General features: G+C 32.6%; 4 protein-coding genes, 2 long non-coding RNA genes and 1 pseudogene across 8 annotated transcripts; 3 read left to right on the top strand and 4 right to left on the bottom strand.

Moving 5' to 3' along the window:
• Nucleotides 1-1,199: 1,199 nt before the first annotated feature.
• Nucleotides 1,200-5,687, bottom strand: LOC146950519 (uncharacterized). Its single transcript, XM_085746459.1, has 6 exons — nucleotides 4,907-5,687; nucleotides 4,576-4,784; nucleotides 3,785-4,010; nucleotides 2,781-2,869; nucleotides 2,574-2,665; nucleotides 1,200-1,853 (listed from the first exon to the last, which is right to left on the bottom strand). The coding sequence occupies exons 1-6, from the start codon at nucleotides 4,994-4,996 to the stop codon at nucleotides 1,609-1,611; spliced, it is 951 nt and encodes a 316-aa protein (XP_085602585.1). The 5' UTR covers nucleotides 4,997-5,687; the 3' UTR covers nucleotides 1,200-1,608.
• Nucleotides 5,688-34,352: 28,665 nt separating this feature from the next.
• On the bottom strand, nucleotides 34,353-35,098 carry PSB27 (photosystem II family protein). The gene has a single exon (XM_085746432.1). The coding sequence runs from the start codon at nucleotides 35,088-35,090 to the stop codon at nucleotides 34,572-34,574; it is 519 nt and encodes a 172-aa protein (XP_085602558.1). The 5' UTR covers nucleotides 35,091-35,098; the 3' UTR covers nucleotides 34,353-34,571.
• Nucleotides 35,099-39,637: 4,539 nt separating this feature from the next.
• Nucleotides 39,638-41,482, top strand: LOC146950517 (uncharacterized). Its single transcript, XR_015027560.1, has 2 exons — nucleotides 39,638-39,760; nucleotides 41,247-41,482. It is a non-coding gene; the product is annotated as an uncharacterized LOC146950517 (long non-coding RNA).
• Nucleotides 41,483-42,242: 760 nt separating this feature from the next.
• On the top strand, nucleotides 42,243-46,970 carry LOC146950515 (putative protein phosphatase 2C 52). Of its 2 annotated transcripts, none has more exons than XM_085746456.1 (6): nucleotides 42,243-42,410; nucleotides 43,540-44,042; nucleotides 44,165-44,506; nucleotides 44,751-44,868; nucleotides 44,966-45,189; nucleotides 45,380-46,970. In XM_085746456.1, exons 2-6 carry the CDS (start codon nucleotides 43,800-43,802, stop codon nucleotides 45,863-45,865), a joined length of 1,413 nt encoding a protein of 470 aa, XP_085602582.1. In that variant the 5' UTR covers nucleotides 42,243-42,410; nucleotides 43,540-43,799; the 3' UTR covers nucleotides 45,866-46,970. The 2 variants fall into 2 exon arrangements, with proteins under 2 accessions (XP_085602582.1, XP_085602583.1); XM_085746457.1 differs by having other exon boundaries at nucleotides 42,243-42,642.
• On the top strand, nucleotides 46,376-46,970 carry LOC146950516 (putative cell wall protein). The gene has a single exon (XM_085746458.1). It carries the CDS (start codon nucleotides 46,376-46,378, stop codon nucleotides 46,736-46,738), a length of 363 nt encoding a protein of 120 aa, XP_085602584.1. The 3' UTR covers nucleotides 46,739-46,970.
• Nucleotides 46,971-48,323: 1,353 nt separating this feature from the next.
• LOC146950514 (uncharacterized) lies at nucleotides 48,324-51,475 on the bottom strand. The gene is made up of 2 exons (XR_015027554.1): nucleotides 51,074-51,475; nucleotides 48,324-48,513 (listed from the first exon to the last, which is right to left on the bottom strand). It is a non-coding gene; the product is annotated as an uncharacterized LOC146950514 (long non-coding RNA).
• A 145-nt stretch (nucleotides 51,476-51,620) lies between these two features.
• Nucleotides 51,621-54,603, bottom strand: LOC146950513 (inactive poly [ADP-ribose] polymerase RCD1-like; annotated as a pseudogene). Its single transcript, XR_015028083.1, has 5 exons — nucleotides 53,828-54,603; nucleotides 53,485-53,726; nucleotides 53,138-53,196; nucleotides 52,538-52,855; nucleotides 51,621-51,889 (listed from the first exon to the last, which is right to left on the bottom strand). The product of XR_015028083.1 is annotated as an inactive poly [ADP-ribose] polymerase RCD1-like (transcript).
• Nucleotides 54,604-60,903: the final 6,300 nt, after the last annotated feature.

Raw genomic sequence — 60,903 nt, 5'->3', positions numbered from 1 at the left:
ATATTAAGACTTATTCTATTAATAGACTTCATCTAACAATTTATTAATTTAATATGATATTGGCACCAAGCTGAATTCAACAAAATTATTCTAGTAAAAACAATTTCACTGACCCCTAAATATCTAAAAAATGATATTAAAAAATCTTAGTTCTTTTTACAAATAAAAAAATATTATTATAATAGTGGGACAAAAAAAGGGTTGATTAATGAAAGTAATTACATAAGTCGTCTTGTTTCTTTTTCAAATAAACAAAGTGTCATTTGTAAATTATTTATTTTCTAGAGAATTTTAGTCTTCTCAAAATTGTGGTTGATGAATTTCATTAAAGAAAAATTATTCTTTGCACCAAAAAAATAAGACAAACTATACAGAAAAATTTGAGTTTGATTTTTGAGTAGAATAATTTTTTGTTATATTTTACTCACTTTTCGATCGAACTTCAAATAATCAAAATTCTTTTTCTACTAAAAACCGAAAGGTTAACACTAAAAAAAATTGGGTTATAATTTCATTGTCCTTTTTTTTAGAAATATTTTCATAACCATTTACATATGGATGGACATGGAAGTAATTCAATATAAATACGACCCAACTGTCCATTGCTTTTCCATGAAACTTCCCTAGCTACTTGCATTTCTTCTTCTTTTTCTTTGTTAAATAAGTGCCCACCAAAACAAAAACAATGAATCTCATCTCATCAGTGCAAAGGGAAATGAGATTACGATGTGCAAGACGTATTCATATCATTCATCAAATTCGTTAACCAAAACCATTATGGTCAATAGCAAGTGATTAATATTAGAAAAACGATTTTTATACATCAAAAGTGTGATGTCAAATACAATGTTATTCTCCCTAAAAAAAATTATACTTCTTCCGTTTCACAATACTTATCGTTTTTAAAAAATTTACACATGCCAATAAATCAAATAAATTTTGTTATTTTTGATAAAATTATGCGTGTGTTTTTCTATAATACTCTTAACCATTTATTATTTTATTATATCATTTATTTGTCTACAATAAACATGTAAGTGTATTATTGACAAACCAATACACATTGAAACTTGAAAGTGACAAATCATGTGAAACAAAATTATTCTTCAAAAGCGACAAGTATTTTGAAACGGATAGAGTATAAGATATAGGTAAACAAATACGGAGTCACATTTTTTTTTTGGACAAGAAATACCGAGTCACATGAAGTGTATGTATTTTTGACATTTAAATAACAAACTTTCAATATTATACACAATCAAAGCTCAAAGTTCTATGGTCTCTCACTTATGTCCCTCTCATGACCACTCCCTCCCTCAACCATCTCTCCAATTCCCTCTTGGAACATATAAAGGCTATCAAAAGGAGTTAAGTCATCATCAATCACCCTTTTCCATGGAAGGGTTCAACTTTGGTCCTAAAATGCTCTCTAAGGGCTAATAAGTATCAACAACTACTACTACTACATATCCTCAATGTTCTTTGCACACCCCCTCAATATAATACAAAAGGAGCAATTAATGGTCCAAGAAAGTGCTAGGAAAAAAACAAAAGATTCTAGAAATGGAGGATATTTTTTAGAGTAGTGGATTAATCCCTTTTTTAATTTTAGCCATGACGAATGCCCATGAAGTAATTAAAGTCATGATGCTGAACCCTTAGTTGCTTCAACCATGAATCTGCCACACTCAACAGTGACACAAGTCTTTCTTGGTCCCGACCACGATTTCCTCCAATCCACACATTCCCTCCTTGCATCTTGTATGTTGCCAATCCAAATGCTGGCAAAGAGATGCTTTCCCCTTCGTTTTTCTTCTCTTTCCCACCCTCAATATCATCATCAAGGTCCATCCCTATACATAAACAAACACCTTTCTTTAATTAGTATGGGAAAATTTAAATAATCATAGGAGTAATTAATTAAAGTGTGAATAGGTAATTAATGTGACACACTTGGATACATAACTAGGCCCGAGTTAGGATCCTCTCACATCATATGACTAAAAATATCTAATAAGAGACAAAAAACCTCAAACAAATTGTTACTTTTTTTGTTTGAATTTTCCGTCTTCAATTGAAATTTTTTTAGACATGGCTCAACTCGTTTGGTGCAACTTAATTTTAATCATTATATTTTAATCTAATGATCAATATCGGGCTAGAAAGACACCATGGTACAAAGAATCTGAGTTCAATATACTCCCTCCGGTCACATTTATAAGCAAAAAACAACTTTTTAGGTACATTGAATAACTAATGTATCTAACATATAAATATGACCGGATACGTTACTTATTCAATGAATCTAAAAAGGTGTTTTTTGCTTATAAATGTGACCGGAGGGAGTACTAATAAAGGATAAAACTAGCATCCAATGTCATAGACATGTCTATGTTTTAATAAAAATATCATGAAAGTTGGGATTTGAAAGGCAATTATGTAAAAGCAGTTATGAGTAGTTTCAATCATTTTTAATGAAAAAGAACATCTACTGCACCTAGCCACCTATGATACTATAGCTAAGTTATGTCCCTCAAATTAACATCAAAAAATCATTAATGGGAAATAAATACCTTGAAATGAAGATGAAAGTGTGTGGTAAGTGAGGAAGCATGTGGAAAGATCTTTGATTGTTCTTCCCATGGGGATGTGATATATTGGGTACCTGAAAAACAAAAAGTATATTCCTCAATTAAATAAATTTGTTACAAAGTTACATTATGTTGAAAAAGTAATCATAAGTAGTTAAGAGTAGGATAGGATGAGACAAAATTGATTACCATGCAACAGCCATCCAACTTGCTGGTGAAAGATCCACACTTCTTAATGACATCAACCCTGGGTATCTTCTTTGAGCTAATTCAGATATCTGAAATTGAAAAAACCATTTATGTCACAAATTCAACAATAGAATATATATATATATGCTTTTGCACATGACCATTTATTTAAATGATCGATGTATTTTAAGTTCTTTTTGTAACAAGCACCATACATAATCCATCCAAGTTAGACAAAAGTTGTGAAAGAAGAACATATGCTATAAGCGCATGACAAATACATTGATAGGAAATAAAGATAAAGGAATATTCTTAATTTCCATCTTGATAAGTTTAGAGGAAAATAGTTCCTACCTATTCAAAGGTCAAAAGTTAGAATTTATCTTTCTTAGGGGTGTCTAAATGTCAATATTCACCAAATTATTGTTTGGGTACCCTAATCAATTTAAGAAGTCCAAATGACAAAACAGATATAAATCAACTTTTAATCAAGGCAACAAACAATAGAAAGTAAGAAAAAATTAATTATTTAAAGAGCAATGCTATTTATCAAGAAAAAAAAACATCAAGAATTCTTCAAGAATAAAGAGTAGCCAATCACAATGCACTATTTGCCACAATTCAAGGAGGTGTGGCTAAAAAATAGGAAGTGGACAAATAAATCATGCAATTAAAACTTGCCACATGTGTCTTGAAAAATTCTTGATGCTATTTTTCTAGATAAATACTCCCTCCGTTTTAAAATATAAGCAAATTTTACTTTTTAGATTCATTCAATTAATGATGTATGTGGTCCATATTATGCACCACATACATCATTAATTGAATGAATCTAAAAAGTAAAATTTGCTTATATTTTGAAACGGAGGGAGTAGCATTTTCCTTATTTAAAAGTCAGCTCGGTTGATGAGCCGAGGAACATCGAAATTCGAAAGAGTCATCACCAAAATATTTACCTATAAAAAATCATAGAGTAAGAAAACTAAGGCAATTAATTTACACACCTTATCCATTAGAGGAACTCTTCCATATGGATTTGATCTTTCAAAATATTGACAATAGAGATGACCCAATCTATCATTCAAATGCCAGAGACAATCTTGTTCATATCCTCCTTCTTCTGATGAAGTTCCATCCCATCTCCATAATTTATCACATTCACTCTCATCACTAAAAGAATCACTATATGAATCCCTTGTCTCACAGTCACCACCTGATTCTGTTTCTTCCCTGAAATACCCATTTCAAATTCATTAATTAATTTCTCTTAACAACACCAATCACAACTATTAATAATTCAATTAATTAATCCTATATGATTTAAGCTACCAAATCACAAATCTGAGATATTTACAACATTTACACAATCACTTAGAGCATCTCTAGATTAATTGTGAATTTGTCAGAATCAGGACATATCAATATAATTTTGGCAAAACTTATACTTCAGAGTTTCAACAAAATCACCAAGTCACCGTAATTTCATCAAATTTACTATGATTTCAAGTAAAACAAAAATATAGCCCACCTCCTAAAACCCATAATTTAAAAATAATTATTATACAACCAGTGGAAAAGTTTGACCCTAAGAAACAGTAACAAAATCATAATTCATAAACATGATCTTTACATAGTGGGGTTTCAATATCAAAATGTCCTATGGTTAATTAGACATGTTGGGAACACCTATGAAAGCAACAATGGTAGAATTTAATGAAGAAAAAAAAAAACTAAAACATAGTCAAAACTATAATGATCCAATACAATTTTCAACCATATAAATTGAATTTATTACCTGAAACTATTGCTAGTGAAAATCTGAATTGCAGAAAGATAAGGCACATAGTACTGTACAAGTGTTTCTCCACTAGTTAACGTGATTGGAACACCAGCTCCATAAGCACTCCATTCATCATAACATTTCCAAAGATCACCTAAGGTGAAATATTCAACTTTTTCTCTCTCCCATGGTTGCCATAAACCGTTCAGGTTTGTAGTCTCAGACTGCAACAAAAACAAAAAAAAACAAGACAACAACATTAAAAAAACATAAAATCTAAGACAACAACAATAACATATTCATAAGATCATGTAAAAACAAAGATGAAAATAAGAAGAACAAAAACCTTAGGTAGAAATTGAGATTGAACAACCGGTGTGGTACATCGAACGAAACAATCAAGATTAGAATGCATTGATCCTTTATTATAAATCATGATTTTAGAGAGAGAAATGAAAGATAGAGAGAGAGAGAGAAGGGAGGGAAAAGGAGAAGAGGGTGTTTTTCAGCTTCTCTCCCAACCCTAAAAACAGAGAAAACCCAGAGAGAAAGAAAAAACAGAGAAAAGGGTATATATAGATAGATATTAATCAAGGATTGCAAGTTTTGTGTTTCAAACAAGGAAAGAAAGAGAATTGAAATGCAAATGGATTCAAGTAAAAAAACTTTCTATTTTTTAACGTTTAGACACCTATTTTTTCGCAAAATCTAAGTGTCATAAAACCTATTTTTATCTCTGTGTTTGTTTTTTTGTTTCTCTGTCAATGTTTTTTCTTAGTCTTGGTCTACAATGTTGTGGATTCAAGCACGCTATGTCTAAGGCTTGAAGAAAACTCAAAAGAAATCTACTTTGTTCAATGTTTAAGAAACAAACATAGATAGATAGAGTATCCACGTTTGAAACTTGAAGAGCGTTAAAAGTGGACGGTGTTTAACGGAAAAGTAGGGTGGCTTTTCCTGAGAAAGAGGACACGAAAACTAGAGTTAGAACTTAGAAGAGAAGAGAAGAAAAATAAACAAAGGAAGAGAAGAGAAGGTGTGTATGTAGCTAGGTGAAACCGAGAATTGTGATTGTAACTGATGAGAAACAGAGGAGATGGGGGGTTATGGATTGGATACACGGCAATAATTATGGCAACACCATTACATTATTTATACACACATTTATGTCTTTCATCTGTCCCTCCTAATACTCAATCATATTTTTTTTTGTGTGAATTAATATGGAGTATATCTGAATGCAAATGCAGAGACTAATCATTCGAGTCTGATACGATGATGAATGACAAAATTTTCTTTTGTAAAGATTTAACATTTTAGTATTACCATAACTAAATTCAAACCTAAAATATCTTATTAAGTTGGAAGATATCATTTATCATATTATTCACATGTCATTCGATTCCTATTATTCAATCATTATTATTGTAAAAAAATTTCTTTGATAGAAATTATTAAAAAGAAATTTACGTGGACTAATTATTAAAAAGAAAAACTTTTTAATAATTTACTAACATATTTTTTATATTCCTCATCAAGGTCTCATGATGTCAATTTACGTGGACTAATTTACTTTTATAATAAAAAATAATGCTTTTATAGTCGTGATTGATGCATAAGATTGATGCTCGTCTTTCAACAAATTTTCTCTCCACACGAGTGAATCGTTGATCACTTATTTAGCATGTTCGAATCTCTTATCACTTGAATTAGCTATATTCTAATAAATTATATAACATTGTTTCTTGGTTTTTCATAAATTCTCACAATAAAAAAATTTATTCAAATTATTGTCAACACTAAATATGAGCATATATGACCTTTTCCACTAAACAAAACTCATATTAAAATAAATAATATTAATATATATATATATATAATATTTTATTCGCTATTATTATTATTATAATAATAATAATTTTATCATGGGACGAGGTTTGTTGGTATACCACAGCCCCGTAGCTATCATCTTTGGAATTTTGTTGGCCTCGTTCATAGATTTAAATTTACCAGCCTCTATATCTTTATTAGAGGAACAAAGAGAGATTTATTTTTTATATAGAAAAAAAATGCAAGTACACCAGATTCTCTTTTAATGCAAAAAAAGGAAAAGGGTAACTGTGAAAAAGAAAACAAGAAATATTGAATATTTTTTGTTAATTTTGTACATAATGCATACTTTCCACATATGTTTGAAATGGTTTTGTGTAATCACAACTCTAAAACTAAAAATTAAGTTCTCTCTACCTTTCTATTTTATTTTGGATAGATATTTTTAGATAGATAAATGTGTTTTGCGAGAAGATAGATAAATGTTAATGTTAGTATTTTTTTTTCTTTCACCAAGATGTAAATTTTGATCTTTGAAAAAAAAATCTTTCACCAAGATGTAAATTTTGATCTTTGAAAAAAAAAAATGAATTTTGATCATTTAACTCATCAAACTCATTCAACGCTTAACTCAACCCAACCTCCCTAATGTTTATGAGTAAGTGAAATTTATTGGTTCCAGGTTGTAAGTTTTAACGTAAAAGTTCCACTCTTTCTTCACCCGTTAACTTCAATGAAAGTGTTATGTGACAACAAAGTTATTAATTTACATACAACGAAAGGCTTTATAATTTCTCATGAAAATATAATTAGGTGTCGGTTATAAAACCGTAAAGTACTGTTATTATGATTGGTGATCACAGCTTACAAATAAAATATTACTACATCACAATCTTATCTTATAGTATATAAATAAACGACTTTATGTTCTAATTTAGAAATTATTTGATGAAGTCGGTGGTCATTATAGTCAATTTATATCTCCCATAAAACTTTAATGGAATTGAGATTTAAATGTCATATATGATGTTTATTCAATCTTTAATAGACGGTGGAATTGGCCCTCAAATAGTTAGTCCATAAGTCAGATATTGAATATCATGGAAAAAGTAATTATATTAAATTTTTGGAATAAAATCTCGAATCTTTTACATACACACAAAAATATGGTTAGGTTATAGTTTGGATCAAGCATTGAGGAAGTCTACTTAAAACGAAGCAAACATGCCCAATCACGTAGCAAAATGCAGTCAAGACCCGATATGCCCACATCGACAATAAGAGATAAGGCAACGTGAAAACTATTTCCGATATCATCCCGAGAAACATGCACAACAACAAATAATAGAAAGACCGCTCTAACAAATCTTAACCTTGGATGTGAAACTCTAGATTGCCAAAACCTTGAAGAAAACCAAGAATTTGTTGGAGCAGTGATGTTACAACTCCCCCTTCTGGGTTTCTCGGGAGACATTGCAATGCTTTGGGGGTTCAAAGTAGTCTTTATGACATTTGCAGTGGATGAAGAGTTGAAGTCAGTTCAAACAAGGTTGTTAGTAGTTGAAGGAACACCAAAATACAACCTGAAGACCAATACTTAATGCGGAAACTAGTCCCGTCATCATTTTGAAAAATGTGCACACCAACAAATAAGAGATCTAGAAGCACCAACATGCTTCTACCATTCTGCATACCAAGCAAGCTCATTCACACCTAATATGAGCTATCAAATATCTAGTTATTTAGTTACGTTGACGAGTAACACTTATCCAAGAATGATATCAACGCTCATCCCAATGAAAATTTCAATGGATTGAAGCATATTCAAATCAAGCAATTATACAAATAGAGGGTTCAGCTCCATGATATGATCACTCATTATTGCACTCACTCATTAGTTATTTGCTTACACTATGCCTTACTTTGGCATTGAAGTGTCTTTGCAGGTACACCCCCCCTCAATTAGAAAAGAAGCATACAATTAAGAGTGTGGAATTCAGGCACCAGGCGTAAAGACCACTTCATCAGCTCTGATGACCAACCCTGTATGCTCATACATTAACAACGAATCCGACTTCTATTGAGCAACTCACTCTAAAGTGTAAAGTGAATAATATCAACTATTAATTAACAAATCATATGTATACCACGTATGCATATAATAACGAATCATGAGTTTGTTAAAAAAAAAAACATTAAATTTCTCACTCTATACTTTAGTCAATTTAGAGGATAATATTCCATTAACAACATGCAATGCCTAATCCCCTAAAAAGAAAACATGCAATGCCTAATGGAATGGTGTATTATTGAAACATGAATTTTTCAAATATGATTGATTAATCACACTTTCTTTGTGTGCGCGCGTGTATATTACTGTACTAAGTTATCATATATCGCTTTGATCACATTGCAATTATTGATATCCTCCCGTGTTTGCTACTCATTTTTTAAAGGGTTAAATATGTTTTTGGTCCCTATAAATATGTCAACTTTTCATTTTAGTCCCTCTAAAATTTTCCTTCAACTTTTAGTCCCTATAAAATTTTCAATCTTCACTTTTGGTCCCTCTTTTAAAGTAAACTCATATGTAGAATTCATATTTTTTAATAAAATTTTCCAGAAAAATTCTAAATATTATAAGAATCACTCCAAAAAAAATTTAGAATTTTTTAACAAAACATGAATTTAATATGAATTTTTATATTTTTTACGGTTAAAAATTCATATTTAATTTGTGTTTTGTTAAAAAATTCTAATTTTTTTCAGGAAATTGTTTTAGAATATTTTACACATTTCTGTACAATTTCATTAAAAAATACATAAATTAAGTTGAAAATAGGGACCAAAAATAGTGATTGAAAATTTTATAGGGACCAAAAGTTGAAGGAAAATTTTAGAGGGACTAAAACGAAAAGTTGACATATTTATGGGGACCAAAAACATATTTAACCCTTTTTTAAAATACGATTTCAGTAAACTATTAAGAAAACCGAAGCCTCAATCTCGTAGAAGAAAAAGCTCAACTCTGGTTTTTTCTTTTTTACAAAAAAAATAAAATAAATAAATGATATTCATTTATTCAATTGATAGAATATATTAATATAATACAAATTTAAAGTCATAAAAAAGATATGAATTTAGAAACAAATTCACAAAATTAATGATAATAACATAAAAGAGTACATATACCTACAAATATAACTATATTCAAATTTCCAGAATATTCACGTCTCTGGATCTACAACATTGAAGAGCGAAATTTATTGATTGAATTTGCACGTGACCAAAGTTATCTTTTAATCTGAGTCAAATAAACACTGCAATTAAAAATAACGAACTTATAATATTTAAAAAAAAAGGCATAATGAAGTTGATTTGTGAAACAAGTTAAATACTGTAATTGTGTTTTAGAACAAGTCTTCCTTGAACACAGTCCCAAATCAATATTATTTAGGCACAACGTGATATGAACAAAATTAAATAAAGTTAATTTAGTCACATTAATTGACATCATTTCGTTTTATTCTTTTATTTTATTTTTTTTAGTTTTGTGCGTGTTCCCAAATATTTGTATTTAAGTTTGTACCCAAGTAAGTATTACTCTTATGTTTTATTAACTTTCGAGTTAACATTTCACGTAGTCCTCCTAATTTGTACAAGAGCTCAAAATTGTCCATGTAAAAATAAAAATACAGATTTCACCTTTGTAGTTTTAGATTCTCCATAATTAGCCATCATCCTATTAAAAAAAAAAAATTCTCAAATAGCTTATGTAATTTGCGCGTGAAATCTAAAAATAGTTTCTATAAATGTTTAAAATATGAAGAATCTAAAATTACATACGTAAAATAAGTGCCTTTTATTCTACAGAGGCTATTTTTCGTAACTCGCCAAAATTAAATCAACTATTTGATGTATTTTTTTACAAGTGTTTTTTAGAGAGGGAAGGTTAAATATATTATATTTACTTTTACTGAATTTGAATTAGTATTAAATTTATCAGTCTTTTTTTTTCGACAGAATTAAATTTATCAGTCTTATTAATAAGTTGTTTTTTTAAGATAAATAAGTTGCCTTTTAGGTGGTTACAAAATTAATTTTAATATTTTTAATTTTGCAGCAAATGAAACATTAGTGTGAGTTTTACCAAAAGTCTTTGGAATTAAAAATTGAAACATTAGTTATTGAAAGCGAAATCCATGTCTGAAAGCATGCAACTACTAATATCTCTTACTCCCACGACTAAATTCAAGTCAAGTGTCTTAAAAATTTGTTAGCATATTTAAAATTTGTTTATATAGCAAAAGAAAAAGTACGGTTCTTATAATGATAGTAAAGTCTTTTGCTTCTTTTTGTACCTCCCTTCATAAAGTGAGAGATCAATATAAGTTGGGGAAACCGCGTGAACGTAGGTGCACGGATACATCTAAATTTAATACTTAGTGTTAATGTGTGTTTACCATTTCTAACATGGAAACAAATGTATGCTTAGAATATGATAAAATAGTATACATTGGAAAATACCTGCCAACAATATAATAAAATTAAAGTCAGTAGAATATCGATGCATCCGTATCTGCAACGTTGACTCTCAAATTGTCGATTGAACAATCAATCTTTTGATATAAACCAAATGAACACTGTAATAAGACGACAAACAACATAACACTGCACTCGTTTGAAGAAATCATGAAGAAAAAGAACTAGATTTATTTGAAATCACTTATTTAGATTGAAATACAGAGAAAAATATGAAGATGAGTGATTTTGAGTCAAAAGTGACCTAAAATCATGCCTTTAATGAAGAAATGAAAGGAATCAAAGAAAACGGAGAAAGAAAACTAGAGTCGGTTAATTGGAGAGAAATGAGGTAGAGAGATAATAGCGGAGACTTATAACATGACATATTGTTTTTTTGGAAACTCGGTATCCGGTCCAACAACCGACTAATCCGAGGGAACCAATCACACCGCCCACTTGCGAGGGCCCCGTTTAAAGCCAAAACAAAGCTTTGTATGAACTTGTCCACCGAAATTGGCACAAGAAGGAATCATATCTGAGACCTTGAGATGAGCAAACTTCAAGATCTCAAGTCAACCACTAGGCCAACCCCAAATGGGTTATGGCATATTTTAAACTTTAATGATACTTATTATTTTTATATATCTTAGTGAATAATAATAAATTAGAGATAGTGGTCCTACAAAGCCAAAATTGATTGTTTATTGTAATACTTCTAATTATATCATTGATTAACACTTGTGCCATTGTTTTGTGATGTACCTACAAAACTAAGAGTAAACTTAAACACGACGTTCATAACTTAGAGAAAGAGAAATGACTAATGCATTGCACGGTACAACATGAGCAAGCAAAGCCACAATTTTGACATGGTCTTGATACGCAAACGAAACTGAATTCGTTCAGCCCTCTGAATTAGACAGCACGGCATTGCATTATATAACCTTATGGGCAACCACGAAAACTATTCAAACTAAACAAAGAAATTGTTGAAATTATTAATTTATTACATCATATTCATGTTTTTTGACTTGGTTGTATTTGTAGTTTTGTGCATGTAATTTGAAGTTTTATATTTCAGGGGGATATAAAAGAACAAAAGATAGAAGACGGAAAGAAAATGTCAGTAACAAACAAAGTAGATGAAATTGCAAAAAAATAAGTGGGGGCCCTCGTGTTTGAACAGTTGGTCTTTACTTATGTGTGATTTTGATTTTGATTTCATAATTTGTGCTTTTAGGATACAAATTAACATTTTTTTTACGGAAAAAAAAAGAAAAAAAAAAGTCTTAATAAATATCATTAATAGGTCATGTAACATGATATCAATCTAAGAGCATAAATATATGGAATACTTAATGAATTATTTTTATCTTAACTTTCTAGTTAGTTATTATCTATACTTTATATAAAAGAGATGGATGATTTTGATTTTGTTGTAGTATTTTTTATTCCAATTATATATTTTTTCTTTTTTTAAAGAAATTATGTCTTTCATTTAAACTACTCTATTAACTGTCCTATTTATCACCACCAAAAAAAACTGTCCTATTTATAAAATTAATTAAAATTTGAATGAAGTCTACTTATGGTCTCCGATAAAATGGCCAAAGATTCATGATATTTGTCTTAAAATCGTGCATTTAAATTGTTCAGAGACGTGGCAACTCTAGCCCACTTGTCTTTGTTCAAAGGTGTGCTCTAATCCAAGCTCAAGCAACCTATATTATAGAGAGAGACGAAGGAACGATGAAATATCATTTTACTTAATTTATATTTTTTAATTTAACTGTTAGACCGTAGGTTTATATCATACATATCATCTATATACTAACATTTTACACAACATGATAGATTGCATTTCATTAATATCATCAGTTCCCTAAAAAAAAAATTAATATCACATCAGTCAAAGTCAGTCTGGGAAGCGAAGGAATAGAAGTGAGGAGAATGTTGACCCAACATTTTTTATACAGGTAATATCTATGTCAAAGTAGATCATACATAAGCTACTATGTTGGCACGATGAGTAGGTTTATGAGTAATCCATTGAAATGACACTATGTTGGCACGATGAGTAGGTTTATGAGTAATCCATTGAAATGACACTTTCTAGCAAAGGTTCATAAATGGTGCAATGCACTATGGTATCCTATTTCCAAAAGGCAAAGTGGAAGAGCAATTCAATCTAATAGGTTATTCTGATGCTTATTGGTGTGGAGCAAATATTGATCGGAGAAGCATAATTGGCTATGTATTCAAGCTTCAAGGAGCTCTGATTTCATGGTGCTCTAAACAGCAATCAGCAATAGCATTATCTAGTTGTGAAGTTGGGATGTAGTATGTTCCTCAACTGTTTGTCTAGCAAACTGATTACAAAATGTGATGGGAAATTTGATGATAGAGTTGAAGCATCCAATTAGTTACTGATAAGCAAACATATTGAGACTAGATGGCTTCTTTACCTAAGAAATCAAGTGAGCAAGATAATTGTGGAGTATTGTCCGACAAATGATTAAATTGCTGACATCTTTACCTAGGCAATGAAAAGAGATGAATTCATCAAGCTTAGAAGAGAATTAGGTGTTGTAGCATTTGAGAGTTTGAATTGAGAGCAGTAATTAAAACTTAGTTTGTTTATTTGTAAATAGAAGTGGTTAGTTATCCCGTCCAAAAAAAAAAGTAGTTAGTTATGTTCGCGTACTTGCAGTAAGTACAATATTAGAAACTAAGGTTTAGCCTGTTTTGGTCATGCCTTGAGAAGGCTCTCAAGGGGTGCATTTATATCCTTCTGTGGGCTTTGGTTTTCTGTGACTTAAACCCTAATTAATGTGGGCTTTAAGTCATTTTACTGAGCTCTAGATGCTAGTTGAGGTGGCGCCTCTGAAGGGCGCACCTAGGCCTCAGGAGTCCTTCTGGAGGGCGGCGCCAAAGCCTTTCTAGAGGGCATTCGGGTCCTTAGGAATATACTGACGGGCCACATCCCCCAAGCACGAGTCTTGGGACGAGACGAAGTGATGAATCTATGAGGTTGATTGCTTCATAAAAGTTACAGTGTTTGATATGTTTCCTACGTACTTTGTTTAAGAGTAGCGCCCCTAGGCTTCGTGAGCCTTTTCATAGGGTGTTTTAGCATCTCTGAAGGGCATTGGTTCCCTTAGGAATAGGTTGGCAGTCCACAACCCCAAAGCACGAGTCTTTCACAAATTAAATCCTCTTATCTCATTTTACATTCCTTTCTCTCTCTCTATCTCTCTACACACACTTGCCATATTCTTCCCAAACAATTTGCACCATATTTTCATCATATTCTCGTGCAGTTCATTTATGCTTTTCACTTTGTATGATTTTCACCTTTTTAGTTCGGATGTTTGCTTTTTCTTTAATTGTGTGCATAGAAGTGGAGCACTTTAGCTTTAAAATATAAAAAGTGGTGGAACTTAATCAGAAGTCAACAAAAATACTTGAGCCAAAATTTGAAAGTAAACTGAATGAAGAACTAATTGATGATTGATGACTTCCTCTTTGGTATAAAGATAATATTTTAAACTACTCTGATCCAAAATGCAAGGATCTTTATTTCATTAGACAAAAAAAAATATATATGCAACTTTAATAAAGAACTCAAAACCCGAATCAATTTTTATCTTGGTGAAAATTCTACTGTAATTACTAATTAGTTTAAGGAAAATTGTCGTTTACATTTTGCACAAGACTAAGAAACACTATGAAATAGCAAATTTAACACCAATTTTCATCGACAGTTAACTACCGTTGGTTAACATCCATCGACAGTTAACTACCGATGAAGTTATTTAGGTATTTTCGTGGTGTTTCCTAGAATCCTTTGATGTGGAAACAACAACATTCTAGTTTAAGATGTGAAATTGTTGCAGACAAGTTGACATTTTCGTAGTATTTTATAAATATCTAGAGCTTTGAGTGTTTAAATTGGGGATGACACTAGCATGTGACATATTGCATCACATAAACTATTTAAGATATGGTATATGATGAAAATTTAAAGTCAAGTACAATGGTTGGGACCATTATATATATCCAAGTGGAGATGACCCGTAAACACCATATATGTGGGCAAAAAAGAAGAAGAAATATAATTGCTAAGACAAACATTGGATATTGTTAAATGTCAGTATTAATCATTAAATTAATTTTTTTTTTTTTTGGTGCAACATTAAATTAAATTATTCATAAGCTAATGTGGGAAACAAGGAGTGGTTGGATACGCGGATAATCGTCCCACTTTTTAAGAATGTGATGTGAAGTTTATCTGCAATTGCCGCAAACCCCCTTCTATGTGGACATTATGGCAAGTGGTTTAAGAAAATAAACAATTAATCCAAAAAATTATTCCAAGGTTATATATCAAGTTCTTGTATCATTAATTTGCATATATTGTCAATGTAAAAGTTTTAAATTCAAGACAAATCACAACGATTAACATGTGTCTTTGGAAATAGTCTCTCCGATCCTATTTATAATAGAAAGTTTGGTCAATAAAAGTTGATATAACTGATTAAAAATTCAGGCTAGATACATTTGTTGACTCAACTTACTCTTGTAAATAGGACCGGAGAAAATAGTTATGAATTAAAATCACACATTTTATGATAAACTCATAGCTATAACTAATTCACAATGCAAAATAATATTTATATTGTCATGTTAATAAATTAAAACAATTTCTTTTGGGTACAATATATCTACTCGTTTTGAATCTAATAAAAGTCATGAAACATTTAATTAAATATCGGTGAATGCAAAGAAAACTTTGTTTTAATAAGGAGTTTAATTTACAAAAACAAAATGTGTACCACTACTATGAGTTTCCAACAAACTAAGGCACCATGATTTGTGATCAAGCATTTAAAAATGGACGCAATCAAGGGAATGGGTCATATACCACATATAAAAGGAAACTTAAGCTCATGGTTGAAGAAGACAGAAAAATTATAAGCCGGATGTCCCGTTAATTTGGTGAAGCATTCACTTTTAGTTAGATTGGCTTTTAGATATGTTAGGTAAATTTATACAAAGGGCTGACTTATTATCATAAATGAACGTGTTGCTTTAGTCCAACTTCCCCTAACCTCTTAACCAAAATTTAATAAAGTCATATTCTTACTTTTAAGTTTTAATTATTCCTCTCAATAGTTAATCTGTTATGTGGAGTTTGGAGAGTACAGGTATGTTCCTAGCTTGATTCAGAATTCAAATGTTTCGATCCTTGTCAAGACAAGTTTTCTTGAGCAGTACGTACAAGTTTAAGTGTTTGATGATGTCGGTCCAATTCAACGGTGTGGGTGACAAATTATGGCATATTGACGGCCCATGCAATAAAATGTTAGTTTTTTTTTTTGGATAAAGTTTTGCGTTTGAACTTTGTGGATAGAAAAAAAATATGGTTGAGAGAGCGAAATACACTTAAGATGATCAGATGACCAGTCAAGTTTTTCGACGGAAAATAACCATCGACGAAATCGATATATACTTAAGTTGCATCAATATTGACATGATTACCATCATAAAAAAAAATGGACATCCAATTAGATATAGACAATAATTGAACTATCCACCTAGACTATATACTATAATTCATCAAATTAGATATAGACAACAAAACTCCCACTCGTACATATTTGAAGTATCCACCTAGACTAGTTATTAAACTAAAAAGATATACCATTTCATCCAAAAATTCTTCCTATAATAGTATAGCATTACTTTATCTTGCAAATAAATAAAATGCCCACAAATTAGATATATTTATAAAGTGTGTCTAATATGGATCTAATCTTAATGTGATCCTTACAATTTTTATCAAATTTTAATAAAATTATTATTTATTCTTCATTTTTTCTATAATTATAATATTCAATATTTTTTACTTAAAAAGATAAACGTCCATCTATAAGTATTCATCATTAGTTTGTGGGGTGCCATTTTTCGGGTCCATTTGAGTGTTGGTGAGACAATGGATAAATGTTCGTTCAACGAATCTTTTACATTTGACCGGTCATATTTTTCATTTTATTAATCTTAAGGGCTTCTTAAAAAAATAATTAGTCTTTACCATAAGTGATTTGGCTAGCTTGTGAGTGAGTAGTTTAAAAGAAACGAAACTGTCGTTTCTTTCGACAAAAAGAAGACTCAATACAACATTTGTTTGATAAAGCAAAGCTATTATCCTATTCTTGATTGAAAGCAAAAAAATCGATCTGTTACTGCTTTTGATCTTAATCATTGGTGGCCGAACTCTTTTATGGGTTTGAGTATCGTGTTGTTTATTTTGTGAATTAACTTTGTAAACTCTTAAGTTCTACCCATACACTTCTTGTATTAAGTAGAATATTTCGTTTGATTAAAATATTCCATTTTACCTTATTAAAAAAGTCCATCTATAAATTACTTTTTGAAAGTACACATTCCGGTCATTATTATAAGCAAAAATCTATATTTTAGATTCATTCATTTAATGATGCACATGATCTTTATTAAAGACCACATACATCATTAAATGAATGAACATAAAATATAGTTTTTTGCTTATATTACCAGAGGGTGTACATATTAGACACCCTTATTTATAAATTGAATATTATTAGTGTTGCCGACAAGGCCACTATGACAATAATCTCTAAAGTTTTCCAAGCAACTGCCCATAGTGTTGGAATTTGGCAGGTCAAGAGTGACTTGTGAATAAGATTCAAGCCAAGAAATCAAGGGCAGAAAATGAAATCTTGGACGCACTCCAAAACCATACAAGAGCATATCCCTATATTTCTATCAAGAGTTTGGTCCTTTTGTCCATATTTCTCGGCGCTAATTAGTATGGTTTTAAATTCTTTGTTAACGACAACACGTACGCGAACTCAACAATATGTCAGAAAAAGGACTAATCTAACCCATTGAAATAGACAAAAGAATTAGGAGCGAATCCATTAAATTAAGTACTTAATACACTATGTTTCAAAAAAAAAATGTTTCAAAAAAAAAAGTACTTAATACACTAAGCTAATGATATCTGAGTTGTTTGATTTCTACCTCGTGCATATGAAAAATTCACCATTTAAATGTGTTTGTGATCTTCAAGAAAATTAATCAAATGCATATGATCTTCAAGGATAGTCCTGAAGATTTTGGATGATTTAATTTGCAACAATTATGAGGTTAACATCCTTTTTTTAAGGTTAATACAGTATTCTTTTTCAAAGGGAATAAGTGGGGTGTCCGGGGTTCGAACCCCGACCTCTGCATATAACAATGCATGCATATCTTTGCCAACTGAATTAAGTTCACAGGGGACAATATCCTTTGTTTTTATAAGTCATAAAAATAAATATGTATATATTGATTATCAAATGCATATAGTCTTCGGTATAATACCCATCTATTGGAATGATTTTTTTTTTTTTTTGGGTACAAGAAGAGAACAGAGTCAAATAAGATTAAAAAGGAAATCGAGACTAGTTAAAATATCAAAAGGGAACAATATGTTAATTAATGGGTAAATTGGAACTTACGTCACAGAGACACAATGGCCGACAATAGAAATATGAATTGGATACTATAATCAATAGTTAAAATTTAAATAACTTGTTTATAGTTCCCTACAAAAAAATTATACTCATAGTTAAAGAATAAGGATGGTAATAGGTACCATCTGGGTAGAGTACTATAATGTTCATCCTTATGCATAGATAACAATTTTGGTGTCCGTCTCTGTATCCTATGGACATCTAAGAGCCCGTATCCATGCCTATTACATGCACTTTAACAACAAAAAGATAATAAATAACAAAAAAACATCACAACTTAATTAAAATATGATCTAAAATCTCTTACATCAAATTATAATTGAGTAAATATCTAAATTTGTCCTTGAATTTGCAAGGATAAGTCAAATTCGTCCCACAAATTGTCGAAATATCTAATTCGTCCATGAATTTAACAGACGTCCATCAAATTCATCCATCCATCCATCCAATATCTCCATTAGTGATGTTGAGGTGTCGTCCTGCATGTTGTGCTGTGTTGTACACGTGTCATCCAGTCAGCCACGTGTAAAAGGACGAATTTGATGGAAACGCAACAAATTTCAGTTTTAACTTTTCACTTTCAATTTTTTTTTGTTTTTCCAATTTTACCCCTTATATAAGGATCGATTTGATAGTATGTGTAATAATTTAAGGACTGATTTGATTGAAAATTTTAGAAATTTAGGGACTGATTTGATTGATTTTGTTGCAGGGAGTGAGTACAATGAGGTATGTTATGAGAGGACCAGTTATTTCAACTGAGAGGTCTAAGCAAACACCAGTGAGGGGTCCTGCTCCATCACATCCAACTGCTCCTAGAGTTATTAGAGTACCATATCCAAGTTATGGGCCATCCAGTTCTACTTAATGATGAAGTTTAATTGCATCAAAAACAAGATAAGTATTTGTGTATCGTCTCCACAGGGAATAGTGCGTTATCAATGACAGTTTAACATCGATTATCATTCAAAGTATTAAGAGTACTTGTTTGTTTGAATTTAAATGTATCTAGCTAAACTAATTGCAAAAAGTAAAAGTTGAGATAAATAAGGATTGAAACTTGTTAGGAGTAGCGTTCCTTAACCAAGCGTCACACGTAACCTAATGATCCATACGAATTCTAGCTTCATAAGCAACATTATCACAATCAATTCTAAACTATCCTTCGTGTCCAAAGTGATATAATTATTTCTAAGTTATCGTTTAAACATTCGTGTCCAAATCCCTTAAACGATAACAAAGTCGATCGAATAACCTAATCGACCGTGTCCAGCCTGGTTAAGTTATACGAAAGCATTTAGCTCTTGATTATGGTGATTATCACAAGATTAACAAAGATGTCAAGTAAGTTAACCTAAGATATATTGCTATTCTAGCTCAAGATTCAAGAGTTTGTGTCCAAAGCATCTTGAATCTCCTTGAAAGCATTAACACAAGAATAACAACAATATTGAATATAAATTGCTAGAAACATATTTTGCAAGATCAAAAGATTACATGTTAAGCAAAGATCAAGTACCTCTCATCCCAACAAAGGGGATTTAGCTACTCATCATCATGGAAGCCATGCAAGGATGGATTGAAAAGGAAGGATTCATTACACTTGTGATGTCTCAACAAAGTAGTAAGATCCAACTTCCAAAACCAATCTCACTCAATGAAGAACTACCTTACTTCTCTCTATGAAAATATCTAAACTAAAACCTAAGAGAAGCTAAGAAAATATCAAGCTAAGATATGACAAGATTGGATCCAAAGAGTAGCAAGTGGCTATATAAAGACTTCTGCCCTGCCTGAACTCGCAGATGCGAGCTACATCACTCGCAGATGCGAGTTGCTTGCCTGGACCAATGATACGCTGCCACGTCATAACTGAGGGGATCAAACCGCCCTAACTCGCAGTTGCGAGTAAGGGAGCTCGCAGTTGCGAGTTGCTCGCATTGGCACTCGCAGATGCGAGTTTGGGTGCGAGCTGCTTGCTTCCTGGATCAGCTTCTGCCCAAATAGTACTTTTTCATGATTTTGCTTCTTTGATCAATGTCTTGGGCTAATTCCTGCACAAAAGGATAAAGTAATGATAAGTAAAGCGTAATAAGGCATTTAACGCTTATTTCTCGGCTTTTCCTTCAATTACTTGCAAAGCAAGCAACAAAAAGTGCTTAAAATATAACATGAAATTAACACTTTTTAGCACTTATCAAACTCTCCCCAACTTAACTCTTTGTTTGTCCTCAAACAAAATGAAAATCAAACAAGTTAATAACAAGACACAAGTACAAAAGGCTTTGAAAACATCTTCAGATGAATGATTTAAAAGTGAATGCGCGGGCAAGTCTAAGTTTCCAACTAATCTAAAATTCTACTACTAACATGAGATGAGTCCTAAGTACAAAGTTCATGTCAAACATTTCAAAACAATAATATATTTATTTACGAACCACACCTAACACACTTCTATGAAAGTAGATAAACAATTGAAATCAAATGAATGAGGGTTATGAACACACATCCGGCAATCAAGTTAACATTCCAATCAAGTTATGTGTCCATCCAAAAATCGTTTCAAAAGGCATAAAAACATGGATCAAAAGGTCTTTGAGGGTTATAACTTGGCTTGGCTACAAAAGAAATGTCATATGTGGGCAATTGAAATCAAAAAGCCTATCAAAGAGGAACATTCCTTGTATCAACCATTAAAATTCACAATCTTTCCTACCAATCATTACAAACCCTTGGTGCTTAAACATGAAGCACTTTGATCTTGACAACTTATTTTCTTTTTGGATTTTTCTTTCTTTTTCTTTTCTTTTCTTTTCATGTACACATTGTTTTTCTTTTCTTTTGTATTTACAACAACATGTTGTCTTGATCAAAGATAAATTTACACCATAGTACTTGACATAAGATTTACATCTACCTTCTCTCCCCAACTTGAATCAACAAATACCTTAATTGAATGTTCCTCTACTCTTAAGGCAAAAGGGACAAATAACATTGAAATTTTAGGGTTCAACAATTAAAACATATCAGAGTCCTAAAGTGCGTCAAGAATGAACTGAATTTTGAAAAATTTAAAGGCAACTTCATCAAGCATTGTGCTTATGAATTGACAGTTCATAATTGATGACTCCGATTCATTTGGCTCAAGTGGGTTAGCAAATACTCGCTCTTCTCACAAGGTAGGCTATTTGTGGTCAAGTAAGTTTCACTCAATAACAAAAAATGTGCCTTGATCACTTCCATGCCTTCACACAATTTAAAACAATTATTGGATTTAACATAACACAAACGAGTTAAACAATGAAAGCCGGTCTCCTTGCATATGTACAAACATTTGAGGTTTCCTCACTTTAGGCTAGTACTACGTGGTTCACAAACAAATAAATTATTGTAAAGAACTAAATGAAATGAAATTTGTGCAAAGTACTCGTTCCATATTCGAGTAAAAACCTAGAAAAACTGGAAACTTGTACCTTGGCTTTGCGCTTTAATCACAACTATGAATTGTTATCAATCATCTGAGATTTGAAATTAAGCAAGAGTGATACGCAAGAAACTTCCATAATTTTTAAAGTAAAACCAAATGAAGTACTCGAAACATGCTAACACATTATTATTCTACAAAATAAAATTAAACCATACTAATATAAATACGAACTTAATAATACTAATTAAAACGAAATAAAAGTTACCAAACATCAATAACCGAAATACTTAACAAAGTAGCAAAATACGAGTACATGTGCTAAAAATAAAAACCAACAGAATATTGTTCACAAAGTAGCAAAAGACAAAAGAAATAACAACTAAGGAAGACAGCAAGAATTGACTGAAAGCTTGATAAAAAAAAATCATTCAAAAAGAACTAGCTTTCAAGTCTTTTCTTCCTCCTCAAGACTGCATGTCATCATCATCTGACCCATGAGGGGTTGAAGTAGCACTTGGCACATTTGCCGGATCATCATCATCACCTAAATCTTCCTCCATGTTCAAATCCTCATGACCTCTAAAGTCTCCACCCCCTCCAAAAGGCTTTGGCGTGTCCTCAGGCCAATTTGCATATTCTTGAAAAGCTGGAGGTGCCATGAATTGTGCCATAATCTCTGGAGGGTATCCATGCTGCTGCTGCATAATGTATTGAGATTGCTGAAAGTACAAGTTCTCCCGATGAATGGCCGACATCATGTTATAATTGAGCACATTATTCTCATGTTGCCATTGAACATAGCTAGCAAAATCAAATCCAGCTGCTGGTGGGAATGGAAAAGGTCCATCTTGAGGCTCGGATTGTGCGGGAGGTGCCCTTGAGGATGAGGCTTGCGTACCCTTACCCTTAGCTTTCTTTGATTCACCCATGATGTAACGGGCGATGAAAGTGTCATTGATTGGGTTCTTGATCTCCTCATGAAAATCAACGGGCATCCGCATGTGGGTGTCTTTGATCAACCCCATGATTAGCCCCGGAAATGAGAGACGGGTTTTTGGTTCCCCATGGCCTTGCAGCACCACCTTTCTCAGTTGCCAAGCAATAGTTCGTGCTATATCCACCTTGATGCCTTTAAGAATGTAAAATATTAAAGGGCAGACATCAATGGTGCAATCAAGCATATGACTATTAGGCTTGACATTGTGAAGGATGAATCGAAACATCAGTTTGGCTTGTGGTTTCATCTTTTTATATTGGGCAATGTGTTCTCTACCCGCATCACTTTTATCATAGGTTTCCCCCTCTAGCATTATGAACTTTTTTATCTCATCATGGACATTGTCAAGGAGAAAGTGACCTAGATTTTGTTTGTTATGGAAATCATCAATTCCATTTTCAGCTTCAACATCTAGGTCGAAAGGATTTCCTAGGAAAGTATTGATGGCATCACGATCAAACTTAATGGTTCTACCCCTCACAAAAGTTTCAAAGGTAAATGGATCGGTTTGGGGGTTAAGAGGAAGGGCATTGGCGTAAAACTCACGTACCAACTCTTGGTTGATTCTGGTTATGGGGCTTAGGAGTCTAGCCCACCCTTGGTCAAGAAAAAGTTTATGAAAGTGGCCATACGGTCCCTCGGGTTTAATGTCAACAACTCTCTCCATCCACAATGATTGTTTAAGCAAGGTGTTGTATCTGTTTTGGTGGTACCTAGACCTAAATCTCTCCTGATCATAGGACTGGTTTTGGGTTGGTGGTTGAGATACGGATGACTCGCCTTGCTTTCTTTTACCGGTGTTAATTCTTTTGGGTGCCATGCCTGCAAAACAACCAGAAAAATACCATACAACATAGAATATACAATTAATACCAGTATGGAACAAAATTTACACAAATGCAGGCTGAATCACAGAAACATGCAGCAAGTCCTGCTGCAACTCGCAGTTGCGAGCAGATGCACTCGCAGTTGCGAGCTCAGGCTGCTACTCGCAGATGCGAGTTGGTTTACTCGCAGATGCGAGTTGCCCAGAAATTGGCACAACTCAATCCTTTCAAAATTTGTTTCAGTTTCATGATGTTCTAACCCTAAGTACAGCATTTTCGACCCTAGTATTGACAAAGAGAAGAGCAAAATCATGCATTAAGCTTGAAATTCGAATTGATCCACAAAAAACCCTAATTTTATTTGAACTTTTTACAAAAGGGGGTGAATCAAAAATTGTGGATGCAAGTGCAAGGCAAGTGAATATTTGAATGATTCTTGCTCTTCTCAAACAAATGGGTATCATATTTACAGAGTAAGAATCAACAGAATTCTTCTAACCTAGGGTTTGAAACATGCAAAGAATGATAACAGAGAAGAAACAAACAAACCTGATTGTTTAGTAATACAAGTGCAGAAATGAAAATGGGATGCAATTGACTTGGATTGACTTGAATGACTCCTTGAAGCTTAAGGGTTTGTGTTTCACGTGAGTTCAACAAAGGAAGGGAGAAAATTTTGTGATTTGTTTGATGAGAGAGAAAGCAAAACCGAAAAATGAGATAAAAATGATGATAATGGGAGTTTAATGTGAGATAATGGAAGTTGGTGACCTTGGGTTTCGTAACTGCCCAAAACTGCAGCCACTCGCAGGTGCGAGTAGCTTTACTCGCAGATGCGAGTGTTTTGGTAGTCAACGCAGTCAAACCCATTCAGCTCGCAATTGCGAGCTGTTTTACTCGCAGTTGCGAGTACTTTTGGTTCAAACTTTTGCTCTCTGTTTGGATTCTGTTTTTGGATGGTGTAATGCATGCACATGACTCTAATATCTAATTATGCATTTAAAACAATAAATAGACTTACAAAATTGGGTTGCCTCCCAACAAGCGCTTGTTTAACGTCGTTAGCTCGACGCCTTTTTCGTTAGGGCGGCCAAAATGAAACGGACAATACATCATCCTTTGTACTCCTTTGCTTTGGGAGGAATTCCATGAACTTTAAGAACAGATGATGTGGAGTCCATGACCTCCTTAACATTGGTTTGAACAAGGTGCAAATTTCATCAATGATTCGATCGATTTCAACCTTGTTCATCTTCTTCCCTCTTGTTACCATTAAATCTTCCTTGATTAGTAACCGTTCCTTTTTCTCAACCACCATTGCTTCTTCAATATCAACAGTTGTAACTACCTCATTGTGAACAACAATTTCTTCAACAATCTCTCCGACTCTCTCTAACATGTTTGGATTATTTTCTTGTTCTCTAAGAGTGGATTGATTGTTGGCTTGATTATCCATGATTTGTGCTTGAATCAACCCAATTTGAAGTGATAAAGTCTTCAATCTTTGGTTGGTATCTTGCATGTTTATCATGGATTGTTGCATGAAGATATTCAAAGTATTTTCAATCACCGAATATCTCTTATCTTCATAAGAATGTTGCTGATACTGTAGATAGGATTCATACTCGGGTGGAGTATAGAAATTGAAGTAACCATGATCAGCCATGATTTTGGCTAGGTAGTGATCCTAAAATGGAAACAACTAACAAGAAACTTTTCTTTGTTTATCAACAAGGGGTTAGCACAAACAACGATCAAATAAAGAAAACTATTTACGGATTATATACAAATACTTAAAACGATAAATCAATCGTTCTATCTATGATAACTAAACACCATTCCCCGGCAACGGCGCCATTTTGATGAAGTTTAATTGCATCAAAAACAAGATAAGTATTTGTGTATCGTCTCCACAGGGAATAGTGCGTTATCAATGACAGTTTAACATCGATTATCATTCAAAGTATTAAGAGTACTTGTTTGTTTGAATTTAAATGTATCTAGCTAAACTAATTGCAAAAAGTAAAAGTTGAGATAAATAAGGATTGAAACTTGTTAGGAGTAGCGTTCCTTAACCAAGCGTCACACGTAACCTAATGATCCATACGAATTCTAGCTTCATAAGCAACATTATCACAATCAATTCTAAACTATCCTTCGTGTCCAAAGTGATATAATTATTTCTAAGTTATCGTTTAAACATTCGTGTCCAAATCCCTTAAACGATAACAAAGTCGATCGAATAATCTAATCGACCGTGTCCAGCCTGGTTAAGTTATACGAAAGCATTTAGCTCTTGATTATGGTGATTATCACAAGATTAACAAAGATGTCAAGTAAGTTAACCTAAGATATATTGCTATTCTAGCTCAAGATTCAAGAGTTTGTGTCCAAAGCATCTTGAATCTCCTTGAAAGCATTAACACAAGAATAACAACAATATTGAATATAAATTGCTAGAAACATATTTTGCAAGATCAAAAGATTACATGTTAAGCAAAGATCAAGTACCTCTCATCCCAACAAAGGGGATTTAGCTACTCATCATCATGGAAGCCATGCAAGGATGGATTGAAAAGGAAGGATTCATTACACTTGTGATGTCTCAACAAAGTAGTAAGATCCAACTTCCAAAACCAATCTCACTCAATGAAGAACTACCTTACTTCTCTCTATGAAAATATCTAAACTAAAACCTAAGAGAAGCTAAGAAAATATCAAGCTAAGATATGACAAGATTGGATCCAAAGAGTAGCAAGTGGCTATATAAAGACTTCTGCCCTGCCTGAACTCGCAGATGCGAGCTACATCACTCGCAGATGCGAGTTGCTTGCCTGGACCAATGATACGCTGCCACGTCATAACTGAGGGGATCAAACCGCCCTAACTCGCAGTTGCGAGTAAGGGAGCTCGCAGTTGCGAGTTGCTCGCATTGGCACTCGCAGATGCGAGTTTGGGTGCGAGCTGCTTGCTTCCTGGATCAGCTTCTGCCCAAATAGTACTTTTTCATGATTTTGCTTCTTTGATCAATGTCTTGGGCTAATTCCTGCACAAAAGGATAGAGTAATGATAAGTAAAGCGTAATAAGGCATTTAACGCTTATTTCTCGGCTTTTCCTTCAATTACTTGCAAAGCAAGCAACAAAAAGTGCTTAAAATATAACATGAAATTAACACTTTTTAGCACTTATCAAACTCTCCCCAATTCATTAAGTTTATCTCAACCCCAGGATTTCCATAGAAGCGATGTTTGATGCCTGGTTAAATTAGAGTATCATATCCAAGTTATGGGCCATCCAGTTCTACTTAACCCCAATTCATTAAGTTTATCTCAACCCCAGGATTTCCATAGAAGCGATGTTTGATGCCTGGTTAAATTATGCTTTTGGAAAATGTAATTTTAGACTTGTTCAAATTATGCCCCCTAGTTGAGTTTCGTTTTGGATATGTAATATTTAAGAACATGGAATGTATGACTTATGACTTGTTAATGCTCTATAGTTGGGTTGTTTTTACCTATGTAATATTCCTGCACTTGTAGTGTAATGACTGAATCTAGACTTATTTGATGGTATAATCAAGGATCAAATTGTTATTTATTAACATAAAATTTTTTGTGTCTATTTACTTTTTTACTTTGTTCTGCACATATATGCACCAAGGATCACATTGACATCTGTTTAAATAATTCAAGGATTTATTTGATGGTATTTTTATATAATGTAGGGATCGATTTGATACTTAAGCAAATAATTTAAGGACTAATTTGATGAAAATATTTCGACAGAAAGGTAGCACTCATTCATCTTCAACCTCTTTTCATTACAACATTACACACCTGGTACAATACAGTAGCATGTTAAACAACTCAAACAAACAAATCATGACTATCAAATACTTAATACTTTATCAACCTAAGCTCACATTTTGGGACACCAATATTCAAGTACTCTCACATCACCATTAAACATAGAGCTTGAAGATGAATACCGACTTTGATAACTGTTTTTGCCCATATGTCCGCCACCCATCATTTCAGATTCAACCTGAACACCAAAGCTTGAAGAAATTTTGGGGATTTCTGGATTTCGGATTTAAAAAAAAATTCGAGAATTTTGGACTCTAGATGACAAATTGTAAAATTAGGGTTTTAATTTTATAGATTTGGTGAAGAAAGAGCCGTTGTATAACGATCATTTTTCTGCAAATCAGGGTTCCAATTTTCTGCAAATCAATCACTTTTGTCCTTGGAAATTTTGTAACTTTCGGCCAAATTGGTCTCTACTTGTGTGGCATGGCAAGCCTTGTGAGAGGTTAACAGAACTTGTCAGCACTGTTAACATCTCAACTTGACGGAGGGACTAATTTGATTAACATTTAACAACTTCAAGGATTGATGTGATATTTCAACAAATTGAAGGACGAATTTAGCAGGTCCTTGCAAATTCATGGACAAATTTAGACATTTACTCAATTATAATTTACCTTTAAGTTTTGTAAAAAAAAAAAAAAAGTACCTTATCTTTTTCTCTCTCTTTATCAAAGTGTGTATTATCAATGTCGATCGAGAGGATGTGTGGGAGGAACGACCGCAAGGTCCCAAATTCTAGGGGTAGGAAACAAGGAATAATTTCTTTTTCCTTTGTGTGTTCTAAAATAAAAAAGCATAGGCTTCGGTTACGAAACACTAACAAAAAACTCAATGAAATTCATCTATTAAAAAGTCATGTTAAATTAATTTTTTCAAGTCTCAACTTGATTTTTTTAATGACTAATAAGGTTTTTGAGGGATGACTAATAAGATTAGTAATTAGTTGTTAAATTAATATTTATTCGTTTGTCCTATATAATTTATTATCGAGTTTCAAGTGTTCTTTATTTGACTTTATGGGATAGTTTGCCAAACATTTTGAATTTAACTAAATTAGTTGAATATATAAGTTCATCTTATCATAGATTTTTTTTGTATTAACTATTTTTTCCGTCTCTGTAGAAAAACCTACTTAAAAGGATTGATCAAAAGTGGAAGATTTTCTCTAAGGCTTTGTTTGCGAGTTTGGAGGGGAGGGGAAGGAAAGGCTTTGTGGAGTGGAAAATATGAGGAAAAATGGAGAAATCTTTCAGAAAATTTAAAAGAGTAGTTTTTTAGAGAATGATAAATTAATGCATATGATTACTATATTTTTAATTTTAAAAATAATATAACAACATAAATTAAATTTGAAAAGTTCATATAAACCCTTCAAAACCCCTCAACCCTCCTCCAATACAATTTTTTAGTTCCCCCAAATGAGGAGGGTTTAGTATTATGAAGAAAAGTTAACCCTCCAAAGCCCTCCCCTCCCATTTTCCTCTATTTCTTCTACTTGTTCATTCCTTTTTTCCCAAACATTCCCCTCCCTTCCCCTCCAAACTCGCAAACAAAGCCTAAATCTCTTTATATCAGTTTGTTTTTCCATGTTGATATTTCTCTATTGTGAAATCTATGTTGATATTTCTCTATTGTGAAATCTGAAATCTATTTGGTGTTGGGAAAGTTGTCAACATGATTCTCTTTAAAAGAATTCAGATTTGATTCTTGGACCGTTTTGGGAGTGACATATAACGCTCAACTATGTGTAATAAATGAATGGTATCTGTGAGATTCTGGAATGCTATCAAAATTTACATTTTGAGGCTTGAAAATTGGAAATTGTGGCAACGGGACTAATAATCACAAACGTATACCTGAATTTGTCTGACTTGATGGGAAAAATCGGCCTTAATTTTATGCGAATTTAAGTTTCCTTAATATTCAAAGTCAAGAGCAAGGTGGTAACAAGGATGTTGTTGAAAAAACTCGGCCTTAACTTTATGTGAATTTAAGTTGTCCTTAACTTTAAGGCACTTCTACCGTTGCAAAATACACCCTCCGGTCACTATTATAAGCAAAATTTTGCATTTTAGATACATTCAATTAATGATGTATATGGTCTTTATTATAGACTACATACATCATTTAATTAATGAATCTAAAATACAAAGTTTTACTTATAATAGTGACCAGATGGTGTAATTACTCATTTTAACCCCAAACAAATATTATGAGTATTGTTTTAGGGGAAATATTATGAGTAATTATTTTCAGACGTAGAAGCACCTTATTCCACGTAACCTTGAAAAAAGATTGGAATTTGATGTTCCGTGAGCACAATTGGTCAGTGGGGGTGGGGACAATGTGTTATATGCCGGGTCGATATTCAAATCCCGAAAATCTCATTTATTCATTTTAAAAGATGAATTTTAATTATTGTACTACTTGACAAAAAATACGTGGGACTTGACTCGTTGAAAATATTATTGTATGCTGTAATTTTAGATCAGAACCCTCTTCTCCTAAATTTTATGTGACAAATAAAACAAGAGTTTTAATTTTTTTTATTATAAAAGAATGCATTTCATTTAAAATAAGAGTATCACTTAAATAAAAAAAAATTAAAATAAGAGTAGAGATACAAAATATAATTTAAATGAAAATACGGAAACTAATTAACATGACATGGAGCTACCCTAGTTAAACAATGAGCAACTTTGTTGACTTGTCTTCTAATAAACCTCACATTAGAGATTGCTAAATCAGAAGAACCTAGACACCGACAATTATTAATAATTGATGCAAAATCCGAGACACCGAGTGTACGACCACAGATACTATCAACCACCACCTTAGTATCCATCTTAAAATCCACTTTAGACAACCGAAGAGCAGACAACGGTCCGGACACCTCTCCATTAAATTAAAAATTATGATTTTTTTAAAAAAAAAAATACTATGTAAGATATTGTGAAAAGTTTTGACTGTTAAACAAATATTTAGAAATTTATAGTAAAATATATGTAGAAAATATAATGTATTTTTTCCTTAGACGAGAAGAACATGATTGTAAGGTTTTGACTGTTAAACAAATATTTAGAAATTTATAGTAAAATATATGTAGAAAATATAATGTATTTTTTCCTTAGACGAGAAGAACATGATTGTAAGATCAGTGAATTTTTCACCCAATATCTGAAAGATTGCTGTTTACACTTCAAACAATGCTGAGAAACACCAGTAAATAACATTTTTAACCCCGAATTTCATCGGCAGTTAACTGTCGTCGGTTAAAACTCATCGTCAGTTAATTGCTGAAGAAGTTATATTGGTATTTCCCTAGTGTTTCCTGACGATTGTGGGCTTTGTTGATGAGCCGTGATTGTGGGCAACTTGCGACTATGGGCTGAGTTGTGTAGCCGTACAAGTAAAGACATAGTGCAACGAAGTTATGGGTCTGATATTCATATTCAACACAGGCAATGGAACTTACCAAACCCCCTTTTACTTGCCAATAATAATAGTTATATTTTTGAAAATGACAATTAGTTATATTTTTGGTTTAAATGTAAGAATTTTGAAAATGACAATTAGTTATATTTTTGGTTTAAATGAGATTTTTTTTTCGTATAACTATATAGACTAATATCTCAAACTAGGTAGGACTACAATGGACTATTAAGCTCTTCAAAAAAATTAATTAATGTTAATAAGTTCTCATCGTTGAATTTAAATCTAGAATAATATATTGTTAAACTGAAAAAATATATGAACCATCTCATTCAAGCGCTCATGAATATTTAGTCATTTAAATATCATTAGTTAATATAGTCATATTTTAAATTTAAACCACTATTTTAAATGTTATATATTTATCTTAATGCGTGTAAGAGAGATTTCAAAGTAATTTTAAAAATTTGATATTTGTCTTAAAGAATCAACGTTGAGTTTTTTAAATTATGGCATGTCACTTTAATTTTGGCAGAAACTATGATTTTGACAAAAACTATGCTCAAGTGCTTCATCAAATTCACGATTTTGTTTTGTATATCAAGTGTGAGTTAGAAGTGTCACATTGAATAAAAAAGTTGATGTTGAATAATATATATGTGAGATGACTCATATAACTAATGCATTAAGCATTTTGACAAAGATGCCGTGTCTAATACCTGTGTGTTTGCTCAAGTTCAATGTGTTGATTTGTTTAAAACTTCTCTAGAAGTCCCACGAGTGGTGTCGTAGCATGTTTGACTTGTAACGAGGACAATCTGATCACACTTGAGGAAGAGAATGTTAACATGTCAAGTCTCATAAAATTTCGCATTAGATGAAAGAGTTTATGTTGATCAACATATAAAATGAAAGTACTCATACAGCTAATGTCTTAAGGTTTTGGACGAAAATATAATATCTATCACTTGTGTGGTTGTTCTAATCGAATGTGTTGATCTACATGGTTTCACCATAGTTTCATCAAGCTTATTGGATTCCAATCATGCACGAATGTTTTTTTTTAATTGATTTTGATAGATATATTTTGACAGAGTAACTAATTAAATTGGTTAAGGTTCTTCAATGAAGAGATTAAATAATTCTTCATAAACTTATCTAAATGACTCGATCCTAAAGAGTAAAATCAGGTAGTCTTAAACAATTCTGTGATCATGTTCTAATCTTAAATAATTGAATCCCCATTAAAAAGAAAGTGTCAAATTATTGAACCCCCTAAACCTCATTAATTTAGGGTCGTGGGTTGATGTATAAAGTTCATTTGTTTATTTTTGTTGGTTAATCTTAGTTTAATCTAAAATCCCCACCTCACACCTTGTACTTCAAGTTCTTGTTTTTCTTTTTTTGCAGGTTAATCTTTTTTTGTAAGACAACAAAAAAAAAAGTTAGGCTTATAAGGGTCACTTATTTTATTATTAGTTTTAGTTTGATTCTTAAGTTTTTATATTTTCCTTTTGATCATTTGTAAAAAATAAAAAATAAGGCTAATGAACTCAATTGAAAATTTTAAAATTTACATATAATTAAACTAAAACAAAAACATATGATAAGGAACCAAACATTATCATGTCAAACCAATCTACAAGCACATGCAAAAAAAGTATAATATTTATTATCAATTTTTTAAATAACAATATTGTATTTCTTAAAGTATAATATGTTCATGTTCCCGTAAGCATAACTCAGTTGGCAGGGACATGCATCATTATATGCAAGGGTTTGTGTTCGAATCCCGAACACCCTATTTATTCACCTTAAAAAATGTGAATTCTAGCCATTAGACATGCATCATTATATGCTTAGGTGTTTTTAACTGGTGTTTGTTTTTTAACAAAGAATTTGATTCAAAATATAATTTTGGCCTCCTCCTTCCTTTACCACAATGGACAATGTGAGGTTTATTTCAATGTTTCATGAAACTCCAACAAGCTCCACATTGCTTGAAATTGAACATCCTAAGTTTTCATTATTTAAACATGAAATCATCGTTCAAAAAGAATAATCAATCATACTCAATTTTAAAAAGTATATACTTCAATTCAAGATAAATAACTTCAGGAATTTACAAATGCCAAAAATCAGGTGGAAAAAAGTAACACAACTTTCATGTTGATTGTTGGCTTCTCCAAAGAATCTTTAGCCATGCATCAACATAATCTTACAACACATCTTGCACCATTGCCAACCCATTATTCATATCTCTAGCTCAAACCAAAAAGTTTTGGCACCGATTGTTGTGGATTCCAATGATCAATCATTAGTCCAAGAGCTCATATCTCTGGCCAAAACACAAAATTATACTAATTGTTGTGGATTCCGAAGAGCGTTTTCAACAATAGACAAATGATGCAGGACCATTGAGAGATTGAGGCACCACATATCCATATAAAATCTTATTTTGACGAGTCACCTTTTTTATATATTCAACATTTTGTTCATTCATAGTCGATATGGAACCACTATCCACACTTGAATACTAATGATTTCACTCTCGAGTTTGAATATGCCACATCACTATACTTAAATCCAAACACCAATTTCCTACTCTCGCTCCCACACCAAGCCGAACCAAGACACTAATACACTTGTTGTGGAGTTCAGGTAGGTCGGGAGCAACAACGAACTAAAAACTCATGCCTAACAAGAGACCGAGACACCACATCTTCATCCAAATCATGAAGACATTGGAAATATGGATCACCTCTCTTATTTATTCAACACTAAACATGTTCATAGTTGATCTCGTACTACCATTCACACTTGCATGCCAATATAATCTACAACACATCTATGCTTGAAATTCATTAAAAAATTTAAGATGGACGACTTTTCCATCTTTAAGTAGAAGTTCAAAGTTATTTATGTCTTTACGACCAAGGCACTAAATCGACACATTTAGTTCAACAAAAATAAGAGAAAACGAATATAAGTTAAGTTTTGAAGTATTAAAATTCATTTTCCTTATTTTTGTTGATCCAACACTAATTGGATCATTGTCTCAGATGGTAAGGAAGAGTCATATCGTGAACTTATACTTACATAGACCGACATCGATTGTTGTTAGGGTTTCAAATGAACTTGAATCAATCCTACAAAATACCAGACACTTTACCACCGACCATTCAAACTATGCTATCAATTCCAAACTCAAACATCCAAATTAAACTTGGGCCTCTATTCTATGGTTGGATAAGCAATTTCAGCTCTCTCCTAAATCTATAAAAACATAAATATAAAAACCCTATTATTTACCTTGACTCTATATATTAAACTATGCAAATAATCTTCTCCTTTTATTAACAGAAAAAAGTGAGCCTCTTAATAATGTAATATAAGTTTTTCGATACATACAACAATACAAAAACCAAATAGTCAACAACAAAGAAAAAACAATAAGAATCTAATAACAGAAACAGAGGAATGAAAACCAAAATTCATTTCCTCCAAATACATTAGCAACTTAAGTGCTTTTTTCTTCTTCTTCCTTATCTTCCTCTTTTAAGTGATTTCTCAGCAACTTCAATTTCCTCTAAAATCCTCACTCTTCTCTTAGCAGGAATAGGAGCAGTTGGACCAAAACTAATATAATGACCTGAAACAGCATTGAGTGCAGAGTACATATCTCTAAAAGAAGCTCTTGCAAGAAGTGCTTTTTCTCTTCTATATTTAGCAACCCATGAGTTTGAAGTGTCTCTTAGTTCAGCAACTGCAGTGGCTACATTTGGATCATTCTTGTCCATTGTTATGGTTGTTCTTACCTTGCTTATAACCTCCTCTGTTTCTTTCACGTACTCTTCATCTGATGCTGCTAATGCAGGGGTGACTTGAGATAGAAATGTGGTGGTGAGGATGGTAGCTGTGGTGGAGAGGAACTCACGGCGGCGGGAGGGTATTGTGGTGGTGGTGGTTGGAGTTAAGGTGGCTGAGATGGTGGTGAGTTTGGTTTTGATGGGTGGGAGGGATTTGGGTGTGGAGGTGGGAGTGATGAGTGTTGGTGAAGCCATGGTGGTGTGAGAGAGAGTGGGAGAGATTTTGTGTTGTGTTGATAATAGAGGAAGATGTATTGGTTTTTTGCCACATGGCCTTATCGTCTTATCTTTGATTTTGGTTTTTGGATGACAAAGCAACCAATGGTTTCTAAGGTATAGATCCATGTGTTGTGTCATCATAGAATTCCAATTATGGTCTAAACTGCTATACTCCCTCAATCTCATATTAACAGCTGACTCTATCAATCATGACTATGCACAATTTTAATCTTTACTATTTTTATAAATATTCAACAAAACAAAGGTAACTTAATATCATCGAAAATATTTTACGTGAATAGTGCATATTATCAAATAAGGTAATTTAATATTGGATGGAGGATTAAAATAATTTCAACTATTAGAGTTAGAGTTATCAATGCAATGACATCAATCGAAAGTATTCATTTGTCTATCATTATCCTTAACATAAATAGTGAAAGATAAGCGAATGATTTTGATTGGTGTCAATTCAACATGGCTAACTCTACCTACATTCTGTTGATAGGTATTGCAGTTATCACCTATTCATAATAATAGTAATAATAATAATAATATTAATAATGTTGCTAGTGAGATATCAATGTTGTTTGGTATGCAAATGTATTGGAGCCAAGTCTTTACTCGTCCTCAAAAAGTGCTCAAATCAATTCAAACTGGAATTGAGTGTTTATATAAACCGATATATCTGAATTTTAAAAAGAGCTCGTATTGATTTAGACTGTCTTTGTTTAGCTAAGTCAGCTGATGGATGGAATATTATTAATTTGAAGTGTTGAAACCAAATTGCTCTAAGTAAACAATTCTGGAACTTCACTAACGAGAATGATGTTTTATGGGTAAAATGAGTTCATAAATATTATATTAAAGGGAGAACAAAGCCTTAGAATTTTCTCGTCATCACATAATTGGGGTCAGAGACTATTTCCAAAAACAAAATTTTTTGCAGGGACCAAAAACTATAAAAAAAAATTTGCAGGGACTAAAACCAAAACTGACCTATTTTTGCAGGGACCAAAAACTATAAAAAAAATATGCAGGGACTAAAACCAAAACTGGCCTATTTTTGCAGGAACCAAAAACTATAAAAAAAATTGCAGGGACTAAAACCAAAACTGACCCATTTTGCAGGGACCAATACCATATTTTAGCCTTTATTTTTTTTGAGAACGTGGATCTCTATTTTATAATATCTTAATCATTTAATAAAAAGGTATAAACAAAACTGCTTTATTAATTTATGTCAGGAATTGATGGAATACATGGGTGTAGTGGTATTGATTGACCAATGAGACACTGCTTGGTAAGCATCGTGAAGGATTCGGGAAAATTCTTTCGCTTGATGTAGCATTTCCCTTCAAATAAAGGCCTAGCACAAGAAGGAAATCCAACCATAAATGATTGACATAATTGAAAAGAATACTATACACTTTAGTTTTGTATGGTCCTGCTACAAATATTTTGTTTCCTCTTTGCCCATCGTTTTAATATGATAAGTGGATCGTGTGCGTTGGAAAACTCTCCAATTTTCTATGGTGGTTACATGGATTTGGATTTGCTGCTGTAAAAAAAACATAGTTTTACATTGTTTTCAATCATAACAGTTGATATGAGATTGAACGGTTCAGATTACATATTAATTTTATGATCTTGACTATTAGTTCAAATCGAACGGTATTAATTTGTTACACCAGAAAATCCAAGTATGTGGTTACATCCCTACCCTTAATTACATTCTCTCACCTTTTTTAAAATTAAACACTACTATCTCTCACCTTTTAATTAAGGGCCTAGATCACACTTGAGAGAAAATACATAATACCTGGCCCTTAATTAAGATGAACTAAGTGAACTCTTGGTTTACCTCAGAGGTTTTTATTCACTAAAACGAGATTAATATAATTATATGACTCATAATTAGATTAATCTCGTTTTATTGAATACTCTCGTATAAGCTCATATAATTCAAGCGAACATGAACACCCCTATATATGAGCTTGAATTCTTATTGCATGAATTTAGCTTGTACGGAGGTTAGATTTGTTTGCACAAGTAGAGGGACACAAAGGGGATTAAATCATTGATCACTATCTAGGAACGAGACTTATTTAAAGTCAGAACAAAGTTTTATATAAAATCGTCTATATGTATTGACATGGGGAGAATTCAAATCTAAAACATTGAAATGGTTGATAACTTGCCATAAAAAGTAGCTTATTGAAATACATTATCAGAGGTGGATCTCATCTTGTTTGAGAAAAGACGTACGAAGTAGTTGTTTTGTTGCTTAGTGGATTTTCACAGATAACTTTTGATTTGTTGATGTATGATGTCACTATGAAAATAATTCTTGGCTTCACAGCTCATGCCATTAAATTCATCTCCACAACAAACTAGAGAAACCTCAAATTGTTCTTAAGAATCGTGCAATAAATATGTACCATCTATCTCCTATTGCAATTGTCTGGTTTCTTAAGATGATTCAACTATACATTGATCATTTTCTCTATATACACTTTGATTAATGGATCTAAAACCAGACTAACAAAGGAGGTTTAAGAATCACAAATTTGATGAGATATGACCTGAAAATATGTTTATAAGTGAAAAAAATCTTTACTTCAAATCGGTTTTGTAAGATTGAATTAGACATAATCTAAATTCGAAACCTAAGATGATATCAAAACATACCAAAATTCATTAGGCCATTTGTTACTATGTTTTTGCCAACGGTGTTCAGTCCTGCAATGGGAAGAGGTGTTACCGTCACACATTTGATAGGGAGAAAAGAGTGTGACTCATATGGAGAGCCATTAAATGTGTGACTCTCTTATCTAACGGGATGCGGCAGAATGCACCATAATGCATGCTGGAAAGGGTCGTTTTGATTAATATCACAACCTATTTCCTTCTATTTCTCATCCTGCTTTACTTTCATATACTATAGGATATAAATAATCTTAATAACTATAAATTCACAATCTATATATATGTTTAAAATGAAACAGAGACTAATAAAAGACTTTTTTTTAGGAGAAGACACTATTATTTAAGAGTAGTGATACATTGACCACCCCATTTGACAAGGAAAATGATAGGTTGACACCCTTTTTTATGTACAACTTATGTACACTCCCATGTGACAGGGGTATTTTAGTCATTTCACATCAAACCATCACCCCATTATTGGATGAGTTACACTATTTTTGTCACATGTCACAATTGTGTGTGGAAGTCAAATTGTGTATGCCACCTAAGATGGTCTATGTAAAAGTGCTCATTTGAGTATTTGACAAACCCTCCATTCTACACCCTCATGTGACATGTTTGGTGGAAGAAAGAGAAAGGAAATGATAAAAGGAAAGAGAAATAAAAAAAATAAAAAATACCACATGAGATGGTATATGAGTGGCATGAGAAAAAAATGTGTCAACCTACAATTATCCATTATTTAAACATTAAAATGGAGACATTTTTTTTTTGTGAAAGAACATTAAAATGGATACATGTTTATCTGTCATTCACTTATTCTTTATTTTCTAGGTATTACACATTTCAAACAAGAATTGTAATGTTTAAGCATCAAAATAAGATATACTGTATATTTATCTCTATCTTTCTCTTACTTTTTATTTTCTACAACTTACCCACATTTTTAAAATACACATAAAAATTAAAAATTACCATATTCTTAGATAAAAATTTAGATGAGTTGATCTACTCACAAACATCATTGTAACGCCCTACTTTTATTATTTATTATTTTATTGAGATTAGATGTCTTTTTATAATTTAGTCGATTTATTTTGATGAGTGATATTTTATTATTGTTAACTAGATTAGATCTTTGAGAATTAGACTAAATTTTAGTGGATGTACACATATAAGAACTAAAGTATCATTTAGAATATGTATATATATTTGTTTTTGGAAATAAGCACTCGGTGTATAATATTCATGTATTTCTCTTTTAAATGGCTTAAATAAGATAATTATTATTTGACTTGTAAAGTAAGATACGGAAGAAGAAAAAAAAAAGGGGGGTTATAGCACGTTTACTTATATATATGCATAGGTATAACAAAAAACAAAAGTTGTTCAGCCCCTTTTCTTTGATTAAACCTAATGCGGCTCACAATCGTCTCTCTCTCCCAAATAGAGCAGCCATCATTAATTTCAATCCACCGTTGTTCCCTTGTTGTGGCCTATAATCTACCATAAAATCTCCAAATTTTACTCATAGGTAACGTGAAACCATTTCTTGTATAATACCATGTTCCTTATCTTAAATTCCTAGTCTGGTGTGTCTTAGATATAAGACCTCTCTACAAGTCTTTGGAATCGATAACTTGTTTCATGTTATCATTGTGTCTCCTTGTTGGATATTCATCACCCTTTGTCGTTATGAGACCATGGATTGTCTCTAGGAACGTATTCATTGTCCTTTCCTCAAACCAGCAATTGTGTGGTCCTTTCTGAACATTTCAACGGATTCTTGTGTATGTTGTTTGGCTTTTTCGATTACCATTTGTGATGCTTGACGGAAAGGAGAAGTTGACTCATGAAATCCTCTGAGTTATTGTTGGTGTCGAGTACATAGTCGTTGATGCCGTTGACTTTGCCTTTGTCTGAAAGCTTCAATCCAGGTAAGGGTGAGACTAATTTTCAATATTATTAAGGGTATAATTCTATAGGAGGAATTTAGCATGATTAGGTTAAGTTTTGGTGAGAATTGGGAATTAGGTTTAAGATCAATTTTGATGATTGAATCACGAACAGATGTTAGATTGATGCAAAATTAGTGTACAGACCTTAGATATTACTCCCTCCGTCCCATATTACTTGATCTATTTAGAATATTTGCACTATTCATGTAACATGTTTTGACTCTATTTTTCTACTAATATATAAAAACAAAATATAGTATATAAGATGTTGTTAGATTCGTCTCGATTAATATTTTCAAAATATCAAATTTTTGTAATTTTTTCTAGTAGATTATTAAAGAAATTTAAGTTTAAAATTGTGCATTGGCATACGTGACAGAGTCAACTAGGTCAAGTAATATGGGACGGAGGGAGTACTTAAGATGATAATTAGATGCCATTTGGATGAAAGAATCATGAATATAGGTGAAAAGTTGTGATTTTTAGGTTTCTGGCCGTACTGACATTCATCGCTCGCATCTGCGAGCAACGACACTCGCAACTGCGAGCTAGAACCCAGAGCTCACAACTGCGAGCAATGCAACTCGCAACTGCGAGTGACCTGTAAGCTCGCCATTGCGAGCAGAATGATAGTTGCCCAAAATTGTCCCGATGCGATCCTTTCGCACGTGTAGTCTTGAGTTGACCTTAGAAGTAAGTAAGAGAGCTGTTTAGGATACTTTCATAAGCTCCAGAAGTTTGTTCAGGTGACTGAGATTAGTAGTGTTGTTGCATGAATGTTATAATGATGCTTTATGATACTTATGTTGATGTAATTCATTCCTTAGATGATGTTAACGCATTCAAGTGTTATTAAATGTTGTATCTTGCTGCTGTTCCCTGCTATTGACTGTTAGTGTCTTGAAGTTGCATGAGTCGGTCTATGTTGTTGGAATTTAAGAAGTTGTCCATGATTATGAGTCGTATGAGTTGTTCATGTTGTTGTCTAAGTTGTTGGAAGTTTGAGTTCATTGCATACTCATTAAAGTTGGGGGCTTTAGGCCCGGCAGCCTTTGTGCTCATTAAAGTTGGGGGCTTTAGGCCCGGCAGCCTTTGTGCTCACACGTTGAAGAGCCTATTATGCTCATTTTTGTAGTTGATTGGTACCACATGCATTTGCACATCAAGAAGTTTCATGATGGTCTAAGTTGTTAAGCTGTTGTTGAGTTGATAGAGTTGCATGGTCAAAGATGAGTTGTGTCGTCAAGTTGAGTGTTAAGTTGATTATGATTTGAGATGAAAATTAGTAATAGTATTTGATGATTGTATTTATTATGAAATGAAAAATATGCTAAGTGTTAATTGTTGAGATGTTATTAATGTTTAACTTGCTAAATGCATTTTATTGGATTATATGCTTAATGTATTGATTATGAAATCTCACCCCTTCTGCGTATATGTTGCCTCGACCGTGGGTAATGTGCAGGTAATAAAGATTAGAGGCGTTCGTGAGTGGACTCCTCACTTGGTGTCTAGGTGCTCTGATACGTAACGAGATGGGGCTTGCTTTTACTTCTATTCCTTACGTGTCTCTTTTATGAACTAATTTATGAGATTTTCCAATAAGGCCTGCGTGCCAAGACTTTTAAATGTTGAACTATTTTCCGCTGCAACAGTTTTTAAGATTTTCATGATGTTGAATTTGAAGGATAATTATTATTATCCCTTTTATAATTTGAATGAAGTATGTGACATTCCGTTTGTGATCAAAATACTCTGATTTTTAAATGAAATTTTAAAATTGGGAAAACGGGGTGTCACAATCATCGTATTGTCAACAAAGATTTAATGCATATTTGATATCACAATAAATTTGCTACAATTGCATTCAACTACCGTGGTTTTAGCTCTTTAGATGAATTGAATCTTAAGAGGCAACAAAAACCTTAAAAGATCACTTCCAAAACTTCTTATATATTACTCACAAACATCACATTTTCAACAATTCATATTTCGGATCATGGTTGATATATTTGTCAGAATTACAACGAACCAATACCAACCTCCATCGTGATTTTATAAAAAACTACAACAATTCTGGCAAATTCACCGTGATAACAAACATCCACACAAACACAAATCCTCACGGAATTTGAGTTAAATAAATAACAATGGGACCTACTGGATCAAACTTTTCATGTTGAAAAATCATTTCTACTAAATAAAATGGCCAAGTCCCAAAAAACCATAGGTGCAATAATAATATATTTATGGGTCTCGTTAACCAGGGTCTTAAGGGTAATGGTTAATGATTCCATTAATAGAAACATTGTCTTGCAAATACAAGTCTTTACTTTTTTCATAGCAATAATTACACGACTTTTCAATGTAAATTTACTTATTTTAGTATTTTAATCAATGCTATATGGACAATGGTTAACATTCTCCTATATTTATTAGTTTTTATCCTTTTATCACTCCTGTCTTTCTCCCTCTCTGCTGTCTTCTCAGCTTTTGCAATCAATAACATCACACCATTTCCTTCTTGTTCTTCCACACAACACCACACGCCTCATTCAACCTTTTTTCTATCACTTCTCTGTCTCTCTGCTCTCATTCTCAAACCTCTTTCCTACTTCTTCTTACAAAGGTGATCAGTGTACTTTTTTTACTTCTCCTACTAGTACTTCATCTTCACCTTAATTTTTCCATTTTTGTACCATCAAATCCTTGTTTTCTTCTAGACATCATAGAGCATGCTTAATATGATACAATCAATACTCTCAAAGAATAAGATCTGCATGTTGAATATGTCTCAACTTTTTTCCTTATACTTAAAAAGTTTCTTATTCAAACTCATTATCTTCTCAATATATTAAAAGGTTTAGTTACTTTTAGAGTTTCTTAATTTTTTTTTTTTGCATTCTCTTTACATCACACATTTAATTTCCTTCATATTTTTCACTTTGAATGTTGACTTGATCTTATATCTAATATCTTGTTTTTTTTTTTTGGTTGAATATTTGATCTTTATCTTATATATTTATTTCAATAATTTATTTGTGTACTATTGCAAATTTTGTTGTTTTCTTTTACTTGTTAGTTATTATGATCATTACGTAACATTTACTTGATTGTTCGACCAATGCTATTTGTCGGGTACCTCTTTGATTTTCGGTTGATCATATCATATATCACACCTTTTCTTTCTGTCTTTTTCTTCTTTTGCGTTTTTCACTTTATCTCTTCTATTTTGTGTTACCTTGTTGCATAGATTAAGCCATGAAAATTGCTTAAGTAGAAAGAAAAAAAAAAAACACTGAAGTTTTATGTTTCAAGTTTTTTTCTAACTAAATAAATGTTTTATTCTCATTTGGTATAGTTGCTTGATTCAAGTTTATTAATACTAGTACTAATTTTGTTCTTGTATTTTTCTCATTTCTAGATGTTCATTTAATCTTGGATTCCACAAATATCTAAATTTGTGTGTTCTCTTCTGTCTTTGTTTTCTTCAAAGTTTTAATTGCACAGTTCCCGGATTTGATTTAATTTAATAGTCTCAAACTCCGCATTTCGATGAGGTCAATGTGAATTCTGGGGAAGGACAAATAATCAGACAGATTTTTAGCATATTCTATTTCATGTTGACATGTTAAGAATTTTATATTTCACATAATTGAGTCTTTCATTATCTTGTAATTAGTTTACATTAAGCATAGGCTTGATTCTTGCAGACCATATATATTAAATATTAAATTCATGTGTCTTCTTCTGTTCAGCCGGTTTCTTTATCCATTCATATAGCTTACGGCAAAATTCGCATTTGACCGAGTAAAAAAGGAGCTAGTTTCCAACAGCAACAAGGTGTGAATTTTTTTTTAATACTTTCTATAGTGAGAGGATCTTTGGAATCAGGATTGTTTACTCAATTGACTAAGCTTGGAATCTCCAGAGTTTTTTCAAGTGAGATCTATAGTACAAAAGTAATGAACATAGCATGATATTCATCTAAAGTGTTTTTCTTTTTGGAACTGAGAAAATGGGGTGTTGTGTCTCAACAAGCAATAGAAGTAATGACGGTTCGGTTACTCCATCTTGTCTTGAAATCGGATTGTGTGGTCAAAAGAAAGCAAGAAGAACATTCTCTGATCATGTTGTCTCTCTGAACAAGTTAGCATCCTTACCAAACAGAATATTTAGTAATGGAAAGAGTCGGTCTTCTTGTATATTTACGCAGCAGGGTCGTAAGGGTGTTAATCAAGATGCCATGATTGTATGGGAAGTAAGTATGTTTCATGTTTTGGTTGCTTTGATGATGTTTGATTCTCATTGAATGAAGACAGACTTGGAATCTTGGTTAATTTTTGAAATTTACATCCTAGTTTTGATTTTTGTTTTCTTTAGGATTTTGTGTCAGAAGATGCGATCTTCTGCGGTGTGTTCGATGGCCATGGTCCATACGGTCACCTAGTTGCACGCAAAGTTAGGGATGCCTTGCCGATAAAATTGCTTTCGTTTTTGGATTCATCTGAGTCGAAGCGAAATGAATCCAGTAAAGCTAGTTTCAAGGACATGAAGCTTGAAAGTGGAGAGGCTGAGAATAATTTATCTGCTGAGGATGAGGTGAATTCTATGTGGAGAGAAGCTTTCATGAAGGCATACAAGGCCATGGACAAAGAGCTGAAGTCTCATGCAAATTTGGATTGTTTTTGCAGTGGAAGCACATCTGTGACGGTAGTGAAACAGGTAGATCAAAGATCAGCATCTATCATATTGGTTTTGTTTCTTTTATAAATTTCTGTTGAACATGACTCATAGTTTACTGATAAGTGGGCAGGTCGCTCGTTCACGAGTAATCTTGTAATTTGGACCGTAGTATTTTAACCCCGTAATCAAATCGCGTGTGTTCTTTGTTTGCCTTTTCTGTATATGTTTTCTTTTGTATAAGGGTTGTTGTTCAAACAATTTCTCATTTTCCTCACTTTTTCAGGGTTCAAATTTGTTCATGGGCAATATCGGTGACTCAAGAGCAATCATGGGATCCAAGGACAGCAATGAATTGATGGTTGCAATTCAGCTGACAGTTGATTTAAAACCTGATTTGCCAAGTGTGTCATATGAAATCATCATTTATCCATGTTTAAATTTATGTTTTTTAGCTTGTTGTTAACATATTCAAACTTTGATGCAATAATATTCTTATAGGAGAAGCTGAAAGAATTAAAAAGTGCAAGGGTAGGGTATTTGCATTGGAAGATGAACCAGAAGTTTGTAGGGTGTGGTTACCTTTTGATGATGCACCTGGATTAGCAATGGCCAGAGCATTTGGTGATTTTTGTTTGAAGGAGTATGGTGTGATTTCTGTACCTGAATTTACGCACCGGCTTCTCACAGACCGAGATCAGTTCATTGTTCTTGCCTCGGATGGTGTAAGAAATTTCAATTTCATATCTACTGTATATTTGATTGTTCAGTTTTGTTTTTTCTATTTCAGAAATTTCAATTTCATAAATATTATTTATATGAGGAAAGTTATAGAGAAAAAAACGTTTAGTTCTAGACACTTTGCAAAAGTTTAATGTTAGGTCTCAAACCTTTGTCTTCTTTTGGTCTCTGCAGATATGGGATGTTTTGAGCAATGAAGAGGTTGTGGAAATTGTATCATCAGCACCAAGTCGATCATCAGCAGCAAGGGTTCTGGTGGAATCTGCCGCACGAGAGTGGAAACTTAAATATCCAACTTCGAAAATGGATGACTGTGCTGTTGTGTGTCTATTTTTGGATGGGAAAATGGACTCAGAAGAATCAGATTGTGATGAACGATGCTATTCTTCCGCAACCATACAAAGCAACAGGCATTCAGGTAATCCAGTTGAGTCGGATGATGGTCAAAAGTCCGAGCCTTCTTTACAAAGGAACTTCACTGTGAGAACCTCAGAATTTAATGAGACATGTATAGGAGGAGGAAAAGGAGGAGAGTCTGTCGATGTTGAAGATGGAACATCATCAACTGAAGATCAAAACTGGTTAGGTCTAGAAGGTGTCACCCGAGTAAACTCACTGGTACAACTTCCTAGATTTTCTGAAGAACGACCAAACTCTTGAAATTTGTTTATTCAGCTGGAAATCTTTGTTGTAATGCTTATAACAATACGGTGAATTCAAGAAGAATTATTATTTTTTATTTGGTTAATTACTTGTAGTAAATGACGATTAATATTCAGTTGCGAAAAATGCGACCGACATTAAGAATGAAGCTAGAAGCAATTCAATTTTTTCTTCATATAGTTGAACATGACTGAGCCATGTGAAGGCTTCATTTAGTAGCCGCTATAACATTGCTAACATTCTTCCACAAATAGCAGGTAATAAAAGTGAGGCCAAAATGACACATACCATTTTAAGAAAAGGAATGTACCGCAATTCACTGAACCACAAAATATCAACAAACAAATGAGGCTGCTACCATGTTTAGTGGCATTGTGCAAGAGACACTTAACTCACCGAAAAATTTCACACCAAACTCAACAGAAACTTGAACTATATAAAATGCAGACACTCTTCTAGTTTCAAACACAAAAACCTATCTCAATATTCAGTAGTCTTGTAAACAAAATGGCTTACAAAGCTTCCACTTTCCTTGCACTAATTCTCATCACCAACATTCTGCTTAGTACTACTTGTCAAGCACGCAATAGTATTCCGAAAAATTCAAATACCGATGAAAAGAAAGAGCCGCAGTGGTTTTTCCATTTTGATGGGATTCCAGGCTTCGGCAGAGTAGGATTCCCGCCTTTGTTTGGTTCTACACCTCAAAATCCATACAATGGCGGTGGCGGACAAGGAGCAGGATCAGCCCCAGCTGGTGGCGGTTATGTTCCAGGGGGTGATGATACCTTTATCCCTAATCCTGGTGTTGAGGTTCCAATTCCTGGCAGTGGTGGTGCTGTTCCAGTTCCAGCTGCAGTTCATCCTTGAATTAAGTCAGTTACGAGCCATCATGCATTATTTTACTAATTAGACCTAGTTTCTAAGCCTTGTTATGCTTTTGACCAATTTAAGCACCCATGAATAAGTGTTGAGTGTACACTATCTGTTACATGGTATGCAAATCCATAATGTTATTTACCTTTTTAAGATTAATTATGTATGATGTAAGCTCTAATGTGTGTAACCCTATAATTAAAAATACTCTTATTAATTGATAGTACATCCTCATACTGAATATTTTTCTAGTTGCACTTATGTTACTCTAAAGTTGTTAAGGTAATATGTTCCTCTCTGTCCTACAAGTCAATGCAGGGATAAGGTTGCAAACGGCATAATATGTAGACTTGTAATAAATTTAAACAAATAGTCTTGTTGGTGCAACAATTAATGGAGTTGCTAGCTACTACCATGTGAATAATAGGTCACAGGTTTGAGTTAATATGATTTTTATTTTATTTTTGGAAATGAGAGATACGACTGTCTGTTAAAGACCTATAATGGTCCTTATCCTGTAGAAGGAAAGTCTTAGTATAACAGCTGTAATAGATGCCGAGTGACTAAGAGGTCACATGTTAACTGTATTTTATTGACTCAATACACTCAATATGGATCTAAGTCTTTTCATGGACTTTGCTATGGTTGGTTTTTGTAGCACAAAGTTGTCCCTCTATGAAAATATCAATGAATAAATGTTTTTTTGATACACTCTTGATTACATTTTTTATAATTTGCTTTTCCGGTCTTAACCCTCTAGTTTTCAGGAAAAATAAACTCTTGTAATCTAAAATCTGGTTGAGAGATAAGTAAAGTATGTCTAAATATCATTTCAATCAGGATTCGAAGCCAAGTACTCCAAATCAATACGACATTAACGAAAGTTTGTTTACCACTTGAGTCCAACCACTTGATTTTTTTCATTGTTGATTTGTTTTTAATAAGTTAATTTAATTGTTTCCTAAATTAATCACATTTTAAGTTATGTGTTGGCATCTTAGGAAATGAACTACCATCATAAAGAGTGTGTTCAAGAGTTTACTGTCAATCATGAGGTTAAGATTTCAGTATTACAATTTACAAAGAAGATAACTCTTGAATTTCACACTTCAAGTCATTAAATCAACCTTTCCTCAATTCATATATGACAAATGACAAATCCAAATATTTCCCTCTCCTTCACATATCATGATATGAACAAAAGTAGTGCTGCACATAAATGCAAAGTTGGTGTGCCATCAATATGCAAGCAACCACACCAAACTACTACAAATTTCACATGCAGCATAATTGTTTGTGGTCTTCATCTCCTCTACCCCACCCAAACCACCAACCAGAAACAAAAACAGTAAATAAAATACACTTACAGTTTTCATCTCCCAAGTACACTCCAAGGAAAAGGCATTTCAAGTTGAGTAACGAAACAGTTAAGAGAAAACAAAGGAAATTTTCTCTGCTATCACTATCAATTTTTAGTTTTAGCAGTGTAATTTGATCATGATTTTATTTTATCTGTCATAATTTTTTATCATTGTCAAGCAAAAAGGTAATGAAATTATTAAAGTAGGATAAGGATATGTTAACAAAAGATCAAATGTAACAGACTAGATAAATGGTGCAAATTTTGCGATTCCAGAGCAAAAGTTTTGCAACACAGAAAGTTAATAAAAGTATTACATTTAGGGTCTGATCAAATATGACATTTGACCTTTGAACTTGGACTTATAGTTATATCTGTAATGGAAGCCTTGCTATGTCAAAGAAGTATCCTGCCAAAAGAAGAGGTTGTAAGAGAAAAATTAAAGAAATGGTAGTTTTAAGTTGAGGAAAATTGTAGACAAAGAAGAAGAAGTATATAACTTGTGAATAGATATAACAAGCATAGATAAAACAAAAGTACCAGCAAAGACATTTACATACCAACTCCTAAAGCTGATATTGTCATATTGAATAAAAGTATTTGATATAAACCAATTGGTATTACTAGAGCAAATAGGGGAAATCCCAGAATTACAATATTATTCCTCTAATAGAATATAGCAGTCCTTATTTTCTTCTAATATTGATGGGCACAAGTCTGGAGCTTGTGCTATGTTCATAGCCTAATAAGAGTTAGGTAGCTAGTTAGTTAGGAAATTAGAAAACAAGGCATGTTGCCTATAAATGGAGTACAAATTAGATAATGATGATCTTATTATTTGTGTAAGTTGGGGCCTTTTGGCATTGTAGAGTCTCTCAAATATAGGACTGTTCATGGTTTGGTTCAAGAAGGAAAACAAACCGAATTGAACCGTTACCAAACAAATAAAAAATTGTTCGGTAAAACTGAACTGAACCGTTGATGGCTAGTCCTGAACAGAACTGGTATAAAGGTTCGGCGCATCCGTTTTGTGGTTTCAAACCGAACCTGACTAGCTTTACAAGAAGCCTAACTGTACTTTTTCGAGCCGAACCCTACCAAATTGTTATTATTAACTAATAATCATGACAGGTGAACAAAAAACCAAAATTTATCAACTTCAGACTGCTATTACTAACCAATAATTAGGAGAAACAACTTGAGAGACTCTAGACTCTCCCAATGCCAAAAAGCCCCAAGTCTACACATAATAAGATCATCATTCTCTAATTTCTACTCCCTGTTTATAGGCAACATACCATACCTTCTAATTACCTAACTAACTCTTACTAGGCTATGAACATAGCATAGGCTCCTCAGATCTGTACCTACCAATATTAGAAGATCATAATGTCTTCCAAAAACCTAAAAGAATTAAAAAAGAATTGAGAAAACTTTATTATTTTCCTCACTGGCACCACCATCTTTCTAAACATGGATATTCAATACTTGCCCTGCCAAGCAATATAGTCAAACTCGAGATCCTGCCTAGGATCGGGAAGTGGGTGAAATATTGTAACTTGAGTATCATAACACAAATCGTAAGATTCTAGCGTAGGATAAAATTGTACTTATACATATACATATACATATACATATACATATACATATACACACACGGCACAAAAACTATAATATATGCATAAAATAACCCTTAAATCACTATTAAACTAAATAAAATACAAGAGAATGAATTTGATTGGAAGATAGTTTGGACCATACAACCCAATTCCCTCATTCTCACAAACATATAGAAGTCTAAAGCAAATATAGACAAAGAGAGTCCGTGAGCCACCTCAACCATGGTTGTCAAGATCGCGTGACATGGAAAAGGGAGAGTCACAGATGGCAGCATGAGTGCAGTCATTGGCGTGAACCAAACATGTCATATAAGCAAAACCCGACCTCAAGACAGAAAACACCCATTTTGGCGTCTATCCACACACACAATCCTACAATCCCACTGGAAAATCACGATTTAAACCACGACAAAGTACTCCAACGATCCTGGATGTCTAGATGTCGATCATAGACTCGTGCGATCCTATGATCTAACTCGCAATCTTGACTGCCTTGCTGCCAAGTGATAATACATTTCTCACCACCCATTTAATTTAATCGTATATGTGAGCCTTCCTATGTGGTCACATCGTACCAAAATATAAGCACCGTCATTGTGGGATTCAACAGCAACCAAGCCTTAATCCACTACGTCGGTTACATGGATCAAATTATGCCATAATGTTCGATCAAAAACCATATTTCGATCCAACTCATTAATCTCTAGATCTTTCTTAATCATTTCTCTTGTAGTTTTCTAGGTCTAAATCTGCTTATAGTGATCTAACTATCCTCCATTTCATCTACTCTCTTTCCTGCAGCATCTACAGGTCTTCTCTCTACATGCCCAAACCATCTAAGCCTAGTTTCCACCATCTTTTCCACCTAAGCCTAGTTTCAATTATCAATAACTGTAATAACATATAATAATAAATCTATCATTTTTATTCCTCTATAAAAAAATAAATGTAATAATCATTTTATAAATTAAAAAAATTGTGCTAAACCATTGTAGACCCGCCTTAGGCCATTGATCATCAGCAGATGCTCCAAGGTATCTTACGCCTTAGGCCATTTAGGCCCGCTATTATGGAACTAAATTTAAAGGTATCCCCATGATTTCATTTGTTGTGAACCTGGTATCCTTTGCACGCATCTGCCGATGCTAATCATTTCCCACAAGAAATTTAACACTACTACATTCTTAAGGCTGACTTCGAAATCAGAACCTCTTATTAAGCGATATAGAAATCATATCATATATTCCCATGGTTGATCGGGTACAACAATTAGAAGCATGCATTGAAGAAAAACATCTTATTGGACACGATTAATTAAAAAAAAAAAAACAAAGTAGATGGGCACGATACCTAGTTGAGAACAAAGAGAATGTTCTTCAATGTGATGAATCAAAGGCTAAAAATCTGGAAAACGATGAAGCAGAGGAATCCGAGGAACATGAAGATGAAAAAATAGTCAAGGAAGACAAAGAATCTGGTCGATCCATGATTCCTCTTTCTATTCGTTTTGGTCACAACGGATTCGTTGATCTCTTCAATCTTCACCATTGCAGAGAATGGAGAGTTTCGGTTCGTTCTTCACCGTTGTGGTCACCCGTGGGAATTGCAATAGCTATGCCTACGGGCGCCAAACAAAAATCCTAAACAATCAACCAAACACAATAACGTTGTTTTGGAATTTATTTGTTTCTTTTTAGGAGCTTATTTCCATTTCACTTATTTTTTAATAGTTCTATAATGTTTTTTTTATGAAGTATGATGTTTTTATAAGATTAATTCTTAATGTAATAAAGAGCATTATCTTTAAGTAAATTATTTTCACATTTTGGGAATTCAATTTTTTTAATACTCTAATTAATTAGAGTCCAAGTTGTAGATTTGTTCTGAACCACCAAAATCTCATAGACTGGTATGAATTTATTTGATCGCTGGACATTTTAAAATAAAATATTATAAGTTTTGGTAGCAAACATGCGTTACTGTTCCAAACCAAAGTTGGAAATTATGATGATAAAATGAAATAAAAAAAGAAAATCTCCTAGGAACAAATAATATCACAACTTTATGTTGACAATAGTTAACTCTAAACGTAAGATCTTTGCCTCTTCATTTGAAAGTCTCGTTCTTGATTAATGTTTAAGCGTTTGATCCTCTAAGTCGTTGTGCCTGCAAGAAGCCAATTAAACATTAGAAGACATAGTCAAATTGCACGAGATAGTTCATATGATTCCACAATGCAAAAGTTAAGCATAACATAATTGCAACTTCATGTGATTTTGATGGAACGTATAAAGACAACACAAGATCAAAATGTATAATATTTCAAAGCCAAACTAAACTTCTAAAAAAAATAAATGCATAATTGTATGTTTGGTCTCTTATGTTTATTTTAGGTTTCAACCTAGTCCCTTATGTTTTAAAAGTTTTAAATTAGTATCTTATATTTTAAAAGTTTTAAGTTTGTCCCAAACGTTACTCACATTGGAATAAGTTAGTCCCTTCTATCACTTGACCGTTTAGAGATATGGGTTGAGTATATGGATGTTGGAATTTAAGTTACTTACAAAATCAGTTTTAAAACATTTTTTTCATTTTTTTTGTTTTATTAAAGTCAATATTATGTTGCTGTAGAGACTATCTTATTCCATAGTTGGGAGAATTTTCACCTACTCTAAAACATAAAACATAAAATCTAAAATATGTTTAGAACATAAAAGACCAACTCAAAACATTTTAAACGTAAGGGACAAACTTAAAATCTAAAATAAACACAAGGGACCAAACATGCAATCAAGACAAATATAAATTTGGTACCTTGTAATGAATATTATTTATTGCAGATTTAAGGACATTAGCTCCAACAATCAACCTCAACTTCTGCTTGAAATCATCACGGGAAATCTTCTTTGACTGTACAAGCATGACATGATACATTAGTGATATTTTATTATTTAAGACATAGACACCTATTTGAGCTCATATACATACCTTCAGCAATGCATAATGGGTGTTGACAATAGACATAATATGGGAAGGAACCATGTTGCTGATGGAATCCAAAAGCATGGTAAAAGGAAGCCAATGGGTCCTCGGAGATCTTCCAGTGTTAGCAGGGACACTAGCAGCGTTTGCCTGAGGTATCCCACAAACCAAAATTGTTTGGATAAAGGTAATAAAACAAAACGTTATAGAACTAAAAACCATAAGACGAATCTTAAAAGATGAAAGCCCCAAAATATTGCATATGAACATGTTAAAACCATAAGATAAATAAAAATTATTAGTTTAGAAATGTGTACACTAGAGAAAACATTCATAGATTATAAAATAGTTTAAAAAAATTGGCATTGATATTGTCTTTTACATAGAAAACCAAGAGAACAAAAGATGTAAAATTTATGAAAAAAAACTTACAGGGTCCATTGTAGAATGCTCATTGCTATTTTTCTTACTCTTATTTGAACAAACACTTCCTGTAAAAGAAATATCATGTGTCGTGATCAAGAATACTTTTCGGTTGTTGAAAGAAATATCAATCATACAACTTAGCAGCATAAACAAATTATTGTTTTGTCAAACCAAAGTGATGTTGTTAATATGTTGAAAAGAATTATATATTAATTGATTTGTCGATGATTAACTTCGTCACACTTCTGTGATAATTATGTAATATTAAAATATAAAACATTTGTTTTGTGCAAAAGCATATATCTACACTAACACACAAGGTAAAAAAAATTGCTAAAGGAACAATACATCACCTTCAACATCCAAAGTGGCCTTGAAGCTGACAACAAATTCTGGATATATATGTGTGTTCATATTCATGTTCCAAACCACATAGTACTCTGGACATTGAATGTTGTCCACCCCATTATCATATTCACAACTACTTGGACAAAGTTGATCACTGCCTGGATGAAGAAGCTCCATGTTCCCCATTATTACACGACATAGGACTAAATGCTTAATTCCATTGTAATCAACATCACAATAAAGTGAGCTGTAAAAATGGAAAAAGTAAATCATTTTAGCTTTCCAAAAAATAACCTATAATAATAATAATAATGTATGAAGTTCAATGTTCATCATATGAAAACTAACCATGCATAAGGACGGATAACAGCCGTAAGATGAACACCAAAGCCATATATGCCTTTAGTTGGGGATAGTCCATTGCGACGAAGTCCATATTCCGTCATCTTTGATAGTTCCTCTTTAGAAGAAGGAAGCCACGCATAGCGAATATTTGCATCACCCTGAACACCTTTTGTGATATCAGCTTTTTTCTGGAATAACTCCAGCCGCTTTTGCATTGACATGCCTGAGTTGCGGTAAATCTCAACAATGTCAGACTCTGTAATGCCGAAAGTAGTCATTCCTGTAAGAAACATATCTTGTACAGAATCCACATCCAGTTTTCCATATATAGATTCAGTGTAAGCATCTAAATCTACGTATAGCTCTTGCTTAATAGCTCCAGCAAAAACTTCAGGGAAAAAGCAGTCGCCTTCCTCATCGATCCATGCAATGGGTTGTTGCAAACCCGTTTTCAATTCCACATGAAGCATATGTAGAAAATCTAGCATAACCTCTTGACCATCTAACTCTAGCTCCACATTTCCCTTCTTTTTTTTGAAATCTTTCTTAACCAAGTCAACAAAATCCTCCGGATAGTCAAACCATTCATCGTTCTTATAGAACATCAAACGTTTAGGCATCCCGCTTTTTTTATAGTTTAAATACATCTTGGCCATGGATCTAGAAATACTAGGACCAGAGTCATTTGGTCTGCAAACATCTTCAAGCAACGAAACTCCAGTCAGATGTGCAACACATCGAATAGCAGTATCCAATGCCTTTGAGGGTTTTGCTTCCATTTCTATCTACTAGATGACTACCTGTGTACATACACTCGAATATAAAACCTATGGTGCAACAATTTGAGAATATTGAACTAGTATAAAGGATCATGTGCTCATCATAATAATATAATGTTGACATAATAATAAAGATAGTAAATAAGAGCACTCCTTGGAGAGCAAAACAAGTAATTTGAAAAACATAATGGAATATAATATTAAAACAAAGTTTGAAGGTTTCTTCAACATGATACTATTGTATGTGCTAGAAATTTACCGATATGTCAAATGTGGAAATTTATGCTCTACAGTCTACACAAGACATTCCAAGTAAACTCATAATCACAAAGTATATTGAAGTGACCTTTGATACCGACTTTCCAACAAAACAAATCTATTTCTACAACTCTTCCCCAAAAAAAATCCTTCAAAATAAACACTTAATGATTGATATGATTTTCTTAAAATTGACAAATCTTAATCCATTTATCATTTACTCATAAACAAGTTGTGCATAAAAGGCTTCAAACTTTCCCATAATTGGGTATAACTTAAAGTCACCTTTGAGAAAAACATTCACTGATCTCAACCTAAGAAATTGTATTGATAATTCCCCACTTTAAATAAATAAATAAGTCCACGCTCCTTTTTGAAAAAAAAATTAAGCAAAAATGTAAAATGTAAATGCATCCTTATGAATTACTGAAATGCAAAATATGTTGGCACCCCAATAACACAACAATCATTCGCAACACCCCAAAATAAAATCATTCAAAAACATCTATGAGTTTTAAAATCACTTCAAACATAAAAATCATCCCCTAAAACTGATAAAAAATAAAAACTCAATTCAAACATAAAGAAAAGAAGATCCTAACTTGATCCACTTAAACCAACCCATTAATTACAAATTCAATCAAACACAAAAATAAACCAAAAAAAGAATGAAATTACAATAATTGAAACTCAAAATAAAAAACAAAAAATTAAATTAAATAAATAAAAATAAAAAACTAAGCAAAAGAGACAAGACTTTAAAATTATACCTGAATGCAGAAACACACGCAACAATAGAATACTGAACAATTTCACAAGTAATTTGTTCTAACTTTGAATTGTACATCTAATTGTAGGAGTAAGAGGTCCTTTTTATACTGATTCTAACTCAAAAACATAAACTCTAAACTAATCCATTAAGCGAGTTGGCATCTCATAGACACGACTTGAAAGGTAAACTTTAACAAATTGATAATTTCCTTCAATGAAATTTCAATAAATCTTCACTTGATTTGGTATGTATTTTATCCATTCACATTCACTTCTAGAACGTTGAGTAAGCATTTAGTCATCATTCATAGTATTAGTTTTCTTTTTCAACAATTCGCAAATCTTTTTTATCCTTCTAGAATTAATATTTTGTCTAATTTCAATTTGATTTTTGAAGGTTTGTTAAATTATAAAAAAAATTCTTTTAATGTGGAATACAAGTATGGATATTCGTTAAAAAAATACGATTTGTTTCTTTAAAATAAATTTAATAGTTATGGTAATAAATTTATAAATAATATTGAAGGTGACATTGGCACTTATCATGTAAACATTTTTATTATACTACTCGCTTTGACTATGTATACTTGCTCACAGTTTTTGCAAAAAAAATGTAAATTAGTTATGCACTAACATCCCTTAAAATTTAAAGTCACCTTCAATATTACTTAAAAATTAATCTGTTTTAAAATCCTTTTAAAATTTATTTCCATAACAATTTTTCATTATTTTAAAAGTAAAAATAATCTAAAATCTAAACAAATAACCATTGATGAATTTCTCAATAAAAGATCATTAATTTAAGAATTAACAAGCAATTAAAATATCAAATTAAAACTAGAAAAAAATGTATTTTACAAGGATAAAAGAGATATGTAAATTGGGGAAGAAGAACACTAATTCCATCAATCATAATTTTTGGATCATTATAAATTTTTAAATTTAATTATAATTACTTCTAAAGTCACACATATGCTTAAGAGTTTAATGGTTGTGGGTTGACATTTTTTACACTAACGTTGTATATATTTTCTCTTAAAATAATGAGAAATACATGCATAATTCTTTATATTCCCTAAAAAAATGTATAATTCTTTTTATAAAATTTGAGGCTTAAAGACACTTTTAACCCCCCTAATTTACACTAGTTTTGATTTTAGTTCCCTATTAAACAAAACCACATTCCAGCCCCCTAAGTTTCCCCCGTTTTGCAACTTTCAATTTTGATCATTCAAAATCAACCATTCAAGGTAGTAAAAACAAGTGAGGTTTTTTGTTGAACAAGTTTTAGATTTATAGGACAACAAATATGGCTTGCGACTGGTTTCTTGATCTTTTAGTGTCTTGAATGATTGATTTTGAATGATCAAAATTTAAAGTTACAAAAGGGGAAAAACTTAGGGGGTTGGAATGTGGTTTTTTTTTAATAGGGGTTCAAAATCGCAACTAATGCAAAGTTAGGGGGTCAAAAGTGCGTTTAAGCCGAAATTTTAAGTTTTTTTTTTTAAGGAAGCCGAAATTTTAAGATTATTATGCTATTAAAAACAGCCAATTTTTATGGCATTCAAATTTGAAAACAATTATATTATTTATTTAGAATTAATATTTTAAATCACTTTTAATTTTATTTTTTGAAAGTTTACAAATTAACCAAATTAGGGATTTGGGAGGACCTGAATTCGATTCTTGGATGGAACAATTCTTGGACCGACTATACTTACCTCACAATCAAACTCTGGATTATTAGGACCCCGTTCCGTGACAATTAGAGGATTAACAAAAAAAAAACAACTTAGGGCTTAAATTTTACAAGAGTATTTGAAATGTCTTATAGGATTGACCTAATTAAAACATATTATAGATCTATAAATATAAATAATGAATGTAGACATACTCTTTAGTGGGAGGTGTGTTGCTTTGTTTCTCTCGAACATATTTCTTCTAATAAAAGTTATACTTATATCCAAAAGATACTAATAAGACATGTATTGAAAGATATTTAATGTATTAAAATTAGCTTAGTAGGATCATTTTCATGTTTAATTATATTTTTTAATTATAAAAATTGTTAGATTGGACTAACAAAAATATTGTGTTATTTTAAAATTATGTTAAAATTCATATTTTAGCTTCTTTCGGACCTTTATTCATAAATCATGTATAAGCTAGTCTTATTGGACTCATCTCTCGATCAAAGTTCTTACGCGTCTGATTAAAATCCATTGTGTTTGGTGGACTGCCCTCTTCGATACTCTGGTGTTCTAGATTTGTTGAGATCTACAAGTTTCAAGGCGTCATATATTCCACCACATTAGTACCAGCTTGTTATCTGTGTTAGTCTTTGTGACTGTTCTCGGGCTAATGCTCAAAAGAGCTTTTATGCTTGTTGTTGTGTTTAGGGATCTATTGGAACTTGAATTTTGATACTGTGTTGGTGATTGATCAATTCACCAAATCTAAACCCTAGTTGTTATTTGTAGATGTTCACTTTTTCATCTTTTTTGTAACTTGGTTTCGAGCCCGTACGCGGGTTCGCTGGGTTGTGCCCGTGAAGAGTTAATTTTTGTTAGCATATATTAGGGCCGGTTCACTTGGTCTGATTTATCAAGATGTATTTATGTTTGAATTGTACTTGAGTCAGGCCTAATGCCCGCGTTATTTGTATGTCTATTTTTTATTATATTTTCCTTTGTTAATATTATGTTAAAATTCAAATTTGTATCTTCATATATAAACTAAAAATATGAATTTTAGCTATATGAAACTAATTATTTTCATATAAATATATTATCCTAAATTGACAATTAATAAGGTGGAAATAGGTCAAACAACAACTGCTAGACATATGATTAAGTGTATGTTTGGTATCACGACAAGTTTGCCAGAATTAGGCAATGATTTTGCAAAAGAAACTATCATGATTTTGACAAACTCAGTATAGCACCAAACATGCAAAAAGTTTAGAAAGATAATTTAGATTTTTTTTTTATCATAAGATAATTTAGATTGATTGAAGTGTATATGAGTTTGACACTCTACATTTTTTTATTTAGACAATTTTAGGTCCATAATTACCACTTGGGAATGAGACGACTGTGATTGAAAATGTGTAGATTCCAAAAATTCAAATTAGATTCTAGTACCAGTAGACTAGTTATTTTGTATTCAATTAGTTTTTGAATGTTTCAAAATCACAATTTACTTTGAATATTTTTCTTCTCTGGCGTCTTTGTATATTTTTTGTGATTTTGTTAAATCTTATGAGTTCTTAATTGGACTTTTTTTTTATGAAATCTTTGAAATTTAATTTTCGTTTTTGCTTGGCCTATTAGGGGGTAAATCAAAAAAAAAATTACAGGGGGGAAAACCGGAAATGACCTATATTACAGGGGGTAAAGACCCATTAACCCTATACTATTCATAGGGTATTTTTCTTTCACATGTTGAAATTTGTGATGGTTTCAAATTTGTAAGTCTCTCTTTATTTCGAATTTGATTATGCTTTAAATCAAGAATAAAAATACTCAAGTTGACACTTGTCATAGGGATAATGTAATATCCCGCTTATTAGGAACTGACGTAATATCTGAAAACGATAATAATGCGCACGATTAAGTTAGGGGCATTTATGGTATTTCATGTGGAGGAGATATTTATGTGGTAAAGAGTCAATATTCTTCACAATTCTCTTACCTTTCTCTCTCTAGGGTTTGCTAAAGACATAAGCTCTCCCTTCTCTCTAGAAATCGGTTCCTTTCCTTCCTCTCTACACTCAATCTTCACTTAATCTTTCTACTAGTTAGAATCAAGCAAGAGTTGGTTGGATCAAAGGGTGTTTGGTTAGGAAAGTTTTGAAGCAAACTTCTCCAACTTAGATTCTCTTATCTAGAGCTTTTCTTTACTAGGGTTTTTGGTGTGAAGTCTTGGAGGTTTGAGCTTCATATCAGTTTGTGCAAGGTGAGTTCTTAGTTAGTTCCTACCCATGGGATGTGTGTTATGCTTGCAAGAAAACCATGTATTTTTTTTAGGGTTTATACATAGAGAAAGTTACCCCTTTCATGCCATGCATCATTATACATGTGAATACTTGCTCAATGACAGTTTTACAGGTCCTATATGATCACTAGTCTCATGATATGCCTTGAGATGCTATGTTTTGAGGATTTTGGGTCAAAAACACCATTTTTGACAGTTCTGGACTGTCACAACTCGCCACGGCGAGCAAGTAGCCCGCTAGGCGAGCTAGACCCACAGAGAGGGGTGTTTGTTCACCTCCTACTCGCCAAGGCGAGTAGCTACTCGCCTCCCATACAGACTTACTCGCCATGGCGAGTAGACAGTGAGGAAACTCACTGTTTTGCTCGTCTCGGGTGGTTCTGGCGTTTTGCGGCGGTTTTCTTTATGCAATCTTTTTAACAATAACCCCTCAAACCAAGACTCCAAGGCATATGTTTTAAAATGCTTTCTTGAATGTGAAGCAAGTATTCGATTTGTATAGTAGAGCATGATATGGGAGAGAAATACTAAGCGTTTATCGAGTAGCAAGTAATATCTAATAGAAGGAATGAACTAGAGCCTCGATATAGATGTCGAGAATTAGAATGCTAGTCTTGAATGCTTATGTATGTTAAGATGTGAAGAATATTTTTCTACGCCCATGAACAAGAATGAACATGTATGTAATGTTACACCAAGGGATCAATCAAGGATTCTGAGGTTAAGCTTTAACTTGTATAGTTTAACCTTTCATGTATGCATAAGAACAAGACTATAACAAGATGTAGGTGTTCGTGTTTCTTGTTATTCACGCCAGGGGGATACGAGAAGTTCTCCAAGGGGAACAGTTCAAGCCGCAAGGGACCCGCACGACACTGAGGGAGTCCGATGTACCCTAATTAGTTTTCGTCGGTCATGTATGGGATTGTACTCGGGGTTACTCCACCCGGGGCTCTCCGTAAAAAATGAATCAAGATAATTTTTGTTTGATCAACGCTAACATAATGATTAAATGAATATATATATCCATGCATGATTATGTTTATGATATGACGCTAGTTATGAGCAAGTATTAGAATAGAGCAAGAAAAGAATATTATGCCGAAGATGACCTTAGGTTACCCTATTCGTCCGGTATAGGTTCGTGCCATGATTGTTACATGTTTAGGCTTCGATGCGTTTAACGTATCTTGGCAATGCGGTTCTAGGAACCCTTGACCGCCATGGCACATGTGATGTTAGCAAAGCCCATAACAAGTTAAGAATTAAGACGGA

Source organism: Medicago sativa, chromosome 2 (genome assembly GCF_051527215.1).
Source record: "Medicago sativa cultivar Bolivia chromosome 2, Bolivia_mono, whole genome shotgun sequence".
Classification (NCBI taxonomy): Eukaryota; Viridiplantae; Streptophyta; class Magnoliopsida; order Fabales; family Fabaceae; genus Medicago; species Medicago sativa.
Note: the sequence above shows the minus strand (reverse complement) of the source record. Positions and strands in the feature narration are given on the sequence as shown.

Bases quoted from the DNA above. Each gene is read 5' to 3' on its own strand.
- LOC146950515 (XM_085746456.1), top strand. From the start codon at position 43,800: ATGGGGTGTTGTGTCTCAACAAGCAATAGAAGTAATGACGGTTCGGTT. The intron at 44,043-44,164 runs GTAAGTATGTTT...TGTTTTCTTTAG, and splicing joins ATGCCATGATTGTATGGGAA to GATTTTGTGTCAGAAGATGC. The intron at 44,869-44,965 runs GTGTGTCATATG...ATATTCTTATAG, and splicing joins TTTAAAACCTGATTTGCCAA to GAGAAGCTGAAAGAATTAAA.
- PSB27 (XM_085746432.1), bottom strand. From the start codon at position 35,090: ATGGCTTCACCAACACTCATCACTCCCACCTCCACACCCAAATCCCTC.
- LOC146950519 (XM_085746459.1), bottom strand. From the start codon at position 4,996: ATGATTTATAATAAAGGATCAATGCATTCTAATCTTGATTGTTTCGTT. The intron at 4,785-4,906 runs GTTTTTGTTCTT...TTTTTGTTGCAG, and splicing joins AATCTCAATTTCTACCTAAG to TCTGAGACTACAAACCTGAA. The intron at 1,854-2,573 runs GTATTTATTTCC...GTTTATGTATAG, and splicing joins ACTTTCATCTTCATTTCAAG to GGATGGACCTTGATGATGAT.
- LOC146950516 (XM_085746458.1), top strand. From the start codon at position 46,376: ATGGCTTACAAAGCTTCCACTTTCCTTGCACTAATTCTCATCACCAAC.